The sequence below is a fragment of the Rosa rugosa genome, chromosome 2 (genome assembly GCF_958449725.1).
Source record: "Rosa rugosa chromosome 2, drRosRugo1.1, whole genome shotgun sequence".
Lineage (NCBI taxonomy): Eukaryota > Viridiplantae > Streptophyta > Magnoliopsida > Rosales > Rosaceae > Rosa > Rosa rugosa.
Window position 1 is genome coordinate 46,934,222 of NC_084821.1, and position 69,411 is coordinate 47,003,632.

The following is a 69,411-nucleotide window of genomic DNA, read 5'->3' on the forward strand; positions in this document are numbered from 1 at the left end:
GCTAGTTGAGAATCTAAGCATGAGGTTGTAGTCACCAGTTGACTTATGTAGGCACGATATGGAAGATTGTGGAATTGATGGCCGTAGGTGTGAGCTATGTGTATATCGTGTCTAGGTGGAGGTGACTTAAGAAATGTGTTGTGCTTTGTGGTTTTGAGTTTACTCATACGAGCTTCATAAGCTTACCGGGTTTGTTGTGTGGCAACCCGGTGCACTATTCAATGGAATTGTGTAGGGGTTAATCCTGCAGGTCAGGGTAATTGTGGCTGAAGCTGAGGTGGCGTGCTGGCAGCATTACGGTAGGAAGCCCATTTTGTGACTTTACCGTGTTATGACCTCCGCTTGTAGTGAACTCTGAGGAGTATTTACGTTTTATCTTGTTGTTGACAAATTAATTCGTAAGCTTATGTAATATATGACTCTGTGGGCGGGTCAATATTGATATAGTGGGTTCAGGGCATCAATATGTATGTTGTATAAGGGAAAAAGTTTACAGGTATTTGGTATTGATGGCTGAACGTTCATGCATGTATAATTATCGGGTTATATATCGATTTTTATTTGTGTTAAAAATCAGGGGCGTGACAATGGGAAAGGCTGAGACGAGGAAGAGAGAAAAAAAAGTGTTGTGTTTTACTCTCAATAATAATTTTTACTAATGATTCAAGTTAAGAATATTCTTTTTTTTTTATCATAAGATTTTTGTTTTTGGCGTATCAAAGAAAATATCAATTAGAGATAGGATTGAGCTATTAGAGATAGGATTGAGCTCACAAGAAAACACACATCAGAAAAATACTTTATTAAGCCATCTCACAGTTGTCTTTGAAACGGTTCCAAATGACAACCGACTTCTTATTTTACAACATGAACTGATAATCCATATACTTATACGAAACACAAACTACAAAATTTACTTAGGCTTATATAGGCACAGGTTTGATAAGCACAGAAGCCACAAAACCCTTGAGCACACCACCTGCATGAGTATACCCATCTTCATTCTTGTATACGACTTCAATCACCCGCGAGAGATTGAGAACTCGCAATAGGAGGGGCCTTGGAATAGAGTTAATCTTCAGCAATTCTTCATTTATGACCTTCCAAGCATCATCCACTTGTTTAGTCAGTGCGACTTTTGCTTCTTCTTCTGTGACACCATATTCTTTCATGTAACATTCCACAGCTGAGGCGACATGTCCTCTCTTTTGCTCAAACTACACAAACATGAAGGCCAGTGAGGTTAGAAGTAAGAAAAGTAAACTAAATTAATTAATCAAAAGGCACTGTGCGTATCAATCTTTCTTCTAAAGAATTTTGGTTTCAAATCCCTCAGGTGTTCTCTTTTTCATTCAATTCAACTTTTCTTTCCAAAAAAAAATCAGTAGGTACTATAATAGTTAAGTACATGTACCTTATGAGAAGCCATGTCATCCATGAGTCTGCCAACTAACTCTGAAGCCTTGACAATTTTAGGACTATTGAACAACCACTCAAAGGAGTCTCTTGTGACAATATCCCCCATTCCCAGAAAGGATATGGTTGCTAGCATAAAGTAGCCAGATGTAACAAGTGCTAATGACATATATTCATCCAAGGTTGGCGTGTATTTCTGGTGGAACCATTTGGCTTCTCGGAAGTAAGCTCTAACCTGGATTTTCATCTGAGACACCAAAACACATATAGAACCAATCTAAGCACATGACTACATCGGTCTATAAACAAGGTATACTTGTATATATATGATTAGTTAGGCTTACTGATTCTCTCGCGTAGTGGATGGCATATAAGTTGCCCTCAATTGCAAGCTTTTCTTCCATTTCACGATAGACATCCAACAGTGCTTGGTAACAGATTTTCATATACTCGGGCAGTATATCCATGGCAGAGATGTCCCATCTGACAAAAGTACATGAAAGTTAACTATATATTAACAACTAAATGTAATTAAAAAGGGGAAAATAGGTGCACAATATGCATATGTATATGTATATGTTCGAACCTCTCAATAGCTTCAGTAAAAAGTTCTGCCTCTTCAAGCGTGCCATACACGTCATAAATGTCGTCAATAATGGATGTCATGGCAATAACTTTGCAAAATGTCGTCCTACCAAAGTGATATTGGGGCTCAAAGTAGACTCCCAAAGTCCAGAAGTAACACTCAACCACTCTGTCTCTTGCAAATGGCAGCTTGTTTGCAAAGTCCAAGTCCTTCCACCACCTATCAAATCACTCATACATTTTAGATTTTTTTTTTTTTTTTTCACCCGTGCATGGCATATATGGAACTATTGGTAAATGAGTTATTCCATTGAAACCTTAATGACAACACATGAGTTGTAATTGTGGTTTAACTTATATGAAAGCGCAATCTTTTTGAGAAACATGTACTTAGTAATATATTTTTCATAAATTTTAACTTCTAAATATAGTATATGATTAAGAAACTAACCTTGCAATATCACTTAGTTCTTTCTGATGGACTTGCTGCAGTAGATTGAAATCCAACTTTGCAAAATTCAAGAGTGTTTCATTATGTGAATTGTGATCCGGGTAAGCAGACAAGTGATGTCTGGCTTCGAGTCTAGTTACACCCTTCCAGAGAGGCTGATACAAGGCATGAGTTACTTGCTTCATAACCAGGGGGTTTAAACTATGGCGAGTTGCCGACTCAAGATGAGTGGAGGTGAAGGTCAATGCATCATCAAGCAGTTCTTCCCCGTGTGTCCTAAGATGTGTGGCTTCATACAAACTTAATAGTCCCGGGACATCTTCAATAAGTGATTCCTTAAAGTTTCCATCATCGTCCATGAACTTCCTAAACACGTCTGCTTCGATCACACATGTATTTCTATGATTAGAGGAAGAACGTATACCCAAAATTAGAAAACAAAATAGGAAAACAAAGGAGATCAGAGACTTACTGCATGAAACTTTATAACCATGTTGTCTTAGTAATCGAAAACGGAGCGCCACAGTGTAGAGCTCATCATCGGTCTCCAGGTCGTCACAGTTGACATAAGAATTGTTGTGAATTTGCTGTAAAATTTCGTGGATCTCATTTTCAAAATGGCGGAAAACTCCTAAGCGCAGAATGTTATCAATCATATCCAACTTTTGTGAAAGCTTTTCAACCGGAGCCTTCAGCATCGTCTTCACTTCTGCCTTGAATTCTCGGAGATGTTGCTCAGTTTCAATATTGCTTTCCTGAACAGATAAAGTGAAATCAGAATAACAATAATACACATACATGGGTTCATGCAAACTCAAACCACTGAAATTAATCCATGCATTATGCAATGCTGTAGCTATAATAGTAATCAAATAATGTATATTAATAAGAATTTCCTAGTTCCTACCTTAGTAGAAGCATATGAGAGAAACTGATCGCCCCAAATGCTAGGAGAAAAATTAGCTGAACGTCGATTAACCTCAGGAGTGGCATTTTGTGTTGGAGCTTCAGATTCTAGTATTTGAGCAGGCATTGTTGTTTCTAATTCAAAATCTGGAGAAGTGCTTTGAATATTGTTTACAGTGCGTGCCTTTTGTAATAAGGGATGGTGTGAGTTGTTAGTTGTGAAGCTTCACTATTTATAGATAATTAACGTCCGTAGCTCTTCAATAGTCAACATATATCTATTCAAATTTCCACTATTGTTTGGTGAGATTAATGATGATTGATGTGAAGTGGGATGGTTAAAATTCAATTATAACCGCAAGATTTCTTCAATATGAAATTCGAAAAGTACGTTTAAAGCAAAATAGTTAATTTGGGAACTGCCTAAGCAAGCACTTAATCAATTTTGAAGCATGCATGCATTATCTGTCAGGAGAAAAGAAATATAAAAAAATATTCACTTTAATTATTTTAGTTAACTACAAAATGTCAAGGTTCAAGAAGATATTAATTATTCTAAAAGATTGTCAAGGATTCAACACTCATATTTCATACTTTTATTTGAATATTGATGTAGTGATCTTCTGCCAAAGAAAAAAGTCATTCAGTTATTATTACTGTTTTCTAAATTTTCAATGGCTTACCGGCCTTGACCCTTGATAGCCCCTCCCCCCCCGCCCCCAAAAGTATTAATTAAATTAATCAGACACTTTTTGCTTGACGCGTGTGAAAAACCAGATAAATGTAAATAACGTGGAATATATTTATCTGCTTTTTATTCCACCTTCCCATGTGAAAAACCTCTCCATTAAGGTATGTTAAAAAAAAAAAAAAACCAAGAAATTCGTCACCCTGATAATAGTGATTTTTTTTTCTTCAGAAAATATGGAATGAATTATGATCAGAAAAGTTTACACCTAAACACAAATCATGATCACAGAAATACATAATCAGCATGCACAACTCTAATTAGAAAATATTTCATTTTTTTTATTAATACATAAATCTCACTAAAAAAAATGAAATGCACACTCTCACCTGTCTAAAAAAAAAAAAAAAAAAACTTTCTCAATCTAAACTCCTCGCCCTCTCTCTATCTATCTATCTCTTACCATCTCTGACTCTCTGTAGACCAAACTAGTACTCTGCCCCTCCCTCTGTCTCTCTCTCTCTCTCTTTTAGTCTATCGATCAAACCCTCTTTCTTCGTGTCTATCGATCAATTACCAAAACAGGCAGATAGATGTGGTGACAACCAAACAACAGGGCAGATGGCGAGAAAGAGATAACATAAAATTTAATGACAATTGAGTAACACTCTGGACATGTAGGGGTAAAGTCATCACTACATTGTTCCTAAGGAAATCACTGTTCATAAGGAGTTACAACTTTAGAGTAGAGAATTAGTTAAACTTACTTGGGATTCGGTTTCTTCAGGTTAAGTTTAGGAGGAATCCCCTTTTTTAGGGTCTAAAAGATCTAATTTAATTCTCAATAAAACCTTCCGTGTGAGAAATATCACAAACTACTGAAATTAATTCATGCATAATTCTTCGAGTGAGGAATTCAAACCCTAAACCCTAAAGGCCAATAGCTCTTTGCCGGTGTACCGGAAAACATACTCTAATAATGAATGCATTAGTTTCAAAGGAACTTTGCTAGGCACTCTTCCATAAGCATGGTGGTGGGCGGTGGCATCCGTTTGGCTTAATTTGCAGCTAGTAAGTAATGGGACCCTACTTAAATAATCGGATGCGTTTCTAACATCTTTCCTAGGGCTGGGCATAGTAAACCGAGTTACCGAACCCGGTCCGATCCCGAACCGAAAAATGTCGGGACGGTACGGGCCTCATTTTTGAATTTCTCGGTTTGGTACCGTCCCGAACCGAAACAGTAAAAACGGGACGGGCTTCGGTACCCTAAACTCAAACCCGAATTGGGCCCGGCCCGTACCGAATTATATAAATATTATATTTATTTTGATTAATTCTATTTATTTAATATCTGATTGGTCCATTTTCGAGTCTATACTTCTAGTATAGACATGAGCACACTGAATGCATGCTCATAAGTCATAACGGTCAACTCGGTTGGGTTTCTGCCACGAACCAGTCTACGTCTCTACGATCACTTTATCGGTTTATCCACTTCGATGAGTTCGATCCCCAATTCTGAAACCTAATCCCCAGTTCGATCCCCACTTCGATGAGTTCGATCCCCAATTCTGAAACCTAATCCCCAGTTCGATCCCCAGCTCTCACAGTCTCACTCTTTCAACAATTCATCACAACCATCACCAATTCATCACAATCTCATCACAATCCTCATCTCATCGTTGATTCACCAGTCATCAGTTCATCACAAATTCTGCAATTCAACATCACCAACAGTATGGCTAGAGGGAAGAAGATAGTGGCTCGACCTCGACCAACAGCTTCTGGTCTTGAGGATTCTTCCACAGGAACATCACCATCTTATCCTCGAGCTGGTGAATCACAACAACAATTATTTCAGCAGATTGAAGCTCAAGCTCAAGCTCAAGCTACTGCAGCTGAAGAAGGTGCAAGTCAACCTGAAGCTCCTCCATTTGTAAGTGAGTGTCCTTCTACTGCATCTGGTATCAAACGTAATTTTGTTTGGGAGCATTTTATTGAATATGATAAGATTGAGGTTCAGAAAGATGCTGAGGGAAATGATATTGAGATTGTTCATAAACGAGCTTATTGCAAATATTGCCCTAGGGGAAAGGTAGGAGATTTTGCTGTGGATAGTTCTAAGAATGGTACTTCTGGTATGATTAGGCATATCAACCAAAATTGTAGATATTATCCACCTAATGTGGATAAATCTCAGAAAAATCTTGCTGGTGATAAATCAAAGGGAAATAGATTGACCACAGTAGCTTATAACCAGGATGAATATCTAGAAGCTTGTGTAGAGATGATTGTGATTGATGAACTGCCTTTTAGTTTTGTGGAAAAGAAAGGGTTTAACAGATTTTGCGACAAAGTCTGTCCTCTATTTGATGTTCCCTCTAGAAGGAAACTATGCAGAACCTTTCTAGGTAAGTATGACAGTTCAAAGAAGGAATTGAAGAAGATTTTGAAGCAGTATAGGTTGAGCCTCACCACTGACACTTGGACAAGTGTTCAAAATGTCAATTATATGGTGCTTACTGCCCATTTCATTGACATTGATTGGAAAATGCATAAGAGGGTCATTAGTTTCTGTGTGATTCAAAATCACCAAGGGCCTACTATAGGAAAGCTTATAGAATCATGCCTTGAGCAGTGGAGGATTGAGAAGGTGATGTGCATTACAGTTGACAATGCATCTGCAAACAAGTCTGCTTTAGAGTGGCTTGTTTCTAAGATGAATAGGTCTTCATGTTACCGGCAAATATTGAATGGTAGATATATGCATGTGAGATGCGCTGCTCACATCACTAATTTGATAGTGGGGCATGGGTTAAAGAGGTTGCAGAAGTCTGTGTTGGCAATTAGGAATGCTGTGAAGTTTGTGAGATCTTCTCCAAACAGGTTGGATACTTTTAAGAAGGCTGTGGAGAGACAGAAAATTCCATGTAGGGGACTGGTGTGTTTGGATGTCCCAACTAGGTGGAACAGGACCTACCTCATGCTAGAAGCTGGTTTGAAATTCAAGAAGGCTTTTACTTTGATGTTGGCGGATGAGGATAGCAGCTTTGCAGCTTACTTTAAAGAACCAGAGGAAGAATATGATGATGATGGGAATGTAGTACCAAGCAGGAATAAGAGAAATAGAGTTGGACCACCAGAAGATGAAGATTGGGATAAGGCAGAAGTGTTTGTGGATTTCTTAAGGGTGTTCTATGATGTCACATTGAGGGTTAGTGCTTCATTGCACCCTACTGTGCACACAACTTTCCATGATGTGATTACCATGGAAAAAAATATAGAAAGCATGTTTGTTCTACCTGGGTTTGCAACTGGAACAGAAACTGAGCAAGTGTTGATGGACATGGCAGGAAATATGAGATCTAGATGGTTAAAGTATTATGGATCATTTCATGAAATTAACCACATGGTGATCATTGGCCTAGTATTGGATGCAAGGTTCAAGTTGAAGAATGTGACTCACATCTTCACTTCTGAGGGTTTAGATGATGATGAGGTGAAAAGAAGAACATTGGAGATTAGAAACCTTCTTATGGCTCTCTATGATCAGGTATTTAACTTGTTTGTTCTATAATTTTCAGTCTTTTAGTTGGTTTTAATTGGATATTAATAAGCTGCCTTTTTTTTCTTAGTATGTAATTCATGTAGATGGAGGCAGACACATGGTGAGGCAAGGCTCTCCAAGCTCTTCATGTAGTACTCTTACAAGCAGAAGCAGCAATAGTAGAGGAGGTGTTAGGGGTCAGCTCCTTAATGATTGGAGGAAGGTTGTACAATCAAGTGCAGAGGCTGTGGTGGCTCATGAAGTAGATCAATACTTGAATGGTCCATTGGAATTCACTGATGATGAAGACTGCTTTGACATCTTGTGTTGGTGGAAGGTCAATGGCCCAAAGTTTCCTGTGTTAGCAGCAATAGCAAGGGATGTTCTTGCCATTCAAACCTCAACAGTGGCATCAGAGTCATGTTTTTCAACAGGAGGCAGGGTTATTGACACATTTAGGAGCTCATTAACTCCAAAAACTGTGGAGGGACTCATTTGCATGCAAAGTTGGATGTTAGGTGATGAAATCGCAGAGATCCAAGATGATTGCACCATTGAAAACATAGAGTTTTATGAAGCTGTTGAGCATGGTATAACTTTCTGTCTTGTTTTCAGTTTTAGAGTCTTTTCATTTTCAGTGCTTTGACTTGTATCATTGAGAGTTGATGAGTAATTTTTATTTTTGCAGAGCATGAAAGCACTGCATCTAGCAAAAATGTGTGTCCTCCTCCAGTTCCAAGAGCTAAAGGGAAGGGAAAGTCTGTTGCAGCTGGTAATGTAATTGTTATCTAAACTGTTTCAGTTTAGTTGTCTTCAATTTTTAATGTTGTCCCAACTTTATGAGTTTATGTATTGATTATATTGAATAATGAACTATAATGGATGAAGTGTGAACATTGTAGCAGCTTGTATTCTTGATTTCTTGTAATGCAGTCTAGTAATTTTAAACTTTTAAGCAGTTTAGTTGATGTGTGAATTGTGAAATGTGAACTGAATGTGAAGTTAAGATTGTCTACTTGAGTACTTGTTGTCTTGTTAATTGTTAATTTGTTATGCAGACTTGTAACTTGTTTTGCAGTTGTGTGCTTGTTACTTTGTTAGTGTTGTAAGTTGTACTGTTGTTGTTTTCTACTTTTCTTGCTTCACTTATTGAATCAGATCAGCCTTGATGGATTATTGGATTACCCTTGATTTATGATGGAATGATGGAAAATTGGGAATCATGGAAATGATGAGATTGTTCATTTGAATCATATTTCATACATTCATTGATTCATAGGGCTGGAATGATGGAATTGTTCATTTGCAAATGTGCAGAGTTGAAGACCTGAAAGGCTGAAAGCTACCAGTTTGCAAACTCAAAAAATTGCCCAGTTTGCAAACTTTGAAAGCATTTGTTTTTTTTTTTTTTTTTTTCGGGTTGTTGTTCAGTCCCGATTTGGGCCCGAAACCGGTTGGGTTCGGTACAGTCGGTATCAAATCCCAAAAAGTGCCTTACCGGCCCGGCCCATACCGAAAGATAATTTCGGGCCCGGGATCGGGTATACCTCAAAACTGGCCCGTCCCGGCCCGTACCCAGCCCTAATCTTTCCCGTGGGGATATCTTAGAGACTTTGTATCTTGGTGGTTTTTTTTTTTTTTTTTCAAGTTTGATTGGTCAGCTTTTGACCATTTTGGATCTAAATCTACTTTAAGGCCTTTCACTTTTGGGTGCTGAAGGCTGTAAAAATTATTTTGTGGACTCATCATTATGGACTTGGCTTCTCTGCTATAATATGACATGCTATAATTTGCTTGGATTCTATCACAACCGTCAGATATAGTTTTAAGGGTCAGTTGATGTCACATCAAGAAACATCAAGAAGTTTTAAGGGTCAGATGATGCACTTTTTTTTCTAGCAAATTATAGTTATAGCAGAGAAGCCAATTTCCATCATTATATATAGAGAAACATTCACTGTCAGTGCCCATACTCTAGTGCCATGGCCAATTTAATACTCAAACTCTCAACTATACCAATGTGATACCTGAAGTCTTATTTTGATATCGACGAGGTACCTTCGTCCACTTTCCATAACAACTCCGTCAAATTGATGACGTGGCAAACACGTGAAAATATTATTGGAGGGCAAAATTGTCTTTTTAAGTTTTTATACTAAGTAGTTGAAAAGAAAAATATAAATTCTTGAATTAAAACTCAGAACTCAATTGTTAAAATGGATTTTCTACACTCCAACAATTCAAATCCACAATCATTCCCAGCCATCAATCTCAAATTCTAAGAAAAATCCAACTCACATTTTCCGTCTCCGAATGCACTGCAACTCTCACTTTACTAATATCATAGTAGCCGACCCCCTTGATCTATTAACACCGTAAACTCCATTTCTTCGTATGAGTTCTTGTAAAAGAACCCAGATAAGTTCTTGAATAATAACCCAGATATATTCTCAAATAAAGAAAAGAAAAAGATAACCCAGATTTGACACAAATTATCTCTGAGGAACTTATTAGAGAGAGACTGGAGTTTTTTGGGCGCGGGGGGTCGCTCAGTAGTAGCTTCGTCACTCACTGCGTTAGAAAACCGCCGCCACCGCTGCATGTCAAATCCAACCGCCACGGAATCCGCCAACTGAGAAACCCCAATCGATGAACTTGAAAGACAACTACCGCATCGAGCTTCGCGCTGCAATTCGCTGGCTAAGCGATCGTTGTCTCTACGCTACGTCCAAGTGGGCTGGAGAGCAATTGGTTGGCATCGAGCACAACCCGGCAAAGTTCATGCCGACCAACACCAGATTCCAGCGCGGAAGCTTCAGCATTCGCCGGAGATTTTGCACCAGGGACGTTATCTCGACGCCGATCGCCGGCGTGTCGTATGTGTCGACTCCGATTGTGGAGGACGACGAGATTGTGGATGGTGATTTTTACCTTTTGGCGAAGTCTTACTTTGATAGCAGAAAGCGATTTGAGGGTTTTTGGTGGGGAGAGAGTTGAACTGGTCAAGGAGGTTTATATATTGAAAAGAAAAAAAAAAAAGAGGATCAGATTGGGAAGGGAAGAAGGAAAGGAAGAGAGAATTCGATAGCAAAAGAAAAGGGTTCTGAGAAATTGGAAATGAGGAAGAAGAAGATAGAATTAAAAATTTCTCAAAAAAAAATAAAAATTAAAAGAGGTTATTTTGGTCTTTTGCCCTTTTTTTTAGGGGTTTTTCCCGTATACCCAAAAAGCATCAGTATTTTTCCCAACTACCCAACACTTTTGTATTACACTGTTTCTTTTAAGAAAAGACTAACAGGGATAAGTCTTTATCTAAATGTCATTTGTATCCTATATTAGCCTGTGGTTTTGCTAATACTGTTTGACCAAACAAACTTCATTTTAAATGACAAAAACAAAACAAAACTAGCCTTCAACATGCCTAATTTCTCCTAACGGCCTCTTGCCTGACGGATACTTAACAGGCGGAATCACTGCTGCTTGTCTTAGTTTTGGATTTAAAACTGATTTTTTTTTTAGTTGAACAGTACAATCAGAACCTAAGAATTCTACAAGATGCAGACACTTAGTGACCTAAAGATGGAGATAACTTATTTAAAGACAAAGGTAAAGATAACTATATTATGACAACGATACTTGTTGAGGTGGATGAGTAACCACATGAATTCATTTATTCAAATAATATACATGTTAAACATTCAGAGCCTCATTCTCAGGCAAACAGCAAAAGCTGTTTAGCTATCCATAAGAATGAGAACAGATACTTACTTGTACAGAAGCACACTACTTCACTTCTAGATAGGAATGGAAGCACACTACTATGGCTCTGTTCATACCTACACTAGCAAGCTAGTTCTCTACATCACCAAGCATAAGTAACACCCTCTTTGGGACATCCACAAGCCATGGTGAAGCCCAACCGAGACTTGCATCTTGTAGCCCTATGTTCAAGCTACGCCACGGTATCCGGAAGTCGCAAATCCGACGTCGGGAAGCCACCTTTCCGCCCTTGTCAACATGCCCTCACAACTAGGCATTTCTAGGCTAGAATTGTGTGGTTGCTTGTCCCACATCGAAGAACAAGTAGAGGAGATGGCTTCCTTGACTTATAAAAGGAACTCTCCTCCCATTCATTCATTGATTCATTCCACAACCATTCATTACATCTCTTGTAATCTCGTTGGGCCGCAAGGCTCGACACACACTAGTACAACATTCAAGTGGACGTAGTCTCCCGCTCATGCGGAGGCGAACCACTATACTTCGCTTGTGTCGCTCTCTCTCTTTACTTATCGTTAATTAGATCCCCACGGATCCAAGCATTAACATTTGGCGCCGTCTGTGGGAAGCCGACACACAAAGGCTTCGTCACCTACCACGAGCTTTGGCCGATCAACGCTCGTTCAACATCAAATCGGGCTTGGTCAACGCCCGGCGGGGTTGGTCAACGCCCATCAGGGTCCGGTCAACGCTTGGTCAACGCCGAGCTAGCATGGTCAACGCTGATCGTCATCGGTCAGCGCCCATGTCAATGGTCAACGACCATCTCAAAAAAAAAAAAAAAAAAAAAAATTTGCCGCCAAACTTCTCTGGACACCCAGAAAATCTCTCTGGGCACCCAGAACCATTTTCAAAGTCTTCAGCGGTAGTTTTTTCCCGCCCAACTTCCATCTTCAACGTCTTCAGCGGTCGTCCGGTCAGCGTGGTGCCTACCTGCAACTGCTCCGCCAGGCTTCGCATGCACGCTGCACTTCGCAGCTCCCCTCCGCTCCGCTGACCACGTCCCCTCCGCCAGACTTTGATCCGCCAGCTGCAACTTCACCGCCCGACCCCCAATCGCTCCGCCCAACTCGCAGCTCCGGTCCGCTGCACTCCAGGGCTCCGCCGGACTTCTCAGCTGGACGAGCTCCACTCCGCCGGCCAAGAGCTCTGCCGTCCATCTTCATCAGCGGCAGACCTCTCTCCGCCACACTTTGCGCTTCCGCCGAACTCGGAGCCTCTGCCGAGTCCGCTCCGCCACACATCCCTCTTCCCAGTGCTCCAAATTGACAACTCGGACCAGGTCACCGCCAGCCCAGCACAGCGCCGGCCAGCCTGCCAGCACCGCCGGCATCTTCCGCCCAACTCCATCAGCGGCAAACCTCCGCCGAGCTTCTACGGCTCCGCCGAAATCTATGCTTGGCCAGCTTCCGCCGAACACACATCCGCTCGGCCAACTCCGCTGCACAGCCCCGCTCCGCCCAGCTCCGCTAGCCTATCCGTTCCGCCGGTCTCCGCTGGGAAGCTTCCAGCTCCGGAGAGGCACAGCTAGAATACGAAGCATTGCACACCAGACTCTGGCAGCGATCACCACTTGGCGTCATCCGCCACCACTGACCAAGGCTCATTCCGCCGGCCTTTTTCCTCCGCCAAACCCGACCTCCACCGAACTTAGCCAGCGGCAAAGCTCCGCCCACCAAGACTCCGCCGAGCAAAGGCAGCTCCGGTTGGCCTCTCCGCTAGCTCGCTACAATCCTCCGCTAGCTCGCTGCGTTCGTTCTGAATATATGGTTGGCGTTGACCTGGTCAACGCTTCCTGTTGACTTTGGTCAACGCTGACTGTTGACTTTGGTCAGCACCGAACCTTGAGCTCTTTTCTTCAATCATTCCACCTCCATTACGAGTTGCTGCATGCTTGAAAACACCGCATCCGCCAGATAAGTCGCATTTTCTTATCTCTTACGCTCTTGCACTTTGAGCTACCACCGATGCTATGACTATACATGTCTCTATACCTTTAAGCATGTCTACAACATGTTATTAGCAACTTTCCTACAAGTACATGCTACACACATACATGCTTAAATTCACTTTCATGTGACATTCATCTAGAACCTTGTGACACTTATAGCTCAATTAAACATGCTCGGATAAATTCTTGCGAAACGGTCATGACTCGCTTAGGTATCAAAGCATGGCCGCGACTCGCTTGGGCTACGCCCCGCACGCTCATACAGCGCCTACACCTAACTTGCTCGAACACCTAACTCGCTACACTTATCCAACATGTTTTAGTTGCGCTCTCGGTTCACAATGCTTCTTACATGTGGTCTAGCCTCCGGGCACTACACTTGTTCACATTTTCTTATCTATGGTCTAGCCTCCGGGCACCACACTGTTTCACGTTTTCTTACATGTGGTCTAGCCTCCGGGCTCCACGAGTCTATGGTTGTGCACCTCCGATGTAACTACATATACGATTTTTTTGGTCTTTTGTGATGCAGGATAGCGAGTCCCTTCTTGCTTGCGGAGCTCGGGGACTTGTAGGGGCCGTGTGCCTCTCGGATATTACTTATGCTTGATGACTTCATGATTTGAACTCCCCAACCAAGAAGCTACTCTTACTCGGGGACTTCGGGGACTTGTTCATACCTACACTAGCAAGCTAGTTCTCTACATCACCAAGCATAAGTAACACCCTCTTTGGGACATCCACAAGCCATGGTGAAGCCCAACCGAGACTTGCATCTTGTAGCCCTATGTTCAAGCTACGCCACGGTATCCGGAAGTCGCAAATCCGACGTCGGGAAGCCACCTTTCCGCCCTTGTCAACATGCCCTCACAACTAGGCATTTCTAGGCTAGAATTGTGTGGTTGCTTGTCCCACATCGAAGAACAAGTAGAGGAGATGGCTTCCTTGACTTATAAAAGGAACTCTCCTCCCATTCATTCATTGATTCATTCCACAACCATTCATTACATCTCTTGTAATCTCGTTGGGCCGCAAGGCTCGACACACACTAGTACAACATTCAAGTGGACGTAGTCTCCCGCTCATGCGGAGGCGAACCACTATACTTCGCTTGTGTCGCTCTCTCTCTTTACTTATCGTTAATTAGATCCCCACGGATCCAAGCATTAACAGGCTCTTTTCGAATATCGGATTGATGTTTCCGTTTTCGAATGCCTTACAAATGAAACTAAAGCTTCTTATATAGGGAGCGGACTCCAAGCTAGAATTCAAAACATAAAAATGTACAGAACAACTCCGTGACCTTCTGCTTTTCTGAGTGCTCTTGTTGGTAGAGGTCGTTCGGGAAAAGCAAAAAGGAAGTTAGGTGAGGAGTGAAGTGTTTTTTACTTGTTCCTTTTTTGAAAAAGGACAAAGCAAAAGTAGCTTTAGAAAAGTCTAAAGATCTACAGTTGCAAGTTTGGTGCTGATTCTTCACCTGTTGCTTCACATGTTCTCATCCGTTTCAGAGTGGCGGCCGAAGACAAAGGAGTTGTTGTCTGCCTGGGCCATACGAGTGGTTGTCGCATTGTCCTCGACGTCTGTATCAACATACATCTTGTAGTGGTTGTCATTTTCAAGCTTTTCCACCCACTGCATGCATGCCATTGTCGAGTCTATCTCTTTTCTGGTGAGAGATAAGAATAGAACACTGCTGACTACGTCAGGATGATCATAGGCAGTTATAATAGTTTTCTCTCCTGCTGCCAGGAATGTATTGTAGACATCTTCAGAGATGATCTTCTTGATGTAGTCCAAGGCCATGGCCTTCATCCACGGGATGCTTGAGTTTGGTTGGCCATTATATGCTACACAGGCAGGTTGAAGATACTTTCTTTGAATAATTCTCACATAATGATATGGAGAAATATATTCAACCTCACCGTTTGCCTTCTGGATCCATTCTGGAGGAGTGGATTTGAACTTCAGTCGAAGTGTACAGTCATTTTTTCTGATATTTTTGACTGTGTTGACTATGATGGGCGGCAAACCTTTCAGATCATCATTTGTTCTGCTCCATAGATTATGGACAAAACCATTTTCAACAAGCCAAAGCTTGTGTTCTTGAGGATGTTCACTCTGAACATTAACCAAGTATCTTCCAACGTATGATCCTAAGACAATAAAGAGAGTTGGAGGAACTAGGTCTTCTGAATTGTGTCTTCCTATCAGATTGTGAAAATCATGCCAATCTGATTCATTGAGTGCCATGATAGGGACCCTAGCACTTTCTGGATTTTCAAGGAAGTTAATTTTTTCTTTCTTGACAGCACTCTGCTGTATTTCTTGAAACTGTGGCCTGCCGTTTTCATATAGTTCCTCAGCTAAGGCAAAGAGAGCTGGAAACATTAGGCCACTGCTTCTTTCCTGAAAGGCAAATAAAAGGTTATCCAGAATTGCCTTTTGGTGGTAAGCAAGTCTCCTGCCAGTTCTGAACACAGGAGTATCGAAAGTTCGAAGTTCATAGTTAAAAACATTTATTACTCCGCTGGGAGTAGGTGTGCTTTTTGGCAAAGCAATAGCCGTCAACGGTCTTGATGAGCCTTTACCGTCTGCCGTTTGAGACGGGCTAGTCAATCCTTTACCCTGGGATTGATCAGTTGTGGCTAAGCCTCTTGGACTTAGCAGGAATTTCTTGAAAATTTTTTTCTTTGGGATCCTTATTGGTTTCATGTTCTTTCCCAGCTCTTCTGCTTCTGGGATTGCGACCTTCGTCGTCGTCATCAGTTCTTTTGCTGAACATGGCTAATTCTCTTGTTAAGGCGTCTGGAAGATAGTTCTTGTTTCCTGCAATTAATTCAACAACATAATCATATTGGTTAAGGAATAATTGCCAGATAGCTAGTCTTCCTCTATCAGCAACTTTATCAAGTTTGAAATTTTTGAAATTCTTTACTCTGGCACAATCGGTGCGGACAGTAAAGAGTTTTCCAAGGAAAGCTGGAGAATTTAAAATTGTTTTCTTGACAGCCAAAATTTCTTTTTCCCCTGTGGGATAATTCAGTTCTGCAGGGCTGAACTTGCCACTACAAAATTTACAGATCTTTTCAATGTTAGTTTCAGGCGCTTTCGCCAGAACTACACCGGACCAGTAATTATCACTCGCATCTGTCTGGAGGATAATTTCATCATTCTCTTCTGGTTGTTGAAGAGGAGGGAGGTTTTTGCAGAGTTTTTTTATCTGCTTCATAGTTTTTTCATCATCTTCTGTGAAGTTCCATTTTCTTTTGGAACTCGTTTTAGGAGATAACATTGCTGTTAATCCCGAGATTTTAGGAATGAAATCTCTCCCATAATTTATGACACCAAGGAATCTCTCTAGACTCTTAGCATCAGGAATTCTATCTGGGAATTTCCAGATCTTCTCAAGGATATGAGGCTGAAGTTTTATCACTCCATTTTTGATATTTATTCCTAGGAAATCCACTTCATCGAGGATAAAGAAGATCTTCTTTTCACCTAGGATGATTCCATGCTGAACTATCAGCTTAACAACCTCATAGAGGTGTTTCATGTGTTCTTCTCTGTTTTTGGAGAAGACCAGAATGTCATCTATGTAGACGACGCAAAACTCCGCAACATGTTTGAAGATATTATCCATCTTTCGCTGGAAGATTGAGGGAGCTTGCTTTAGACCAAAAGGCATTACTAACCATTCGTAATGTCCTTGAGGTGTTCCAAATGCAGTGAGAGGTACACTCTCAGGATGCATCTTGACTTGCCAAAATCCTGACTTTGCATCAAATTTTGAAAAGACTTTAGCTCCTCTGAGCTGGTTGAGCAATACTCTTACTTGAGCAATTTGATAGCCGTCTTTGACAGTCTTCTTATTGACATCTCGATAGTCAATAACCATTCTAGCTTTTCCTCGAATGGTTTCTGCATGATTTCTCACGTAGAATGCTGGAGCATGATGAGGGCTAGTGGAAGGTTGAATTAATCTCTTATTCAGGAGATCTTCAATATCTTTTCTGAATTCTTTTTGGTCTTCCTCTTTGTACTGAGGAATGGCTTTGACATGACAGATAGCATTCATGTCATGCAATCTTAATTCACAGACCACTGGGTCTTTTTCCCAAAACTTCTGAGGATCTACATCGATGTTCTGCTCGAGTAGTTTCTTGATTTTCTCAAGAGTGGGAATTTTCTGGGACTCAAGCTTATTCTGAAAGTGCTTGAGGTTATGCTCATGAATGAAACTAGCTTCTTCTTCTTCACTAGTTTCTTCTTCTTCTTCTTCAGAAGATTCTTCAACAAGTAATTCTTCTTGTTGTTTGATTTGGAGTATGGGTTCAAATTTGGGTTTGTATGGGGTAAGATCACCACTATTCTGTTGCGATCTCTGATATTGGGTAGTAAAGTGAGGACCTACTACACTTTTGGCTTGAGTAAGCCTATCTGCCCAGAACACCCGTTCTCCCTTTCTGAAGCCTATTGCTTCATCATCCTGAATGAATCTTTGTTGGAGAATGAAATCATTACCCAACAAGAAATCAGCGCCTTGGCCTTCAGATTGCCAGACATTATGGATGATAAATGTTCCTCCACCAATGGTGATGTGAACATTTTTTGCTACTTTATTCATGGTGAGATGGCTTCCATCAAAAGTAGCACCAGTAGCTGTTTTCTTTTCTTCTTTCCAGAGTTCTTCTGGAATTGCAAATCTTTTTGCAACTGTAAATCCTGATCCATTATCTACAAAGGCATGTAGATGATATTTTTTATGATCAGGGAATTTTAGTCCAATCTCTATGTAGTTGCTGTATCTACTAGTAGAGACGACTTTCGATTGTTGAAGCTCATTTTCTTGAGCTTGTTCCTTTGGAATGAATGGTTTACATTCTTCTGGAACAGTTTCCTGAGTGGGAGATTTATCCAAACTAGAAGGTTGTGGATCATCCCAGTTTGTAGGAATTATCTCTTTGCTGTCTGGATTACTGAACCATGACGGGGGGTCATATCGGACCTTATAATCAAACTTGCCAGAAGGTTGGCCAAGTAGATCCCATGTTTTAGTAGCTGCTTTTTCTAAGAGATAAACAGTTTCTGGTGGTTTCACCAGTTCTTCTTTTTCTGGTATTTCAACCAGTTCAATATCTTCATCTATTTTTTCTTCATCGATGGTTTCCTCCTTTTTTGAGGAAGATGGTTGTTCCATGATTTCTTGGAACAAAGTTTTTACTTCTTTCTCTTTTTTCTCAGAGAAATATTCTTCATATTCTTGTTCAACCAGTTGGCTGACAAGACCATTCTTGGTTTTTCTTCTTGCTTCAGCTATGAAGCATTCTTTGTGATAAGTCTTTTTTTACTCTTCACAGAACATAGGGAGACCATCCTTTTCGTGACAGAGGAAGTAGTCACAAACGAATGTACCAGGGTTCACCTGATAAGAAGACATAAAGGTTTCTGTCTTGCTTTCTTCCCAGTTTTTGATTTTCAAAACATTCATTTGTCTGGATTCGAAGTACTCTACTTCAGAATCTGTCTCAGACTCAGATGAAGAATCTTCTTCTTCAGACCAGGCAGAGTAAACTGACCTGTCGTCTTCTTCATCATCAGAATAAGCTATTTCGTAGCCTTTCATGTTGGCAGTTTCTACTATATGCTCATATTCTTCAAAGAGAGCTTTAGTAGATCTTTTACCCTTTTCCGGGCATTCATTGGCATAGTGCCCTTCAGCTTTACATAACCAACATCTGCAAGCTTTCTTGCTGGGTTGTTGTTTATGCTGATGAGTATTCTTCTTTTTCTTGAAGAATTTCTTTTTAGGATTTTCCTCCTGTTGTTTCTTGTAATTGGAACTTCTCTTGAATTTCCAATCTCTTTTCTTATTACCCTTTCTAAATCTTTTGGGGTAATATTTTTCTTTTCTTTTTCTGAGGAACTTGGATTCATGACACCCCCAGTTAGTGGGTACATCCAATATTCCATAACAGAAATTTTCAACTTCTTTGAGTTGTTTCTTAGCCATCTTTGCTCTAAGATTGGCTTTGCATTGTTCTTTCAGTAATTGCCGGATCCTGTCGGCAATTCCTCCAACTGAAAATCTTTCAATTGGTTTTTCTGCTATGCTTTCTCGCACAGCTGTTCTCCATGGTTCAGGGAATTTCCTGTGCAACAGGTTGACTAGAACAGTATTCTCTAGTTCACCAATCGTACAGTAATATTCTTGAAATTCATTCAAGTATTCTTCAAAATATCTCATGTCACAAATCTTTAGTGCATGGATATTTGATTTGGCCATTTCTTTAGCCTTTTCACTGAAATTTGAAAGATCTCCACAGAACTGATCGTACAGTGGTGCTGCAAAATCATACGGAGATTTTGAAGTTCTGATCTCTTCCAGCCATTCTTTTCCTCTGGCGGTTTCTTTGAAGGAGAAGTAATACTTCTTTGCTACTCCAGTAAGAGTAGTTTCAAAGTACATCTGAAGATCAGGGGCTTCAAATTTTCCAAGGGTTAGAGCGGATGCCATCATCAGGCTGTCTACCCATTGGTCAAGAGTTTTTCTCTTGTCTAGAGCTTTGTCTAGATCTAGCCAGATACCATAGTTGGAAATTGGTACTCTGGGTATCTTGTCCTCTGGGACAAATCTTTGAGAATTTCTTTCTCCATTTCTGCCCGTAGGGGCCTTCTGAACAGGGAGTTTGATCTTTCCCTTTTCTCTAATGATAACTGTTTTGGAACTGGAGCTATCTCCTTCTTCCATTTCAATATCCTGATAGGGGAGGAGTTTTCTCTCCTTTCCTGGTTTGAATCTTTTCATTTCTTCGATTAGTTTTTCTAATCGTTCAGGATTTTTGCAGGACTCTGCTTCTTCATAGAGATCATAGAGCTTTTGTGCTCTAAACATATTAACTGGTCTGTTTAGATCAGTTTCTAATTCTTCTTCAGTGATGGACTCTGATGGTTCTTCAGAGCTTTTTGTACCACTAACACTAGCTTCTCTAGTGCTGTAGCTTCTTTTGAGAAGATTTTTGTTTATCCTGAGGTTCTCAGGACAGACATCACTTTTTCTGTGATTGTCAAAATTTAGACTGATTTCTCTAGTCTTTCTACTTTCATAAATTTTAGCTTTTGCACTTTCTGCTGGTAGCTTCGGACCAGATAATTTCCATTCAATAGGAAAAGTTACTTCATTCCAAGTAACCTTATGGATCTGTTGTGAATGGTTCTTCTGACTGGTGAGGAATCCAGTAGTAAGACCAGGGATGTTTGATATCCTTGTCTTTGGCTCTACTGTGGTACTCATCAGTTTATAGTATATCCTGTATACTATTGCCAATTCTTGCATATCATTTTTCATAGATATGCCATCTGTCTTGACTCTCAGTCGGAGACAGTGGGCTGCATCTTTCAAGCTGGTAGAAAAGTTGGGGAAGCAGTTGAAATATGCTACTTGGTTGCACAGAGATGCTTCAAGGGTTCCCAACAGGCTGGCTTGAAAATCTTCCAGTCTATTGTCTTGTAAGACACATAGAACTGAACAGTTTATGCCTTCTCGAGCTAAAAGTTTTATGCCTACTTGGACTGCTCCAATATGCATAAATTGATAATTTTTTGCTTTTGCTCTGGCAACTTCAGCAGGAGTGATCAGAAGTAGATCAGTTTCTCCTGTTGTAGAGGGGGTTGTAAATTCCAGTAATTTGAAATGATGGCTGTCCATCAGGTCAAATGTTCCCCTTTTGTATATTTGTTTGAAATCTAGCTTTGGAATTGAGGCGTTTTTTACCTCATGCTCGATTTCATTGTATTCAAATTCTTCAGCATTTAGGAGTTGTACTCCTTTCTTTTTCCCGAAGATGCTCATCATGTTGATATCTCGAGTTTCTGTCGGCTTTTCATACCGAATACTAGTAGAACTAGTAGAAGGATCCAGAAAAATCAAGTTTGGAACAGGATTCTCCGGCCTTTCTAATGGTTTGAATCCATTAGCTTTCTTTTTTACTGTAGGCACTTTCTTGTCCTCCAGTATAGTTTTCATAGAATCCAGCGTTTTTTGCTGTTCATTGATTTTTCTACTAACACTTGTTAGCTTTTCTTCTTCCGTTTTTGGAAGTCCTTTGATATAATCCAGTTTGTTTTCCAGTTTTTCTAACTGGTGGATTATAACAGGAATTTGTTCTAGATGATCTTGACATCTAGATATTTCTTTCTGCAGGATCTGATATTTTTCATCAGAAGATTTTAATAGAGAATTCAGTCTCTCTATTATTAAATCAGACATTGTCCCCATTGGGGATTCCCCTGCTGAGCTATTTTACAAGCTTTGATACCAGTGATTTGCGGATCTAACCAATGCTCAGGTAATCAAGAGGTTTTTGTTCCTCTCCCAGAATTTATAAGAGATTATCAATATCTTCTTCTAATTAGATAATATCCCAGTAATTAGGAGTTTCTCTACTAAGCCTTTCTCTATATTCTTTTAACTTCCTCAACTTTTCTCTCTCTTTTTGCAATTCTTTGCTAGTATTTTTACATATAGCATTTAACTCAAGTCTGTCAACGATTGAAATCTTGAATAGTAAAGTGTACTGTTTACCTTTGAAATAGAGGATGAATGCAACAGCTGTATCTGTCTGAACAAATATAATTCATATGGGCCCACCACGTTTCAACAAAACAACTAACTGACAGAGACTTCAAAGAGGGGTACTACTGGTAAGAATTTTGATAAGATGGGTTGGTAGGAATGGATCAGAGAAAGAGTTGTGTAAAGAGGAACGAAAATAAGACACTGGGGTGTATGAGAAGTATTCTCAGGAATCTGGGGTGTATAAGCATTAACCCTTTTTTTTATCCTCACATGTTCGCCACGTCATCAATTTGATGGAGCCTTCACGGAAAATGGACGGAGGTATCATGTCAATATCAAAATAAGAATTTAGGTATCACGTTGGTATAGTTGAGAGTTTGGGTATCAAATTGGCCTTGGCACTAGAGTTTGGGCACTGAACTGAATTTTGTGCACTAGAGTTTGGGTATCATATTTTGTGGACTCATCATTATATATAGATGTAGTAACTACAATAATTAGTTCATGACTGAGGAATAAAGTGATTTTAATTGTATAGAGATTCTAATCCTGTTACAATATGGATATTGTATCTGCATCTATATTGATTAGGGAAACTTAATATATTTGAATATAAGGTAATGTATATCGGTACATGATATAGAGGAGTAAACCCTTTTAATTGGGCTTCTGACTCCTAAAAAAATGCTCTCGCTCTAGCTGTGAGAGCTCCGAATCCTAGCAAACCCTAGTCGCCTTGGCTCAAGGCTCCATCAATGGTGTACAACACCACCGTCTAGTAGATCACTCCTCTCTACCTATCGTTGTATCCTTGCAACAAGTCAACGTCGATCTTATTCAACGAGTTCCCAATTGTAGCTGCCCCTCATCGAGGAGACATACTCGGTTTTCACCTCCACCGCGTCGCACCAGAATGAATTTGGAGCGGAGGGAGGTTTCGCCGTTGAGGGTCTCTCAAGCTGGGTATCTGGATTGGCTTCAATGGCATAGAGATTTCCCTAGGACTGTTACTCGGTCGGTTTGAATCGGTTATAGGTATTACCAACTTCAAAACCAAAGCTTTCGGTTTCAAAATTGAGCTACCAATTACCAACCAAAATTTTCGGATTTTAGTCATATCTACCAAATTCGGTATTTCGGTATTTCGGTTTTCGGTATTTCAACTTTAGAACAACTAATTCTTTGTAATATAAATTAGAATGAACAAAATTAGGTTTTTCAATTTTATAACCGTAAACTTCGTATTTATCTACTAATTATAGCTTTCTTTTGTATATATGACATCAAATTTTAGCCATTTTCAATAAAACTAGGTTATTTAACCATTTTGGACTAAGTTACTCAAAATACATGTACTATTAATTATGTAGTATATTGAGTAATGTTCATACTATTATGAAAACTTTTATGCTTATTTCTTAATATACATGTATGTGTATTGAAAACCATAGTATATAAAGCTAATATTTAGATAATCGGTAGATTCGGTATTTACTAAAACCAAACCAATTTTTTCGGTAATTTTTTATTTCGGTTTTATCGGTCTCGGTTACCAAAAAGTCAGTTTACAAACCTAAAGTATCGGTTGGTATTCGGTCGGTTTGGTAATTACCAAACCAAGTGACAGCCCTAGATTTCCTCATGCTTTTTGGCATGCGTCGAGATCTTTGGGATCCGGGTCGGCCTCGAAGGTTGGGGGCGAGACGCTGAGCATGGCGGCGTACGATGGTTATTTCCTGGTTTTGGTTGAGGAGAATGGCGGTGATGTGGAGTGGTGGCAGAATAGAACAGTGGCTCTTCCTAGTGGGGATTCAACATGTTCATGCTGGCGATCCAAAAACAAGGCGCAGTGTTGGGCTTTGGGTGCTTTGGCTGATGCGTGTGGCAAAGAAAGTCATTACACGCTGCCAAGGCAGTGAATCGGTGGACATGGAGGTGGTCTGCACGGCCGCAATTGCTGAGGGCTCACCCTATGTTGGGTGCCCAAATCAGTTGGATGGTCCAAGGCCAGTATGAGGCCCAAAGTAGTTGAATTTTGGGTGTCCAAATCATTTGGCGAAGCTTCTTGGACTAGGGTCCAAGTTTGGACCAAAAGGTTGGGCCTGATGTAATTCTTTAGGGTTTGGATTGATTCAAACAGCCTCGCTTATGTTTAACATAGATGACATTGGCTTTCTTTTATGTCTCTATTCCTATAAACTACATATTAGATTATGTCATAATTATACGCTCATTTTAAATAGAGAAAAATTCACTGTCAGTGCCCAAACTCTAGTGCCAAGGCCAATTTGATACCTGAACTCTCAACTATACCAACGTGATACCTAAATTCTTATATTGACATCGACATGATACCTCCGTCCATTTTTCATGACGGCTCCGTCAAATTGATGATGTGGCAAGCACGTGGGAATAAAAAAAATAGATAAAAGACTAAAATACCCTTTTAATTATTTTATTTTTTTTTGGAAAATTTTAATTCTATCTTCTTCTTCCTCATTTCTCATCCAATTTCTCAGAAGAACTCAGATCCTCCCAAACCCCTTTCACTCCTTGTGGTGTTCACAGAACCCCCAAAACCCTAGTTCATCTTGTTGCCCCATTCCCAAGCACTATAACAAGTCCCTTACACAGCTTCATTCATGGCCTAAACTAAGGACCAAGAAGCCACATTGCACGCGAAGCGCAAACCTGATCCTAGCTGCGAAGACCAAGTCGACTACCCTAACAAATCCCAAAAGCTTTAAGTCTCCGGTAACAATTCTCAAGGAAAACTCAAGAACCAGAAAATTTGAAGAGCAATTCCGAAGCTGAATTACAAGGCAATGCAGATCGCGAAGCAGAAGATGAGGAAGATGAAGAGGAGGAATACGACGATGAAGAAGAAGAAGAAGACGGTGAATTAGACTCATCCGTGGTGGATTGCAAGGGGAAGGGGATTATGAGAGATGATCAGGGCAAATGGATACTAATAAAGGATCTTCGAAGGTCTTCAAGATCATAATCAACATTTGCAGTCCAAAACTGACCATTCTCCCTGTAATTTGCAGAAGATAGTCTTCTCGTTCAATTCTCACATGGGCTCTGACCATTCTCCCTGTAATTTGCAGAAGATAGTCTTCTCGTTCAATTCTCACATGGGCTCTCCTAAAACTGCACAATTATGAACCAGCAAACCCCAAAATCCAAAATCAAATTCAAAAACACAGAACACATGCACCAGCCAATCCCCAACAATCAGGTTCAAATTCGCAAGCGAAAATTGAAAAGAGGAACCTCAAATAGAACGAAAGAATTCACCTCTTCCTTACCAAAATTTGAAAAAAAAAACACAAAACTAAGAGACCCAAATCGAAGAACAAGTCAGTAGTTGAGAATTGCAGAGAGAGCAGCCAAGAGAAGAGAAGAAGATAAGAGAGCAGTGAAACGATGTCGTGTTTGAACATTTCAGTCAACGTCAGCCTCAAAGGAAATGGGTGTTCTAGTTTGGCTAAGGAAAAGAAAGTGTATTCAGAGAGAGGAAAAAGAAGAAGAAGGAAGGGAAAGGAGAAGAGTCTCACGGATGCAATTGTTCATCTGGGTTCATTAAACCCATAACTCGATTTGTTTTTTTTTTTTATAAAAAATTAGTTAATAGAGAAAGACAATTTTTCCCTTGATAAAAATATCACATGCTTGACACGTGCTTGACATGTCAGCTTTTTAACGGATTCTTAACGAAAGTTGGACGGAGGCATCACGTTGATATCAAAATATGAATTCAGATATCACATTGGTAGAGTTGTGAGTGTGGGTATCAAATTGGCCTTGGCATCTAAGTTCAGGCACTAATAGTGAATTTTTCTCTTTTAAATAAGTGCGCAATAAGTTCGAATATAGTTGGTCTATTCTATGTACCACTGTGTCTCTCCCACGAATCCTTGTTCTGTCCCTTATTATGTGACAGCAAGTGGATATGTAATAGCCTTCTTAGAACGCATTTCTATCAATGAACTTATCATTAATTCAAAAAAAAGTTAATATAGAGGAGTAATTACTTTATTATTAGGATTATTTTTATGGGAAGAATCCTCATATCAACCTCTATATAAGTCCAGGTCCCTGAATTCTCTAGACAACGAGTTATTCGAGTAACTGAAATTAAAAGAAACTTTAATACATTCCTACTTAAATCTCAAAGAAAAAAAAATCAACGATTCATGCAACATTTATAAAACACTTTTCTTTAAACATGAAATCTCGTAAAAATCATATCAGCCCCACTGGTTAAGCATAAACATAGAATATGAGGAAGAAAAATATCACCATACAATAAAAGAGCCTCACAGGCTCTATGCTCGACTGCAACTTACAAACACAAAGTAAGTGAGGAGGACGCCTAAACAAAACCCTCGACTGCAACCCACGTTAGGAGGAGTGCTAAACAAATCAACCCAAGTATGGTGAAGAAAAATATACGAAAAACCGAAAATCCATAAACCTTCACCAAAATCTCGCAATAAATAAATAATCGCAAGAAAAGTACGAGTACGATTCCCAACCATACTCAGAAAATCTCAAACCCATAATCTAAGCTCGAGAGACATAAAATAAATCAATGCGATTATTAATATCAACAAGATTCATAGATTCAATAAACCATTATGTGAGATTAAAGTAAATCATAAATTCCATCGAAAATCCCATTTTTGAAGATCTTTTGGAAAACTCAAAGTCGACGAATATAAATATAATCAATTCTGGAAACCACCTCGGAAAATAATTCGTCGAAAATCATTATAAATCGTAAATCCAAATCCGATCATAGATAATTCATCAAGGTAAATCATTTTCGAAAACCAATTCGACATGCTCAATATCCTTTCAAATATATAATGATATCATTTCCAAAAACCACAACCGAAAATTCAATAATTTAAACCAAAAATAGAATTTGAGACCAAATCATAATCCAAAACTCAATTTGCATTCCAACGCAAATCATATGCTCGAATAATTGAAACGATAACTATATAAATCAATAATTCAGAAAATAATTGCATGCATCATTTAAAACAAAAGTCCACTCACAGTATAGTTTAGGCAGTCACACGTAAGGATTCCTTCATCGAGCAGTAGCTCGGTATGTCGTCTTGTACATAGTTATAACTCATAAATGATGATTCAAAAATTCCGAAGTTAAATACAACTCTGAAATGAAACCCGAAAATCCGTCTTATGAATTATTTTGTCGAACATCCGACATCACATCAGAATCGACCCGAACTTCCAGGGTTCCGTCAACTTAAATATTTTAACATCCTAATGAAAAATGGAGATGATCCAATGGTCAGATCTTCCCGAGTCGAAACCCGAATTTTTGCAACTTCTAAAATTCCTATCAATCCCAAAATTCACCATATGGCTGCAAAACTATATCCATAAGTTCGTAACGATGAGCTCTACTGAAAACACCAAACTAGAACACCAGAAACGGCCAACGCACCCCCATGCGCCGCCAACTCCAACCTCAAATGGGGTCATGAAATTTACATCAACATTTTCCTCTCGTGATCCCCAACAACTTTTTCAACTAACACAAAGTCTAATTTTAAGTGTAGCAGCCGGAATTTACCTTGAAATGATTTGGGGCTGATTCTTCTCCAAAACCTTCCGAAGCTCGATTCTCCCTTCTTGCTTTGAATCATCATAAGTTGTTTGGAGGGTCTTCTCTAGGGTAGATGGGCTTCAAAACCCAACTAGTATCGTCGCCGGAGGTGATTGGAAAACGGAGTTCTGGTTAGGTCAAGCTCACGAATTCGAATCATCTTTGACTCTTCAATTTTCCGCCATGGGAGGTTGTCCATGGAGGGGAAGGCCGGAAACATTGCCAGTGTGAGGAGGCTCTCTAAAAGGGACCGGTCTGGTGGTCTGGGGTGGTCGGATGGCGGTGGAACTCGCCAGGTTGTGAATCCGGGTTGGGTTGGAAGTTGGGTCTGTCGAGAGAGAAAAAGGAAATTGTCCTTTGGATAAGTTTCTAAAAATTAAAACTTACCAAAATGAAATTACTATATATAGTCAGTTTCTAAAAACAGTAACTTTTACTTTTTAGACCATAACTTCATCATACGAACTCCAATTTGAGCGTGCCGCGTGTCCACAAAGTCGGTTTATCATCCTTTACAACATTTGTGAAGAAAATTTTCTCAAATGATGAACGAAATGAAAAGTTAACTTTTAGAGCCCCTAAAAGTATCAAAACGAAGTTAAAAGTAAAACAAATTTTTGTTTACCGCCCAGTACATATGTAATTAAGGTACGGAAAATAACACCATATTAGTTCATGGATGATTCGACAGCCTCCATATTTGTTTGATAATTTGATTTATGTGAATGTTTATGCAAATTCAACCAGGTCTTTCTTAAATCTTCATTTTGATAGTATGATTAATTTTGGCTTATCAACTCTGAATTTTTAATTGGATCTGCAACTATGATGAGAATTTTGGGTTTTTTTTCCTTGAATTCATCAACTCTAAATTGAATGTGTGCCAATTTTTGTGGTTTCATATTGGTTTCCGAGAGAGGGAAAGGATCAAGGTTCGTTCTTCTCAACTTTGCCAATGTGAAATTCAGGACTGAGGTGCTAAGGGTAGTCATTTCTTTTTTGGATTCTATTTTCTGTTTCTTTTTGCTTCACTTTAAAGCTTGACATGCTTTATTTCTTTCACTCATATATCAATTTTATGAGTGTATTGGTGCATATAGTTTAATGTTGTGTGGTGATCTAAGTGGGTTAATTGTGTTGAGTAATGAGTACCATGATCAATGCTTTGCAATAGAAGATGAGAGGGCCCAATTTTGGTGCGAAGCTGTTCTTGGGCGGTGTTGGTGTTCAAAAGACTGGTTGAAATGTTCATTTTACCATTCTTAGGGGTTCAAAATCTGAAAAATGGGCCCTTATGTCAGTGCTGATAGGAGCATTGTATGCAACATTATTATTGTTATTCTCTATACTTTATTTGTTAGTTCATTCTATTTTCTTGCAATTTATTTAGGGCCCCTTTATTTATCCTTTATGTTTAATAGGTTTATGGAGTAAAGATGTGAAAAGGAAATAAAAAGGAGAAAAAGATGCGCGAAATAAGAGTAAAGCTTGAAGTTCTAGCCCAAGCAGGAGATCTTAATGGATCGAGAAGCCCAATACATGGAGATGACGAAGTAAATAAAGAGGAAATTTGGAAAATATCATTGATGATGTGGCGAGCTTTTATTGGAAAGATGATATGGAGGATCCTAAATCAAATAAAGAATTACAAAGTTGGCTCTCTCTACAATTCAAAGAATATTATTCCAATAAGGAATGAAAGAGGACACAAGAAGCAATATAAAAGGAGAGAAAAACATTGGGAAAAACTCTTACGCGAAAATCAATCAAGGAGATCTGAGCAAGAAGGGGAGAAGACTTATCTGCCATCGTTCGACCAGTTGATATAGTCATTTCGACTAGCCGCACTCAACCCTGAATCAATTCCTATTTTTGAGTTTTCTTCTTTCTTTCTTTTATATGATGATTAGTTTGTTCTTCATCCAAACTATGTGTAACTAAACTTCTAGGTTAAAGGTTGTTGAGACCCTAAACATGATTTAAATAGCTATTTGATACTTGATTATTTTCTATGTTTATTAAATGAATTTTGGATGTCTATTTTTTCATTAATGATTCCTGTATTTGTTTTTTATGGAGGTCTACGTAGAAGCATGTTCGAGGCTCTTCTCTTTGATTGATTTCTCACAACGCACTTCGATATTGCTTTCTTTCTTGTTTTTTCTCAATCAAACCAAAAATAAATCCTTTTCTGAAACATTTAGATCCAATAATCTACTGCGAGAGATCCCACTTCCCTATTCTACAATTGATATTCAAAATTTCGTTGTGAATTTTTCATCTATGCTATTTATGTGTAGATATTTCAAAAATTAAGAAGTTCGTAAAAAATTAACGGAAAATTTTGGGTAACTCCTAACGGAAATGATATAACATAAAGATTTCGTATCCGTACTTTAAAATTACTGAAATTTTGATAGTTTCGGAGAGATTTCAATCCTTGTGTTGATATCATTAATTTGGACTGCAAATAGATATTTTAAACCTTCATGTGACAACTAAGCAATATAAAATGACAAATTATAAATGACCTGTTTATGACTTGCCAGTGATGCCACATAAGATTAAGGCCATAAAATATGAAAATTTTAACTTTAACGAAGGAATTGAAGGAATGCACCAAAGTAATTAGCAAAATATAAAATTGAGGTACCAAAGAAAATTGAGGTACTAAAATATTTTTTTTGAGATAAAGAGCTCACAAGTTAATATGGCCCCGCACTACTAGAAATCTGTTCATTTACATCACATCATTTAAATCGGTTAGACTTGCCCACGATGTAAAAAAGTAATTTAACATCGTTTTACGAAAATACCGATTTAAATGTATGTCATTAACATCAGTTCTTAAAATGACTGGTGTTAAAAATTTAGTTCGAAAATTTGCGGGAACCTATATTTGCAAAAAGCGCTAAGTCTTTTAAGTGAAATGAAGAAGCGGGGACTAAAACTCAAAACTTTCACACTTAGAAAAAAAATTGCGCCCGACCCCAAAACTGAAACACAAACCCTAAGCTCAGTGTCGACCTCCATTCTCAACCCAGACTCGTGCTCCTCCTAAACTCGAGCTCCTCTTCCTCCTCCTCACCATCACAATCCTCCCTCCTCCATTCTCAGGCAGAATCTGAAGCGCCGAGATCCCGACCTCGATATAAAATTGAAGTAACAACTCTAAATCCTGAGCCCGGCCTCGATCTGAGATTGGCAGAGTTGAAGAAATTAAAGAGGAATGGTTCTTTCCTCTCAAGCCCCACCGAAGTCGGGGTTGGAACCCTAAACCCGAACACAGCAACCCAGCTGCACTCAACTGCGCCGTTTCTGACTCTCTCCGTGACTCCGTGTCTCGGTCTCCGCCGTCTCTAACTCTCCGTCTCCGCCTCTCCGGTCTCCCATATCCGAGTCTCCGTCTCCGAGCTCCAGGTATCTCTCTCTCCCAGTCTCCCTCTCCGTCTTCTTCTACTCCTCTTCCTCTTCTTCTTCTCTTCTTATCTTCTTCTTCTTAATCTGATTGATTCATGAATAACCCATTTGAAATTGAAATTGAATTCCTAAAGTAATGAAATTGTATGTATGAATGTATCCTGATAATCTGAATATGTTGGTCTGGCCCAGATTGGAGCTACTTTCCCTCTCAACTCAAACCCTAGCCCCTCCTCCTCTTGTCTCACAGCTCGCCTGAGGCTACTGAATGCGATCATGGCCGACGTCGCCACCCAGTCGTGTGCTCGTTGCAGCAAACCCGCCAATCTTCAGTATGTCAATTTCTCACTCTCAATTTTTTTTTTTCAATTTCGCTAATCTTTATGATTTTTTTGATTAATAAAGCTATAATCTTGATGCTACTGAATCAGAAATACTTGATTCTGAGATTTCTTGAATGTTCATGGCTTGAAAGATTGGAACTTTTGTTGAATTAAGCTTTAATTTTCCATTTGCATTGGTATTTCTTACGATCAGAACCAAAGCAAGAGCAGGATGAAAATGGCAGTGAAAGCAGTCAAAGTACTTTCAGTTATGACCAACTGAGGGTTAAATCTGACAATCCAGTAACTGGAATTGATTTTAAGAGAAGAGAGGTTGGTCATTTGTGAATGTTTTTACACTTCATCATCTGTTTTGAAATGGTAATTACATTTTCTGTTTGGCTTTGCAGGCCTACCTCTCTGATGAAGACTTTCAGACCATATTTGGGATGACGAAAGATGCTTTCTATCAACTGCCAAAATGGAAGCAAGACATGCAAAAGAAGAAAGCTGATTTGTTCTAGAGACCAAATTCATTAGCATGAGTGCTTTGCCAGTTTTTTTTTTTTTTTCCTTATGCGTCATAACTTTCACTTCATTCATTTTAATCAGTGCTTTTCTGTGGGGTAATTGTGGTTTTACTGTCAGTGATGATGGCTTGTTTGCTGTCTAGCACTTCACTCTTGATGAGCACTTTGCTGTGGTTAGTATCGGTATTGATTGCAATGCTGCCTATAGAGTGATATATCTTATTTCTCTTCTTTCTCTACTGCTGCTGCTTCCTTAATTATCACAGATGGTAGTCCAAAGGACAGCGCAGGTCAAATTCTTTCATTTGATCCATGTGTATTTCATTTTGCAGTTTACATTGGTATTTCCAGTTTGGTATAGGTTGATGTGCTATGACTGCAATCAAGTTAGACTTTTCTGCTCTCTAGGTGTTCTTTTTTCTTATTTTGGAAAATCATTAATGATATATTCATTTTGAAGATCAAAACTCCGGATCAAATTGAGAGGATGCGAGAAACTTGTCGAGTAAGTTCCAACTGCTTATTCTGAATTTGTTCGTTATATTTAGTTCTGATGAACTAGTGTTATCTTGTTACTTATTTTCTTTTTAACTTGCTGCCAGTGCCTTTTCACTTTATCCTGTGGACCTTAAACAAATGCAAATTTTGATGATGATTTGACTCTTTCATTTAAGGATTTTCTCTCTTCAAAGTTTTAGTTATTCTTTCTATTACATCAGACTTCATGTCTTAACTATTTTTTTTACTGATACTGCTTTGGAGGAAGAGTTTCCGTTAATAAAGTCAAAGGGATTTCCTGAAAAAGAAATGTGAAACTTTAAAAAGAGATGGAACAATTACATTAAGATGACTAACAAAGGAGACAAGACTGAGAATATGGTTTATTTTTACTGTAGGATCATTTCATTGTCCTTGATGAACATTTCTATGTGTCAAACAGAATAACAGGTTTAGGGCTTTATGATTTACAGAGCTTGTATATTTTCATAGCTCAAACAATCGAAAATTGAATTATAGATGGGTGGATATTTAGGGATATCTGCGTTCCTTGAAGAAGACAACATATTCTGAAGCTTTGAGAATTCTAAGGGTGAGTGAATTGTGTGGGTTTTTCTGGTTCGTTTTCATTTTAGATCTTTGAAATGCTGGCTTGGTTTCTGGAATCTAGGTCTTACTGTGTGTGTGATTTGGCTTTGAATTGGTGAAGTTTGAATGAATTGAGTGCGTAGGGAGCTTTGTTTCAGATTTGACCTTTGTTTGTTTGCTTAGAAAAACAATATAAGAGATTAAACAAAAAAGAGATGGTTGTTTTTTTTTTTTTTTTCAAATAGGAAGTAATTATTACGTTTCTCTGGCTTTATAACATAGACAATTAAGCTCAATGTTAGCCTAACATGTGGCTTTGGTTCGGAGCATTGTTGAACCAATTTGTAACATTGTCAGAAAGGTAAATCACAGTGAGCTAATATAAGCTGTTGCATATTTGTCTCTGTTTTTCTGGTAAACATTATTTTCCTTATTATGTATTAAACTTTTACCAGTCTTTGGTTGACTACATGTCAGCAATCTTTTGATTAGACAATTGTGCATGCTGTAACTTGAAGTTATGTTAACCTGGAAATTAGGTTCATATCCCTGCAGATAAAGTCTCTATTAATTTGTATGATTGCAATGCCTGCCAGAATTCAATTACTTGTCATTTAACTTCTTTTTCTTGACGTTTTTATACAGAAAAAGATTGGCTTTCAATTCACCGAAGCTGAGTGTCTCAAGATTGATGTAAAAGAGAAGAAAGTCTATTGCCAATCTAATTTAGAGAATGGGGAAAAAGAAATTTGAGTGGACTACGACTACCTTGTAATATTTGTGGGAGCAAATGTTAATACATTCAATACTCCTGGTGTGATGGAGAACTGCCATTTCTTGAAGGTGATGTCCTTTGCAACCTTGTATATTCATGTCTTGCAATACTTTAAAATTATCTCTTCTGGAATGAGGTTTCTCAGGTAGTGGGAATCAATGTATGCATCTTTGTTACTAACTCATCTTGAGATACTTGCCTCATGCAGGAAGTAGAAGATGCCCCAGAAGATACGAAGAACTGTTATTGAATGCTTTGAAAAGGCTAGCCTGCCAACTGTAAATGATGAGGAGAAGGAGAGAATTCTTCATTTTGCCGTTGTTTGAGGTGGCCCAACTGAGGTAACTATTTTCTTTTAGTTTCTTTGCACTGGTTGTGCTTTTCTTTTCTTTCTTCTTTTTTTGAATTGGTACACTGTCAACTCCCCCGGAAACATTTAGTTCACAAAATGCTTTTGATTTGTTTGTGAACGTAACCATACAAAGTACCAAAAGCTGGGGCTAACTGAACTCTTTTGTGCAGGTTTAAAGCAGAACAGCAGCTACAATGTCAAAGCTACAGAGTTTAAACTCAAGAGTGAGGCCTTGGCATTTGTACAGAGTTTTTTCTTTGCTTCTAGAACTGCTTCTTTTCAAAAAATTTATCTTTTTTTACTTTTGAATGTTTTCAGGTCATTACTGGATACTTACTAGCAGGATCTGCCATTGGACCCAGTCACCCAGAGGCTTGAATTTTGTCAGTGAAATAGTCCAAGAGGCTTGTCTTTATTCCTATTTTGCTTGATTGATTCTTTCTTTGCGCTTCCCCTATTGACTGTTTCTTCAGGATTATGTTTTCAGTTGTTCCATTTGCAGATTCAAAATCATGAATACTCATGTTATACTAGATTCAAAATCACGAATACTCATGTTATACTAGTTCGGTCTTTTGCCATTCGGTATAGGTGGATCTATAATTTTCTTGTCATTAATTTATGTGTGTTTACATTTGGTAAAGTCCAGTTATATTAGTATTGAGATTCACTGCCTTTTTAGTACCTTTTAAGCTCAGTCATGTCGGTATTTCTTTTTGTTGAATTTAGTAATACCAAAAATCACTGTCATTAGGTTTATGTTGCACTGTGAAACTGACTTTGTCATTCTCTTGCAGGGCCTTGGATTACAAGTTGTGAAATATTTGGCTGCCAAATATGAAGAGCTAGGGTGTGAAGTGAAATGGATGGGCAAGCCTGATAAGGTGATCTAGTCACATTGGTCTGGTTACCGCTGTTAACTTCACTTCATGTGAACCTTTAGCTTAATACATATTTCTCTTGCACTTGACTACCAAGATGAATTTTGAGCAAGGCTACTTTTTTGCTTTGAAGCAAAGCTTGGTGTAGAAATTTTGTAGATTGTTGCTCATATGTTTCTAGGATATCCTTTGTAGGTTTTGGGGTTTTCTTTTGTGACATATGTTCAATCATGAATTTGGAAAGAAAATTAATGGAAAGCCCCAATTTTTGGATGATTATGAAATGCATTTCTTTTCCCAGCAGCAGCTAGATGCAAACTTAGCTCATCACGCTTGTCAAAATGAAGTGAAGTATATAAAAGCATAACAAAACAGTAATGCCAAGGAAAACGAAGTCACTTGAGAGATTAGAAATCAGTATCAAAATGAAAATCGATGTCTTATGATTATTAATGTATCGAGTTGTGTCCGCAGAACCGATGTACTCAAAATCAGTGCACATCGATTTTACAAAACAAAAGCGATGTCTACAATGAAACAACACATCGGTTCTAGAAAAAGTAAGCGATGTACATAAAACTATTGAACATCGTTTTGCTTAAATGAAAACGATGTGCTGTGTTAAATGAAACATCAGTCCTTAAAAAAAAACCGATGATGCCAAAAGATACAGACATCGTTCCTAAGAAAATAATGTGCCAAGCTACATGTAAAAATGCCCACGAACAAACAATACTCATGGCAACTGATGTCTACAAGTGTATTGGACATCGCTTCTGGAATAGAAATCGATGCAAATGTTCACGTAGGTATTGTTCGACATATACTTTATTAAGCATAAAATGTGAAAATATGAAGAATTAGACATACCTAACATACAAAAATATGATGATTATAACGATTATACATCGATTTGTTTTTTAGAATCGATGTTGGATGTTGTCTGGGACATCGGTTAAAAACGCGCTTATACTGATGTCTATATCTTTCTCTACACCCACTAAGACATCGGTCGAAAATTAGTTTAACATCGGTTCTGGGCCGATGTCTATGAACAAAATTCTAGTAGTGCCGCTTGTCTGGGTAGTTGACCTGTTGCCATTTTCGTTTCTCATCGTTTGACTGTGTGGTGTTGGTGGGAGGTTTGCTGGTAGTAGCTTGCTGGGATGAGGGCTGAGTGTTTTTGGCGGGGGTTTATGGTGGAGGTGGAGTGGCGCTTAGGCGTGGAGGACTGCTTCCCCCATGACATGATCATAAGTTGCATTTGGGGCATTTGTAATTTAAGTGGTACAAAAAGTGCCCCTTGATGAGTCTTTGCTTGAAGGCAGCCAGTGTCATTGATTTGCCAAAATCTCGACATCTTGACGTAGACGTCCGCCACTTTGTGGTGAACGCTCGCATAGACTCGTCAGTGCCCTGCTTGACAGTGAATTATTGGCTCGAGTTATGCTATTCTTCTGTTATGAGGATGAATCGCGACAAGAAGGCATTGGACAGAGTTGAGAATAAGTCAATTGAGCCGGGCGGGCACTCAAAGAACTAGTTCATTGCCTCACTGTCTAGTTTCTCGCTGAATAAATGACATAGAGTTACATCATCAAAACCCTTGTTGTTGGTTACCGTTCTGAATGTGTCCATATGGACGAAAGGATCTATCAAGCTGCCATATTGGGCGATCTTTGGCGTTTTTGCATATGCATGCCTGATGGTTTGAAGGATTCTGGGGGTGAATGGTACTAGGTGGACGACAAAGAGTGGGTTGGCGATTTATGATGAGGTACTTGCCTCTGCTCAGAATAACCTCTCCTTGAGTTCGCGTACCTTGTCAAGGATCATGGCAGTGGCATCCACAGTAGGTCTGGGGTAAGCCTGGTTATTAACCTGGTTTTGTTGTTGATAAGGTGGCGGATGAGGGCTTATGACTACCCTGGGTTGTCTGGCGATAAAAGTGATATTGTCGGAATATGAGTCTGCTATCTGCTTATTTGCCAATCTTAGGTTGGGTGGTAACCCAGTTTCGTCAACTCCAAGGGGGTTGGGTTGAATGATGCCCCCATATGCACTATTTGCGGTGCTGGAAGGACCTGTCGTGCTGCACCAACTGCCGTTTCGATGTTGGCATCCGGCGCCGATGTGCACTTCTTGTGGGATTGATGGTTCCGCCAAGGACCTTTTTAATGAGATAAATTCATTTTATCGCCTTGAACTTTATACCTAAAATCGTCTGTGCCCCCGAACTTTTAATTTAATCACATATGCTCTTATACTCTCTAATATGATCAATCATAATCATTAGTAAACTAATTCCTTAATTTTTTCATAAATTAGTGACAATGCATGCCCACTTAGGGTCAATTTTTAGCCTTGATCATGTAAATAGTGTGTTTCTTGCATGATTAAAGGCTAAAAGCTAGTTTGAGTGGACAACAATATATGAATAAATTGATAGATTAGTGAAGGATTGGCCATAATTGATCAAATTGGAGAGTACAGGGGCACATGCGATCAAATTAGAAGTTTGGGGGTACAACTGATTTTAAGTGTAAAATTTAGGGTGGTAAAATGATTTTAGCTCTTTTTTAATTCATCGAATTTTGCCAATAATTCTGCCACCTGGTTTTGTGTGGCCGCCTTGTCCTTTCACTCTTGCTCACGATCCCTATTAGCGCAGTGCAGGTCCATCAAGGCCAACTCTAGCTTTGCCACGACGTCCAGACTCTGCTGTCGTTGGCTTGCGCAAGGTTGGTCTTCGATTGCCGAGCGGTTTGCGGTAGTTTCTAGGGTAACTATTAGAGTGTGGCCGTCGATGTTGGTCGGGGTATTGAATAGTGCCCGCATCACGGTGTTGGCGGCATCAATGGTTTTGAGGTTGGTGGTTTGTTCTAATTGATTGGTTGCACCTTCCTCGTTACCATTTGTCATGGTGATTTTGCGTGAGTGACCTTTTGCTCAAGCATTCTTACAGACGGCGCCGATTTAATGCTTAGAATGCCACCACTTGGTGTCGACTTCCGATAATGTGGATGAGGGTCCTTATCTTCCGATATCTTGATATAGTTGCAAATTGCAGCCACCTGTCAAATGAAATACACTGGCGTGAAGATAGGAGACCGCGGTTGGTTAATAAAGAGAGAAGAGTGGACATTTCATAGGTGCTAAGAGATTTGACCTCAGTTTTGTTTTTGATGTGGGACTGATATGCTTCATTCTGGTGTCTTCGGACTTCCCTGAGAGGTCGTCTTGGAACGGCGTGTGGCGGCGCGTCAAAGGTCATATTGGCCTGAGGTTGGGTCGAGGCAGAAGGTTGGCCTGCAGTGCTCCCGGGGGTCACACTTGCTAGCCATTTCAACAATGGGAGGTTGACTCCATTAGGTACTGATTATGGCTGATAGTGTCATGTATGTACAACTCTATAGTCTATGCCAACAAAATCACCTCGTCCCGTAGGCATCTATTCTACCATGCATCCTCCATATGCTGAGCACACCATTGCATCTATCCTCTCAAAATCGGAACCAACATATGGCATAACAGCCATACCACTAACAGGGGGAGAGGGCTAAGGCCAAGGCGAGCCTGGTGCTCTGTACGAGGTCAGTGAGGGCTGTCGTCCTCTTGCTCAGCATCCCAAGTCACCGCCGCTAGGTTTTCTCATCCTTTTTCCTTATACTTTTCCTGATGTACTAAAATATTTATACTTTTCCTGATGTACTAAAATATAGATTCGTAAATAGTTGACATAGTGTTTGAAATTTTTTCGCATGGTACAAAGAATAAAAACTTTGTGAAATAGAGAGAAATAAAATAGTAATATGTAGTTATCATGGCCGCCCTTGGTTTTGTGGAAAGCCAGCCCGCTTGGCTTCAACTATATATTATAAGCCATACGCACCCTTCCACTTAGTAATCTTTTTTACAATAGTTGAAAGTGATGATCCAGACAGTACATATAAAAGAATAATCTTTGCTTGCTAGTTGACGTTTTAATTTATTTTTTTAAACACATAGTTGACACATGATAATTAAATGTGGAAATTAAGGGAGGTGTTAAAAAGGGGAGCAAGAACGAACAAGCTATCCCACAACTTGCATGGGTGGTTTCGTTTTGGGTTGCCTTTGTCTTTTGCAGAGAAGGATATGACTGACGGTTCATTGGCACATGCTATACGACCGTATATAAGAAGCTTCTTCAAGACTTAGCTAACCATCTCTGAAATTCACTAAGGATTAGTGATTAATTACTTCCGCTGGCTAGCTAGAGTGGTAGTCAACCTTGCTCCTAGAACCGAGAATTTTCAAATGGAAGATTTTTTAATGCATTGACTGGATGAGTTGTTCGGTACCTAAACTGTAGTTACAACAATTTGACGGGTTTGCTCTCATCGTTGTGTATTTAGCATTTTATATACAAAAAGTGGAACCCTATAGTGCCGGAGCATTCCATTAATTGGTGAAAAATCCTAGTATGTGGTACTTCCACTTTGGTTATTAGATGATATTTCATTTTTTTTTTCCATCAAATTTATTATTAAAAAAAAAAAAAGGGTTAAATCATGAGTTATTTTTAGGGAGCTAGAAAAATCGCTCCATGCTCAAAATAGTGAGCCACAATATTTTAATTTCATAAAATGAAGGAAAAATCCCCTAGACAGTGTCTGAACTTTTGCTGACTATTAAATTTCGTACCTATATTTTGAAAAATATCAAAATAGTACCTAACGATTTAAGCCCGACCCAATATTCATACCTAGGAACAGTAAAAACGTTAACCCCGTTAAATTTTTAAGGATAAAAGTGGTACTTCTGAAACAAAAAAACAAAAAAAAAACTTGTTTTTGGAGTTCTTCATACCTATACCATACCAAGAACAGCTTTGTTTGGTCTCACACCAGTACCACAAAAGTATGCCAATACCTACCATACCCAATACGAGATTCAAATACCACTACCATAGACCCACCGTATACCTAGATCCAAATACTCGTATACCCGTATCCAGAAGAACTCAGGAAGATTGGCGATCCCAGATCATCGCCAGCAGCTGCTGTCATTCCAAGAACATGCAGCAACTATGCTTATGCTCAGATCCATACTTGATCGAAACCCAACCTACATCTACATCGACGACCTGAATCCAGAGACGTCCTCCGACATACCAGAACCTGACTTAGGGTCTCACGTCAAGCACTAGAAACGACACAGTTGCCGGCGACAGGCCTAACCACTCCTCATTTTACAATCCACATTCTATGTTTCTTTTTTTCAGTAACTTAATTTTGTCTTTTTATAAGAATTTCAACCAAAAAAAAAAAGTATGGATTGTAAGTGGGGGAGTGTGGATTTCACTCCCCATATGTAATTTGATGACGCATTGCATGACTCTAAATATTTGGGTATATTGATTTATGTTTTCCGATTACTATTATCACATCAATGTCTCTAGTAGGGGTGGGCATAAACCGAACCGGAGGTCCAAAACCGGCCGAACCGGCCCGAAAAACCGGCTTGGGGACCGAACCGGATGAAATAAGGGGGAAAAAATGACTTGACCGAACCGGACCGGATTTCTCCGGTTTGGAAGCGGGTTTAGTGAGTAAACCGGCCGAAAAAAACCGAACCGATCCGAATAATTAATATTTATTTAAATTAATATTTTTATTTATATTAATATTATTTTGATAGTTGTTGAATTCTAATTGGTGGAAATCAAGTTGCACATACTTCTCGTTACACCTGATTGCTCTCATAGAAGCAAACCTTAAGTCAAGCCACTCAGCCCCTCATTTCGACTCTGCCTCCCTCATCTCTCTCAACAGAGGACATGGCCCAACTAATCCAATCAACACACTACAGCTTAATGATAATGTTGCCGGCTTGGATGAAAAGAGAACAAGAGAATTCTATAATGAGAATAGGTTATTTGACTCTCATTTAATGAACATATTAAACGAAAGCCGAACACAACCGAAACCGATCCGCACCGCACCGGAAAACGGTGTAACCGAAGTAAGCGGTGTGGCTTTTGAAAATGCGGTTGCGGTTTTGAATATTGCACAACCGAATGAAGCGGTTTGGTTGCGGTTTTGGCCTAACACCAATCCGCACCGAACCGCGCCCACCCCTAGTCTCTAGTGTTAAAACCCTAATTGAAGTTCTTTAGAAAATTAAAATTTAGCTTAGACATGAGAACAAAGTTGTTTAGATAGTAGAAAAAATAATTTGTTATGTTCATAAGCCCTAACCCAGAACATTGAATTCTATCTTGATCAAATTGAACACATAATTTTCTATTGTACGTCGGAAAAAAAAAAGTGATTAATTGAAAAGAATTCGGAATTCATGAAAGAAAGTTAAAGATCAAATCGATAGAGTATCCGACAGAAGTATTCTGCCTCGGTTTTTTATTGAAATCAAAGTACATCTCCATAAGTAATAAGTTCATTATGAGACATTATTAGAAGAAAAGCTGTAGGAGCTTTATCAAGAGGTATGGTCACTTTGTAATTAGTTGAGAAGTAAGTCATCTTCTTCTTCTTTATTTCAATCTAAGAGTGGTAGAAATGTATAGTTAAGGTTTATGCGTAATTTCTCCAATTTGATTAAGATAGAATATCATCGCCGACTCCCAATTTTTTATATATGGAGACTCCGTTACTTTTGCTAAACTTGGGTAATAATATTGCATTTTCGGTTTTTCCAACTCTATTTTCCAACTCTACACCATTTGCTATTGTATGATAGCAATGTGTGCGCAGAAGCAATTTCTTCTTCAGTAACTAGAAGTTGATAAGTTACCATATTATTTGGCCAACTCAATTGTCAAATCTTAATTCAAAACAAAATCAAACAGGCTAATCGCCACAACGCTCACATGCGTAGGGCACATACCATCTTCTAACAAAAGATTAGATGAAATTTAATAATTTATACGTTTAATAGGAAGTGATTACCATTAGTTCTCAGTGTCGTAGTTTTCTCTTCCCAATGTTATAACAGGTCACAAATTGTTTACACCTAGTCGGGGAAGTATTTCAATATGTCAAGGTTGGATGATTGGATCCATGCTTAAAGCCTTCACTTCGGATCTATCGCAACCAAATTTCAATATGATATGTAGTGTAGTACGTTTGGTAAATGCCCAAAGTATATAAGAGAGCATCTCTAAATGCCAAAAATCTTCATCCATAACCCCAGGAAATCAACGTATAGTTCAAGGATAATCATGCAGTTCTGCTGTCAAGCTTAACAACCATGCTATAGGACTAGATGGCCATAGCTGCCCGGCACAGCACAACAGTCATGCACAAGAACTCCACAAAGATGAGGCAGGAAGCAAAACATAAGCTTAGAGTTCGGCATAAGCCAATTAATCTCATATTATATCTAATATGTATCGAGAATAATTGAATCAAAGAATTTAGAGAAGATAACGCAAGACCAGCTGGCACACTTGCACATGGATGCCAACAAGCATGAAAGGAGAAAACAGTGAGAAACAAAAGAACAAAACCAAACATGAATATAACTAAATCTGATTCAAATCAACTATATATAGCCGAGCTTAAATAGTCTTGACAAAAACACTATAACAAAGGTAATCTAAGATCAATATTTCACAGATAGTAGTGTCTCAATTACAGAATACAGACCAACACCATTGTCATCCAGGCAAAAAAAAAAAAATAACGCTTCACCAAAAAATTAAGCACGATTATGAGTACCCCTGGATGAGTTCGACCATTGGATAAACTAGCAGTTTCACAGACTGGACTCCCGAATTAAACAACTGCAGAAGTACAGACAAATATAGTTTAAAGCAACTTCAAAAAATAATAGAAAAACTTCCTAAATGGTATTACTGACTACCTCAACCAGATGCTGATTCTGATGGAGTTGCTTCTTGTTTTGGCCGTGTTCGTTCTGGAGGAGGTCCGTCTCTTCGTCTTTCATATCTTCTGCTCTCAAACTTTGATTCTCTTCGTTTCTTTGGTTGATAAACAGGGTAGTTACCAGGAATTATCTCTCCATTAACATATTTATCACCTACATATGAACCCAAAATGAAATTATAATAACAGCGTTTAAGTGCTAAAAAAAAAACATTTGCTTGTAATATAACCCACCTCCATAATCCTTATTTTTAACATCTATATACGAATCTGGCAACACCCAGAGGACACCAGGCAAGCCTGCATCAGGTTGAACCAGGTTAGCACAAGAAAGTTAATGTTACATGGGAAATCCAAGCAAATTTGAACCTAACTGTAATACAAACCTTTAAATTTTTCAGATGTTTCTTCGGATACAGTACATTGGAATCCAGTGTAGGTGGTGGTGCTAAAAGCATACATATTCTTCTTTGCTTCTTCCATACTGTAAGATAGATTACCGTAAGAGTTGTGAGATTAAAACAAAGTGCCTCTCATTAACTATTCAACCTAGCAAAGTTTCAAAGTAATAAAACCCACATAGGTTCAGATTGAGGTCAATCAATCTTAATGTAACTTATCTAAGCATATAATTCTGGCCCTTCTAGATCATCAATGAAAACACGTTCAACATGATTCCATATCCTTGCTCAGATTCAAACCCATCACAATTTTGCTAGTTACGATTCTTGTAATCTCAGAACAATTTGCTTAAAAACAAAAGCATATGAAACACACTCAAACTAGAAGACAGACTTTCTCACTTACTGATAAGCCATCAAACATAACAAAGTTTCAAGCTTCACTTTCCATCATAACAAACAAAAATCACATAGAAATTGATACCTTCCGAGAACAGTAGCGAGAGTGTTGAGGTAGGTCTCAATCATTTGGTCTCTAGTAGGGGCAGGGTCTTTGGGGAACTCCATGACTATGAGCCAGTGGTTATAGTCACAGCCCGGTAACATTATCGTCTCCCTCTGCTCATTACTGCTGCTCCTTCTGGACGAGTACTCGCTGTCGCTCACAGCCCGAAGGGTCGGTTTTGACGGCACCGAGCGAGTAAGAGGGCGAGTCGCGGCGGCGGAGGAGCTGAATCCGAGGGAGGAGATAGAGGGCTGGAAGAGGGAGAGTCTTGGGGTCGGTATTATTAGGGTTTTGGGTGTGAGAGAGAGGCTCGGCGCCATTGCCATTTTTCAGAGTTGAGAGTGAGAGAGTTTGGGAGATAAGAATTAACGATATTTTCAGGTTTTTATGTTGGACAGTTTTGAGTTTGGGCTGGGTCTCCAGGTTGGTTTTTGAGTTTTGGGCCGTATTGGAGTATGGTGGCAGTATGGTTGTTACTGTTCACTGATATTAGCACTGTTAATATCTTACCTCAGTTGTTAGAGTTGTTTAGATAGTTATGGTTGGGGTGTCCCTTAATTAAGGGAAAGCCTTTCTGTTTTCTGTTCCTTTTTCTCTTCCTTGTGTATATATAGGAAAATGCTTGTAATCAGTTTATACAATGAAGTAATATCAGAAAACCTTCCACAAAATTTCTGTCTTGTTTTCTTCATGGTATCAGAGCAGGAATTCAAGGCCTGACTCTGAAACTATTCGTGTGTAGTTTCTGAATTTGTTATCTTATCATGGCTGGGAAATCCGGTTCTAAAGATGAGGATTCTCTAACCTCAAATTCTTCCGATGTTGAGTTTAATCCAAACCAACGTCTTAGCTCTGTTTTGTTGAATGAGTTCAACTATCTTTCTTGGGCTAGAGCTGTTACACTTGCTCTTGGAGGAAGGTCCAAGCTTGGCTATGTTAATGGAGTCATACATAAGCCTAAAGCTGACTCCCCTACATATGATTCTTGGCTGTGCAAGTATCAATTTGTCATGTCTTGGTTACTCAACTCTATGGAGAGTAGAATAGTAGAGATTTTTAGTTTTTCTGAGTCTTCTATGCATCTTTGGAAACATGTTATAGAGATGTATGGAAATCAGAATAATGCAGCTTGAGTTGAACTCAAGTGAGATATTGCTGATCTACAATAGAACGGTAAGTCCTTTGTGCAACACCTTGGTAGTCTTACAAGCATGTGGAATGAGCTTGATGTTTACAGACCTCATACCACAGAGGCTAGTGTTTTGATAAAGAGAGCTGAGGAGGACAAGATTTTTCAACTCCTTGCAAGCTTAAGCTCAGAGTATGAAGATTTGAGAAGTCATATTCTCATGAATGCTGAGCTTCCATCTTTCAACTCTGTATGTGCTATGATTCAAAGAAAAGAAGTTTGAAAGAAGGTGATGAATATGGAGAACAAGGCAAGCCTATCTGAAACTAGAGTCTATGTTTCAAATCACAAGCAAGTTGAAGAGAGAATATACAAAGGCAAGAGAACTTATTTAAAGTGCAGTAACTGTGAAGGTGTTGGGCATGTCAAGGATAGATGTTGGGTTCTCCATCCTGAGGAGAAACCAAAGTTTTTAAAGGAAGACAAAATTCTTCAAAAAGGCTGGAGTACTTCATCACATAAAGCACACCTTGCAGATGCTTCTTCTACTCGGAGTATGATGAATTTCACTTCCAATCTCGTTGCTTTGATTAATGAATTTGTTGCTTATCTCAACAAGAGGCAGATACATGGTGAAAAGGAAGACCCCGCCATAACTAGGAGTGAAAGCCACACTGCACTCCTTGGAAAGTTTGTTGGCTGAAACTGATTGTGTTCCACATGAAGAAGCTTCAGGTATTCTAAAATCCTTCTCAACTGCTCTCAACGTTTGTGCTATGAATGACTATTGGATTATAGACTTAGGAGCTACAGATCATATGACAAATAAACTCGAAAATCTGCATGATTTTGAAAAATTGTCCATTCCTTCTAAAGTTTCAGTAGCAAATGGCAAAGGAGTTTCTGTTTTGGGAAAAGGAAAACTAAAATTACTTTCTAGTTTCATTGAGTCAATTGCTCTTTGTGTTCCTTCTTTTCCTTTTCAACTTCTGTCTGTTGGAAGAATTATACATACCTTAAAATGCCTTGTCATTTTCTCCCCTTATAATGTTATATTTCAGGATCTCATCACCAAGAAGAAGATTGGTGAAGGTTTCTTCTTGAATGGACTTTAGTATCTGTCAAAAAACTCCTTCGTCTCCAAGGTTTTTCAAGGTAGTTCAAGTTTAGCACAAGACCATCATCTGTGGCATCAACGTTTGGCTCATCCTTCTAAGAAAGTGCTGTCTTTTTTCTTCCCAACTATGTGTAAGACAGCTAATCAATGTGATGTCCATTTATCAAAATCCTCTAGATTACCATTTACTTATTCTTTGTCTAGGGCTAGTAATCCTTTTGAAATTGTGCATTTAGACATTTAGGGTCCAGTTCTTGAGTCCTATGATGGATTTAAGTATTTTGTAACCTTTGTAGATGATTTTACGAGGATTACTTGGTTGTATCTTTTGAAACTAAAAAGTGAAGTTGTGGATGTTTTTAAGGATTTTCATAAACTTGTCATCACTCAATTTTCATCATCTATTCATATTTTACAATCCGATAATGGTTCTGAGTATATGTCCAATAACATGTCACAATACTTGAGCACACAAGGCATTGTGCATCAAACAAGCTATGTTGGTACTCCTCAACAGAATGAGATTGCCGAGAGAAAAAATCGAGACCTTGAAAAAACCAGAGCTCTTATGTAAATGAATGTTCCAAAAAGAATTTGGTCTCAAGGTGTTCTCACTGCCACATATCTCATCAACAGACTCCCTAGTAGAGTGCTTGGATTCAAATCTCCTCTTGAAGTGTTGAAAGGTAGAAAGATTGATCTGTCTCACTTAAAAGTCTTTGGCTGCACATGCTTCGTTCATATTCAAGCTCATCAACATGATAAACTTGATCCTAAAGCTGATAAGTGTGTTTTCCTAGGATATTCATCTACTCAAAAGGGGTATAAATGCTACAACTATGCTACTAGCTAGGAAGCTCATTGTGTCCAGGGACGTGAGATTTGATGAAGTTACTCCCTATTTCACAAGAAAATCATGTGATACTGGTCAGGGGGAGTTTCTATCTGATCTATTTCCAAGCCCTAATCTTCCTGTTGATGAAGATTACAACTCGTCTATCAATCTTGATATCAGTCCTAATCTTCATGTTGACGAGGATTGCAACTCATCTATCAATCCTGATATTCCAGTTCAAGAAGTTCCAGCTGTAATTTCTGATTCAGAAATTGATATGTAATCTGTTATCGAGCCTCCCTTTCCACCTGCAGTTGTTCTTCGTAGAAACCCTCCACGAGAACGAGGTTCTCCATCAAAACTCAATGACTATAAAACCTACACTGCAAGGTGTCCGATGACACACTTCATATCTTATAAGAATTTTTCCTCTGGTCATTCTGCATTTCTGAGTGCTCTTGATTGTACTCATGAACCTCAAAGTTTTGAGAAAGTTAATCATCTTGATGTATGGAAGCAAGCTATAGCAGATGAACTTCAAGCTCTCCATGACAATAATACATGGAGTGTTGTTCGAATTCCTAAAGGGAAGAAGGTTGTAGGCAGTCGTTAGGTTTACAAAACGAAGCTTCATTCTGATGGTTTTGTGGAGAGACATAAGGCTCGTTTGGTAGCTCGTGGTTTACTCAAACATATGGAGTAGATTACAAGGAAAATTTTGTTCCTGTTGCTAAAATGAGTACAGTGAGAGTTTTGTTATCAGTTGCAGCCAATCATGCTTGGCCTCTATATCAAATGGATGTAAAAAAATGCTTTTTTACAAGGTGATCTTGAAGAAGAGGTTTCTATGAAGTTGCCCCCAGGTCACCCTCAATCACATGATCCTGAGATAGTGTGCAAGCTTCACAAGTCTATTTATGGTTTAAAGCAATCTACACATGCTTGGTATGCCAAGCTCAGTTCAGTACTCGAAGAAATTGGTTTTTCACAGAAGCAATGTTGATTCCTCTCTGTTTGTTCGAATTGGCTGAACTAGTAAGCTCGTGGTGCTCATCTATGTTGATGATTTAATTGTGACAGGTGACAATATTGAAGAGATTAATACTCTCAAGCAACTTTGCGAAATAGGTTTGCTTTGAAAGATTTGGGCATTCTCAAATATTTTCTTGGTATAGAAGTGGCCACTTCTCAAAAAGGTCTTTTTTTAAACCAAAGAAAATACGTTCTTGATCTTTTACAAGATACTGATCTGCAGGATTACAAGCCAGCTTGCACTCCTCTTGACAGCAAGCTCCAATTTGATGAACAAGGTGAGCCTCTCCTGAATGTGAGCTATTATCGATCAAAGGCTGGCAGGTAAGCTTATCTATCTTACCATTACTCATTCGGATATAGCTTATGCAGTAAGCATCGTTAGTCAGTTCATGCATTCTCGCGCTTTGGCTCATCTTCACATTGTTAAACGAATTCTTCATTATCTCAAAGGCTCTGCTAGAAGAGATGTTTTGATAAAAAACAATGGTAATACTCAAATCATGGGTTACGCAGATGCTGATTGGGCAGGGAACTCTCTTGATCGTAAATCAACTACAGGTTTTTGCACATTTGTTGGTGGTAACTTAGTTACCTGGAAAAGCAAGAAGTAGACAGTTGTTGCTCACTCTAGTGCAGAGGCTGAATATAGAGCTATGGCTTCCACTGCTTGTGAGCTTATTTGGTTAAAAGGTCTCCTATCCGATTTAGAGTTTCCTAGTGATCAACCAATGTCCCTTCTTTGTGATAATCAAGTTGCAATGCATATTGCTTCTAATCTGGTTTTTTATGAAAGAACCAAGCACATAGAGGTTGACGGTCACTACATTCGAGCCCAAGTTCAATCCAAGATCATTGATACTCACTATACCCGAAGCCATGATCAATTGGCTGATATTTTGACAAGCTTGGATCAATGAATCCTCTTGATCCAGCTTGAGGGGGAGTATTGGAAGTATGGTGGCAGTATGGCTGTTACTGTTCACCGATATTAGCATTACCTTTCACTGTTAATATATTACCTCAGTTGTTAGAGTTGTTTAGATAGTTATGGTTGGGGTGTCCCTTAATTAAGGGAAAGCCTTTCTGTTTTCTGTTCCTTTTTCTCTTCCTTGTGTATATATAGGAAAATGCTTGTAATCAGTTTATACAATGAAGTAATTGTTTGGACCCAAAATGAGCATTTTGGCCTGACTGCTCATTTTGGCCTGACAAGGCGTGTCTTGGAGAAATTGAGCTAAAGTCAGTGGCTCAAGCTATATATTGTCAACAAGTTCGAAATATATTATTTAGAGGATAAATAAAGCCTACTATGGAAGATTATGCGAGCTGCAAGAAAAGAAAATAATGGAAGCATGGAAATGAAAAGTCAACTTTAGCACATTTTCCTACTTCGGCTAGGAGAAACTGAGCTAAACAAGGAAAGAGGGACGGCAGACTAACCAAATGAAATCCAAATGAGCTAAAACTTTCCATATTAGTTCTAGACATCCCAAGGATCATTTCTTATGAAGAGTTCCAGAGCTATTTATGAGTGGAAAACCTTCAAACAATCAGTCCAATTTTCTGCAGAAGCAAAACTGGAAAACTGGACTTGTAAGGAGGCCAGCAGCATTTCCGGCCCAACCACATGGAAAAAAGCTCTGAAAATTTTCCACAATGATCTACACTCATTTTGGATCATTTGATATGAAGAAGTCGAAGGCCCATTTTGAGTTCTTGGTGGAGATATAGCTGCAGCAAAATTGGCGCAGTAAGTGCTTAAACCTAACATTTCATTAGTGTTTAAGTGCTTAAACCTAACATTCCATTAGTGTTTTAAGTGCTCAAACTAGGGGTCATCATGGGCCGGGCTAGGGCCGGCCCTACCCTAAATTTTAGGGCTTAGGGTAGGGTCGGGCCGGGCCTAGTCAAAGTCAACAAAATTTAGGGTCGGGTAGGGTAAGGCCGAGGCTTAAATATACTAACCATTACCCACCCGAAAAGCCCGAGTCACTAGGGCCAAAAGGCCCGGGTCGGGCCGGCCTTCCAAATAGGGTCGAAATGGGCCTAAAAGGGCTTTAATTTGTTTAACAAAAAGAAATACATTATTCTTTTTTCCTTAAAATGTGGCTCCATGGTCATACTCATTGTTTTTTGTTGATCATATTTAATATATATATATATATGGTCATACTCATTGTTTTTTGTTGATCATATTTAATATATATATATATATATATATATATATATATATATATATATATATTGAAATTAACTTATAAGTTATAACATTTATAAATATTAGTTAATGTGGTTATATTTAATTAAGAGCTAATTTCATTTTACCTCCCTAATATTTACATGTTAAATCAGTTGTGGCCCTGCACTTTTAATTTCGTCACATGTACCCTTGTGCTCTCTAATTTAATCAATCATGTCCAATAATTCATTTTTTTGTCAAGTATTTTGTAAATTGAAAATGTGGCTCTAATGGGCTCCCTTATATGATGACGATTCACTAATGTGGCATGCAAAATTATATCGTATATGACTACAATTTCAAAATACATCACACAATAGTTGACAAAAAAACCAAGATTAGATAAGATTGATTGAAATTGGTAAGTACAGGGGCACACGTGATGAAATTAAAAGTGCAGGGGCACAAATGATTTAGGGTATAAAGATCAAGGAGGTAAAATAAAATTTGCCCTTTAATTAACTATCTTTCTAAAACTCTAAATTAATTTTTATTTAACAAAGGAAAGAAGAATTAAAGAAAATAAAGCTGAGGAAATCAATTACCAAAAAAGAGATAAGTTGTATGCTATAGAAAAAAAAAGAAATTTATTTTTAAATAGAAAAAATAGAAAATTATTAGGGCTTAAACGGGTAGGGCCTAGAGGGCCGGGCCGGGCTTGGCCCTAACAGGCTCAAAAGGGTAGGGCTGAAGGGTCGGGTCGGGTTTCAATTGCATGACCCTTACCCTACCCTATTTGAGAAAGGGTCGGGCCGGCCCGCCCTAATGCAAGGGTCGGGTAGGGCTTCGGCCCTATGGGCCGAAGGGCCAAATGATGACCCCTAGCTCAAACCTAACCCATCATGATTTTTTTAAGGCGAACCACTATGGCTTGGTAGCCTATATATAGAGGCTACAACAAGTAACAAAAAAGAACACAATTCAACAACAATCTCTAAGATTATCCAAGCCTCTCTAAAGCAACCCCTCTCTAAGAGCAACTCCTCTCCTTCTCTTACCGGTGATCACACTCCAGTCCTAGTCTTCTCAAGAGCCGACTGTCAGTGCCACCAAACTCTCTGTCAATGTGCTTCGGTCCTAGTCTCCTCGAGAGCCGACTGTAATACCGCGACGACAACGGTTACTGAACCAGCTAAGCAAGGGTAACGCCCTCGCAAACCAGCTAAGGTAAAGTCATGCTTTGGCAAGTTCTCTCTACTTCCCGGTGATTTCGCTCTGCTCGACCTACAACGTTGAGTATCGACTTGGTGATACAAGACAAAGTTCTCCAGCACGAGGCACAGAAGACCCCCACGACGAGGTTGGTGCTCTCCTCGTCTACAGTCGCTCGAAAGAAGTCAGGTCAAGGGACACCCCCGACGACCGCACCCGAACGGTGCTGGCACGCCGCGCAGAAAAGAGACTGTTGACCAACTGCAGCAAAACTAGAGATAAACAGTAATATCAGAAAACCTTCCACAAAGTTTCTGTCTTGTTTTCTTCAGGCCAGCATGTTGTGAGCTTGGGTCTCTTGTTACAACTTGTATCTTGTGCATACAACATGAGATGTATGAGTTGGATACTCGTTTTCTGATAGTGAATAGGTATAGGGTGTTGACAATCTTGTGAGGTTTGGTGTTTATTGCACTTGAGATAGCAAGTATTCTTATGCATGTTGAACATGAGATAAATATGCAGGTGCTCGTCTGGAGGATGCATAAGCACATTAAACGTACGTTACAATCCACTATGTACTTTTATCTTCTTACTGCGGTATGCAAATAGTTTTTTGATATGTGATATCATGCGTTATCTATATGAGAAAAGATGAATCTTGACTACGTTTTGAAGATATGATCATAATTAGTGTCATAGTCGTGTAGGCGCCTCTCAGGTCCATGATCATATGCATTCGTACAATGATAGGTATCCCTAACTTCCTAAGAGTCACTAGAGATGACTTATTTTTGAATTGAATGCTCTAACCAGAGTAATCGGGAATCAAATTAAAGATTGAGATAATTAAAGTCAACTTAGATAGATACATCATGACAATTTTAAGACTTGGAAGTGTTTTCTATATCTGTTCATAATAATTGGAATAAGTATGGTTACTAAATTCGATAATATAACAGAAAATGACAAAATTCATTAACGGAAACAGGACACAAACTTGAATTATTTATTCAAACATCAGAATCATCCCCATTTAACCTAGCTATCTTTCTCTGAGCTACCAAGCGGTAGCCTGTAGCCAAGTGTGCGTGTCTTCTTTTGATTTGCATTATTGATAAATTTTTCAAAGCTTATGCATGGTTGTTTGAATCACGTACATGATATAATTTATCATTGAAGAGGAAAATGTACGTTTGCGTGAGAGATGGGTAGTGCCATAGTTTAGTTGTTTTTAGAAGTGTTCGATAGAAGGAAGCAACCTCCATATATGTTAATTTCAGCATGTTATTAATTTCTAGCTACCAAAATTGTCAACGAAAAGTTGGAAGATATTAATCGATATTATATAACCATAAAGCCGCGAGCAGTACTTAGCTGAATTGGTTATGGTAAATTTCAACTTCAGTACATGCATGGATTATCAGCCTCCATCGTCTAGCTTGCTCAACTGTCTCTAATCTGCAATTAATTGTTTACGTGAGCGATGAGTAATTTAGTTGTTTTTATAAGTGTTTGATGGTAGGATCCAACCTCCTATTTGTTTCAGTATGTTCTTAATTTTCAGCTAGCTAGCTAGACAGCCAAATTAATGGTCAGTGAAAAGTTGTATGATATTGATAATCGATATTGTATAATCATAAAGCCGCGCAGTAGGTACCTAGCTGATCGAATTGGTTTTGTTATATATCAACTTCAGTACTTCGATCGTCAGTCTCCATTTTCTACTTGTTCAACTGTCTCTTATGTGCAATCTATTAATGTTCTATCTTGACTTGATTATCTGTTAATTTGTTTACATCTTGCGTAAGGATTCCAACTTTGAAGACCAATGTTAATTTGTTTACATCTTGCGTAAGGATTCCAACTCTGAAGACCAAGTGTAGTTGTTTTTTAAGCAGTGTGTGATGACACTCATGCCAGGAAGACATTGACATCTAATCCGATCCCAACACAACCTGACATTAACGAACAAGTGAACAACAACCATTAGCCTACTTTTGATGGTTGTTGATCATACATACGATCTAGCTCTTACTCTAAACCCGACAATAATTCGGTCTACAATCCCAAAAAGACGTTTATTAAGAACATAACAGGTACGTACAGTATGTTTATGTTATGAGTTAGTGGTTAAAGTACTTAATTTGCAGAATTAAACAAACCATGCCTCAAATATTCAAAGGGGGTATGATTCACAAGTCTAATATGTTAATTTATATATATTAATTTGTTAATCTTCCCCTTATGTTTTGCCAGAATGTCTCAATTATTAATTGAAGTTATTATATATATATTAGTGATGGAAGCTAGATCATTCAAACCAAATGTTTTTATTTGTTTAATGAACCTGGTCTTCCAAGTTCCAACCACAGTAGTGACTGAAGCCTCTTATATATTCGATCAGGTAGTTCTTTATCCACTTTGTCATGGAAACCAAGGGGTTTCTGTTATATATATTTATGCTGTGCGTGTTATAGTTTTCCTTATCTATTCTAACTTCTATCACCCATTTAGTTTAATTAATTACTCAATCAAATTCTATATTTTGAATAGTGTTGACCTAACTTGCTAGCCGGGTAAGCAGCATGCATATGTAAGCAGAAGGGGACTGTGTAGCTGAATTCAACAATTCTGGGTGTTAGCTAGGAAGACTCCCAAGTCCCAACCACTTAGTTGAATTCATTTCTCAAACAACTAATAAAGTTAGTACTGATGGATAATATAATGAAACTGCGCAGTACTCGACCACATGAGAAACAGTTAGTGTTTAATTGTAGATGCATGATTAACTAAGACTGCTTTAATTTGTTCTTAGTTTGAAAAAGAGAGAAACCCTTGCATGATTGTTCAAGAATTTGAGAGGAGCTATAGATACAATAATGCTAGGAAGGCCGCGGACTGATTTGACTTGATCTAATGAGCAGGTGAAATACAAAATTTTTTTGATTTGGCAATCACACGGTGTCCTCAAAGGCTTCCTAGGCCCAAAGACTAATCTGTGCTCGGGGGATCTTGTCAGAACGCTTCCTTCCCCCTGGCCACCAAGAATACAAAATTGGGCATTGTTGTCTCATCCATTAATAATATCAATATTTTTGTTTACATAGTGTTAAAAAAGTAAATGTTAGCGTCAGTCATTCATGCGTACGTAGATAACTCGTATAGTGTTTATAAACATAAATCTCACATATTTTACGGATACTCATCCGTTTAAATTTTTTAAGAGTGGGAGCACTAGTTTACACTTTGTATACTCTTTTCCTTAGTCGTGATTTTACCCTCGCAACTGTAAATCTACTATTCTTTTTCTAGTCAATTTTCTAACTCTTCTGTTTTTGCCGTAATATAGGAGGAGCCTCATTCTCACACATAATTGGATATCACTAACTGATTAGTGACCAATTATGTGCAGCGTGAGAATAAAAAAAACACTGACTAAACGAACACTAGCTATAACGCACTAACCACACTATTTTTAAACTACGGAAAACAAAAAAACAAAAACAAATCACTTTCATAGTAGAAGTGGAACAGTCTTCAACACTGTGGATGACGATCCTTGGGCCCAAACCGAGCGAGACTGGCCCATCAAGTGAGCCCGGCACGAAAACAAATCAAATACCCCTCACGTGCGGGTGGAGGGGCCTCAGGGCCACAGCCCACGTGTGAAGTGACAGTGCATGGGGCTGTTTAGGAGGGGGACTGGGGACTTGGGGGAGTGATCGAGAAGCTCTCAGCCCTCCACAGGGGCGGTTGTAAGTTGGGCCGTCGCCTTCGTCGGAGGATAAGTGACATTTCACGTGAATTCATTCACGTGGCCATGGGGGCGGATCTTTGAACGACCACCCTGTGGGGGCAGATCTCAGTATTAAGCTTATACCCTAGCCTCCTCCCAATCATTGATATTCTAATCTGGTGTTGTGTGGTGTTTTGTTGCTACACACCTGTTTGTCGTTTCGGAGGGGTCGACTACCTTTGGCTTCTTCTTTCTTCTTCTCAGCTTTGAAACCCTAGATCACTCCATTTTTTACTTGATGAGCTAATAAGAAGAAGATAAATAAGAGAGAGATGGATATAGCTAGTATTCATGTACGTGATGAGTGTGTTCAGTGTTCTTATTTAAAAGGGTAAGTGCTGCATGTGCTACAGGAGATATTGTTGAATTCTTGTTTTCTGGGCACACGTAATTTCCTTCCCAAACAAGAACACAGCAATTGCTACTTGAAAATTTTCATAGTTCATAATTTTTATTTTTTTTATTTTTTAAAGTTCGTATGATAATTGTAGTACTCTTCGAAGTTAGATTCAATTAACTAAAACATTTGATCGAATAGCTCAAGTGGTGAGGGGTGTTAGAAATGGTGTTAAGATCTGGTGAAATCAAGATTTTTATAACTTTCATGTAATAAAATAAAAAATTTACATTGATCCACACTATTTGTTTAGTTATTTTTTCCTCTTATATATCTATAAAAAAATATTGACAATCATCAATTTTAAAATAAAATTTAGATGATTACAATTAAGGTTATTTGAAGAATAACAAAATTTGACTTTACTATCACATTTAGTCAATTTGATAAAGTGATGTTGCTTCCGTGAACGATATTTGGCGGGTTTGTTTAAACTACAGTTGGAACTAAATCTGATAATTCGGTAGATGGTTCGCTCTCAACGTTAGAGGGTTCATCGGATTTGATACATCATTTTTGCCCAACATTAAAAATCACCAATTGCTCCTATCGTTGTCTACTTAGCATGCTGTTTTAGGTAATGATTTATCTTAAACCAGCTCGTTCAGAAAAGGGTTGAAACTTTTGAAATTAGTGCAAATCCTATATACATTGCCATGTGCGCAGCTGCACTTAGGCATCTCGATCAATTTCGAAAAAGACCTAAAACTTCCAGATTTTTCTTTTTTATTTTCCTTCCATGTAGGGGCCAAACAAAGCGACATCCCACGTGGCGTTTCTGTGCTCTCATTGGCCCAACCAAGGTGGGTCCCAAATCCCCGCAACAGAATAGTTTTACCAAAACTTCAGGTCAACGCTACCTCACTGCCACGTATTAATTAATATTTTGCAGATGGTCCCCTTCCTCTTTAAGGAGGAGCAGGTATTCTTTGCTCATCGCTCTACCTTGAATTGTGTTTTCGTTTGAAATTGAAATTCAACGATGAACTGTACATTTTTATACGATCTGGGGCGAATCTGTCAATTTTTACCACCGTACGGTAATTAAACCGAATGAAAATAGGAATCATCAAATTATAAGCATTGAGAGACGAGAGGGCAGTGATTCTAAAGTTGTCGAAATGACCAGCACTGCAATGCACAGTTAGAGCATTTCACAATTTTCACATGCACCAATGGAATAGTTTTTTTTTTTCTTTTTTTTTTTTTTTTTTTTTTTATAACACCGACTGATCAGTCCTTAAATCAAGGCAACTTGTTAAAGAAAAATTTTAGTTTTTTTTTTTTTTTTAGAACACCAATCGACGGATTAGTACTTAAACAAGAAAGTCTTTGGAATACCCTTACACTGTTAATATATATATATATATATATATATGCGGAAGTCATCGGTTCTAATTAGATCTGAAAAATGAGAAATCAATCAAAAATAAGTGCAGTGGTGAATCAGTGCGCTCTGTCAATAGGGGAAAATGCACTTTATTAATATATTGAAAATGAAGCTTCATGACAAGAAGTGCACAAAACTTTTATAGAGAGAATCAGTACAATCACTACAATGAACTCAACTTGATTACCACTATGCCAATAATCTGCAACGATTATCTACCACGCACTTATATCATTCCATGCTAGTGCGGCATAAAAATGCCGGATAGAGGTAATAGGTGAAGACGATGGGAAAGACAGCGACGTTGCTAGAATTTACAATAATTAGTAATCTTTTCATTAAGTCGTACCAACAAAGTTTCCATAGTAAAACCTGCAAAAACATCATTGACACATTAACTAACAAGTTTTTCCATAAAATTTAACTTGGGAGGAGGATTTGAACTCATGAGTCAATCAACTTGGTTTACTACCATCCATTCCCAACTTCACTGGCATGGGCTACATTTACATTGGGTGGCATTGAAGTGGACACTGTGGTGGTGGTCACTTTAATCTGGTGCTCATAAACACAAGCAAAAAAGCCGAAGGCACTGCACCACCTTATCTCCTCCACCACCACCGTACCCTGAAATCATGTGTCTGAATTTGTCTCCATCTTTTCTTTTCTGGGTTTGTCGACTGGGAGCTTTCATTATTTTGACCATACGTCTGGCCGGGTAGTACCAGAGCTGACTCGGCAAAATCTGGCAAAATCAAAACAGCTTTGTTTTTGTTAGAAGACAACAGCAGGCAAAAGCAGGGACCAATTTTCTGAGCTAGCAGTACCAGCAAATGCAGCAGTCGTTGTCTTTTTGACTCCTCATGGATAATATCAATCTCCAACCACGCCAGTCGCCAGAGATTTCTGTATACAATCAAACACACTATCAAATCTTGAAAACAGTCACCTTTGTGGTGTCGTTTTCTCTTTAAAAACAATGGAAAATATATGACTCATGGGTGGCCTTATAAAATTAGTTATGTATTTAATTAATGTTGCCACAAGTATGGCATGCAATTTCTGTGATATACAAACATTATGATTTCTCTACTGCAAAAATCCAAAATTTGAGGTGACTATGTTAGGGTTTATCAACAGTGTGCCCAATTTAAAAAATCAAATTTTCGTAAGGTATTTGAGTACTTATTTTTTGTAGTCATGTTATTTAATCACTTTGAGTTTGACCAATAAATCAATTTGTAGTAGAGCAGTCGTGTCACGTGGCAAGAGCAGGAGTTTGATTACATGCAAGTATTGAAGATATTTTGAGTATGTTTTCCTTTACTAACATGAGGATATTTTAGTGCAATACAAAAATGAAGAATTCGGACAAACAACAAGACATGACACACGTGTGCCTCATTTTAAACTTTCTTGTGACCAAGACATTGGAAAGAGGAAGATTATTTATCTTGTGGTACAGTAACTAAATTATACACACTATTAGAAAAGTGGGTGGCCATTTTCTTGAGAAAGTGATGGAAAGAAAAAGAAGGGAGTCCTGGAGCAGTACTACTTCAGAAGTGTCTGGCTTTCTGAGACTACTATCGCTCTTATAATTAAGTGCCGTTATATATTCACAGTTGTATAGGAGGCCCATGAGACTTCAGTGGCCAGGAAACCTGGCTGGAAATAAGAATCAACATCCCATGAAGAAACAGCATGCAGCTAGTTTTAAACAAATAGGAAAATGAAAAGGAGCTTCCTTCCATGAAACATGAACTAGATTTTATACATGGTGGTGCTAATTTAAAAGTCTACTCAGGCATAGTTAAAAATAAAAAGAGGTGGTGGTAGATGAACATAAAACATAAGGTTAACCTAAAATGGGTACTTGTTACTCTTCCCTAAAATGATCAATTGTAAAGTCCAAATTGCAGTCGTTGTTCTTCTTCCTCTGAACCAGTTTTCCTCTACATTTTCAATCATGGTTATTGCACCATTGCTTGTGGCCAGGGGCCCATTTGGGGCACTTGGGACTGAAGTAGTTTGAGACCACCCTAAAGTTCAAGAGCTCAACAATGGGTGCAAACTTCACACACCTTGGGGTCTTGTATTGGTTAATAGAAGCTCCCAAGCTTATAGCATAGTCCATGAGCTTGTCAAAAGTCCCAGCCTCAACAATCTTGATCTCCAGCGGCCCGATTGATTTGTCGGAGACTCTGCCTTGTCGGTACACACTGTTGAGTGACTCCTCAATGGCCAAGCAGCAGTCCTCAAACACTGAGGGTGGGATTGGAGTTGAGCCATTTAGGCTAAGCTCCCAGAAAAGCACATAGTGGCCTGGAACTGTTGAAGTGTCAGCATAGCTAGTGTACTCTGCCACAGATGCATCAAATGGCACCAAATGGGTCACAGCATTCTTCACAGCGTTTTGGAGCTCAACCTCATCAGTCTTGTCTGCATCAATGCTTAGAACCACGTTTTTCCTGCAGATGAAGTTGAATTGCGGAGCCTTGTTCTTGAACCCTGCCACTCTCAGCACATCACCAACTCTGTAGCGGTAAAGCCCTGTTATATACATAGCACCAAAATTATTTTAAGGACAAACGCAAAGTGAAAAAATAGTACAAATTAAACTGTTTGATGAAAGTACCGAGACAAGTTGATTACCAGCATAGGTTGTGACAACAAGCTCATATTCTTGTCCTAGCTTCACATCAACAAGATCCACCAGCTGTTGCTGCTCCTTCTCATTGAGCGATTCGGGTACAGACACCGAATCCGAGTTGACCCCATTGTTTCTGTGAACAGGGAGGAACTCGAAGTAGCACATAGTGGGAATGAGGGTGTAAGAAACCTCACTGGGTTTGCACATTGGGTTGAGATTGACACCAAAATAGCACTCAGAGGAAGCATACATGGTGCAAACCAGAGGAAGCCCATTGCTGTAGTAATCCAAAGTAGGAATGTACTGTGACATAGTGCCAGTCACTATAACATCCACATACTTTGTGTTAGGCCACAGCCTTGTTATGATCCCTTGCCATGATTTCTTCCCACACTCGGTGGCAATGAAACCGGCTAGCTTCGGGTCCGGTTTGAGGATTTTCAAGACCGATTCCCGGACCGATGGGTCGGTGATTTGGGGGTTAAGAGTCCCGAATTCTATGTCCTTGCATAGAATAGGCCAATGCTTCTCTAGAAAGCGAATGGCTCGGATAAATCCGGAGGCGAAAACAGCGCCAACTCGGAGGACTTCTTTGTTCTGGCAAAGGCCACAGAGCAATTGGGAGTACATGCTTTGGTAGGAGTCAGGGCAGAGAATGGTCTCATTTGGGCTGGTGTAGTTTGTGTAAGGGTCATAAGGCCTTTGCTTGAAATGAGAGCTTTTGTAATAGCTAGTGAGCACTGGACGAGCCACAAGGCCCCCAGGTGTTTTGGCCTCAGATTTTATGAACAAAAAGTACATTCCCTTGCCCTTTTCTAATTCAGGCACATATTGGCTCATCACAGGCATCAATAGGCTATAGAGCAGTGACCTCCTCTCCAGCTCTTCTTCAATTGTTGGCATCAATTTCCTCTCCCCTCCAGATGTCCCAGAGCTACATGAAAAACACAAACCCATTTAGCTAAAAATTCACAAGATGATTTCGAAAACAAAGAAGAAAACTCAGAGTTTTATGGTCCAAGTCCAAACCTTGTCAAAAACTCCGAAATGGGTTTTGAGCAGAGGATTTGGGAAGTGTCGCCATTTGCGATACGGTCGATGTCAGGCTGGATGTGGTCGTAGGTGATAACAGGCATGATTTTCTTGAAAGTCTCACGGTCAGTGTGACCATTGAGGCCGTGTCGCTGCAGATACTCAACATGAGCATTTGCAGCTAGGATTTCACCCAGAACACGCTTCTGGACCTCATCAGCGTTTTCTGTGACACTCTCGATGAACTTGAGAGCCTCTTCGTTCTTCTGTTTCAGAGAGCTTTTTGGAGCTTCAGGCATGGTTTTTGTACTTGAAACAGCGAAAGAGAGAGAAAGAGATGGGTTTGAAAGTGTGTGAGATAGAGAGAGAGAGAGAGAGAGAGAGAGAGAGAAGAGAGAGTGATGGAGATGGTTGGTTATGAAAACAGAAGTGATGGTTTTTGGTGTGGGGGAAAGGGAAAGAGAGAATGGGAGTTTATATAGAGCGAGAAATGGAGGTGGCCTCGCTTCAGATAGAGGCCAATGGGGAATTGGGGATCAGAAAGTAAACAGCACAGTATAATGAAGGGCAAAAGAGTCAACATTCAGCCTTGGAATCATTTTGTTTTTCTTTTCCGAACATGCTTATTTGACACATAAAAACAGGGAATTTCGATGCATTCAAATTCATGGTCAAAATTATCTCACCGGAGAGCAACTTCAATGGTCAAATGACTATGTCACAATGAGTCATTTTACGGCTAGCAAACCAAATATGTTATCGAAGGTTTGCTTTTTAGTGGTATTGTTGTGTCATGCCTTCCACATTAACAAAATTTCGATTCTGCGATAGCGAAATTTAGATTCTATTTATCACTTATTATTAATTTAAATTTTTTTTTTTTACTAAATATTGATCCAATGTTTTTCTATTCTAGCATATTAATGATATAGTATTTATTCTCCCTTCAGTCCTTCACTCCCTTCTTAGTACGGTACAGAGGAAGTGAAGATAGAGAGAGAGAGAGAGAGAGAGAGAGAGAGAGTAAGAATCTCATTGGAATAAAAGATAGGGATATAAGGAAGGCAACAATATGTATATCAATAAATTATTGAGAAACGATTGGAGTTGCTCATAACATAAGTAAATTATGAGTTGGGCGATTAACATTTTTTGTTGTTTCTTTGCCTAGCATTCAGACAATTTGACAACACATACAGTAAAGAGACATTCGCAATTACTCACGAACCTCCTGAAAGACAATAGGGTCGCCTTGAATCTTATCGACAAATTTGATTGGTTGAAGGGAGCTTCACATCCTCAATAATCATCGACATCTTCGACTATAGATGGTAAGATGATGATGGTCAAAAATGTATGACATGATATGCAGACACATAGAAAGATGTTGTATGTTAATCATCAATATCTTCTACTATAGTTTTTCCTGGAAATATTCCCATTTACGCATGCTGATGATACACAGAAGGATGTCAGCACTTAACTTATGACTGATCCTAGTCGCGTAAGAACTATGTCAAATCTCAAATGCCATCATCATACTCAGCACACTATCAGACAGAGAATATCTCGACTACAAGAAAAGAGAATATTTATCACACTCGATCCACAATGTTTGAATATACTGCATATTTCTCAAAATAAGGTATGTTATTACTGAGATCTCTACTTATCCTATTTATTTGTCTATACAACAACTTTACTAACTTACACCTCAAAGCCTTTACGCTAGTAGGATCACTTCTAGCATAAGCCTTATAAGATAGTAAATTTTTTTTCCTGTATCTTTTGCTTCAAATGATCGATGCAGATAAGGGTATTTAAAACTTATTAGGTATGATGCATTCACGGAATGAAAAATGTATTCTATACAGCAGGTTTCACTAACCAAAAGTCATGCTTAGGACTTCAGTATCTCTCGCCATTTTTTCTATTTTATTTATTATTCCGCGTTAGGTTTTTTTTTTTCTCTCTCTCTCCACATTTGCTTTTATTCTGCGTTAGGTTATTATTATTATTATTTTATATATATATATCAAAAAACAAAATACTTTATTTTATTATCTTTATATTTTTATTTTCACTTTATACTCTATTTATTTGTGATTTATATTTATTTTTATTCAAAGTAAATTATTTCTTTTTTATTCAATTATGGCCAAAGAAGTCGTTGCGAATGTCTTTTTTCTTTAGGGGACCTCCCAAGTCTTTATAAAACTAGGGATTGGCCAGGAAGAAAAAAACAAAAACAGTAATTTACTGTATCCTTTCTAAATTGGCCAATGGAAATCCCAATTTCTGAGCTCAAAATGATTCACCAAGATTATACTTTTTCAAGTTCAAGGTTACTACCCCAATTTAAAATTCCATCTTCTTCTGTCTCGGAAAAGTAGTGGACTGGGGTACCACAACTCACAGCAATTGTGTGCTTGTCGTACAAGGAAAACCGTAATTACTAATTACTCATCTTCTAAAAAGTGTTTAAAGGCCGCTTAGGTTCCTAAGAAAAACATTTTCAACCGGTAATATCCGGTAAACCTGGGTTAAGTACACTCCTTATGTGCATGATTGTACCGCGGACCCGCTGTGCATTTATGGCCAGAGAAGAGAAGAACTTAATCTCTCTAATAAAGGGGAAAAAAAATTCTCCAAGACTTTGAATAGTAAATTTTGGAAAACTTAGGTGCAATTATCTAGGAACAATGACATTTGGTTATAGATCATCTTCAACGTAATAGTTTTTTTTTTTTTTTTCCTTCAATCTTCAAAGTAATAATTTGTGAAGTTAATATTGTATGAATAAACTGTTTACATATGTAAGTTTCACAAGTTTATGGGTGTTTACATATGTACTTGTAAGTTAATTTGAAAATGTGTTGGATTTGCATGCATGTGAAGTGTTTATGAGTAAAAACACCATTAGACAACAACAAATATCCGTAAAATTATATATACAAATGAAAGTGTACCAAAAATAGTAATGTTAATTTAAGATAAACAATGTAAGATGTTTTTTTTTTTTTTTTTTTTCGAGTGACGATATCGCAAAGATAATAGTTGCTTCGTTGTTTCATTTTTTTCCTCTTCGAAGGTATGTGTTTCTTTGTTTTGGGTCTATTCTAAAAGGTGAGTGTGCTAGAGGTGTGCTTGGTAGCGTGCTATATTTAGGGGTTTGTGTGTTAGTGGACTCTGTGTAATGACTCTTTCTGACAGCTCTTCAGGGGCGGGTCATTATTGTACTGCTTGTTAAAATTATATAATGGATGACCTTTTTAATTAAAAAAATAATAATTATAATTGAACTCCGGGGAAAGAGCTTGAAATATAACACATAAGAGTATGCCCAACCAAATGAGGAATAAAGAGTGTGATAAAATCGACCCTTCAACTACAAGGAACTTTATCACTTTTTCATCTCCATATTTACACAGAAATGTAGATGGCATTGCAAAAGGACTGAGAATCATATTTGTCCCCAGTATGTAAATATGGGCACGTGATGTTTCCTGCCAAAAATGGTGGCCTTAAAATTTTCATCTTAGACTCAATCTAATATGACATTCATTTTTGTGTTAATTAATTTGATGCAACAAGTCTATATATACATGCGTCCGCACATGGATACGATAGTTTTACTTTTACTCCTTTTTCTTGAAATTTTATCAAAGTCAAAGTAGTATAAGGATAGAGGACTCGCGGCGATGTGAAATAGGAATTTTGAATTCTAAGTTCTTATTACCACTGAATATATACTAATGCATGATCACATTTACATCACGTTGTATATCTGTTATAGTCACAAATACTAATAATAAAAAAAATAAAAAAATAAAAATAAAAATAAAGAACTTCGATCACTCTCCAATAGAATATTTTATTAGTATGTAGCTAGCTGCACATATCGGAATTATTTCCTTCTCTTTAACTTTTGCGTTGTCGAATGTTCAAGGAGGTCGAAATCAATTGGAACTATATATTAAAGCAAAGTTAACCTAACACTTAGTAGAGTGGAGGAAACAATAGACAGTTAACTAAAAGCTGTTTAGACCACTTAATGTTGTTACTTCTTAAAATAGAGTTTAGATCCAATCAATGCACGAAAACTTCAACTATAGCAGCTGGCATACTGCAATAGAAAGCCACAATTAAACTTCCTTTCCTAGCTTGGGAGAATAATTTCAGTCATATGAGGGTACCTGGTTGGAGATTATACACCTCGTTCACACTAATAAGTGATTAGATTGTCATAAAAAAAATTTCTTTGCTCCTATAATTAGGAAAAGCAGAGGATAAACACACACGTCATTGTTCAACTTAACCTTTCAAATGCTATTATATAGTGAGAAAATGATCTAGGCTGGCCTCCTCAAGTATATTCATCACTTTATTCTACCCTTTTTTCTTTATGAAGTTGTTAATCGTTTGTATCTTATGCACTTCTTGATGACAAAAGGAATGAATCATAGTATGGGCACTTCCATACTTGGTTAGTGAGCGCTGGCATTTGTTCGACCTTAATTAGTTGGGTAACTAGTTTACTGCCTATGACATGTAAATACTAGCTTCATTATTGAAATACTAAAATTAGTAGGGGATACACATAAGCCTTACTCCTCAAAATAAATGAGAGTTAACATAATCAAAATGAAACAAAAAAAAAAGAGACAATCAGTTGGCATATCACACCCAATTGGTTGGTAACATATGGAAGAAACAAAAGTAGAATTTGTAGAAGTAATTAGAAGCTATTTTATCAGGATTCAAGGGCATCATCTAGTTGATTTTTAGTGAGTAAATACTGACAAATGTTTTATATCGACAAAATTAGTTGAAATAATCCATCAAGTAAGTTTTGCTTTCATAAGGTTAGGTGAAAAAAGAGAGACTAACATTGGAGTAACCAAGGAGTAGCTGTAGTCATTAGTACATCTATAAGGTGATTACTAGATCAAAGATAATGTTCCGCATAACAACTGGTATTAATTTTTAATTTCAGGGATCATTTTGACCAATGGCGGAGTTAGGATTTTAGAATGGGGTGGGCTAAAAAAAATTTTTTCATAAAAGTTTACTAATTCTTTTAAATTTTTTTTTTTTTAAAGTTTTACAACCACATCTTATATTAAAGACATATCAAACAATCAAATAGCTAACTGATTAAAAAAATGAACATTATAATGTTTGATAAAAACTTGATAACGGAAGTCTAAGACAAAATAACGTACCTACTCAAATTACACCTTACGCCCTTGAATAGAAACAAAATCTTTAATTATTGAATCTGTATTATAATTTTCGGCCCACTCTTTTTCAATGTGGACAATCGCGTTATCAGCCAAAAAGTCATTCTCCATCTTCTTGCGCAATATTGTTTTGATATGTTTCATAGCTGAAAATGCTCTTTCTGTAGGTGCTGTAGAAACCGGCAAATAAGTGACATGATGATGCTCATTAGATGCAAGTGGTGTACTGCTATTTTGATCTTCTCTTATTTTCTTGAGCCATGAATCAAGAGTTTTTGCTTTCTTGGTTGGTCGATTATGATCAGACATTATATTTAAATATGTAACCATCACCAATTGACAAATGCAACAATAAAATCAAGTAATCAACTATTATAAAATCAAATGTTAAACAGAAACACTACTCTAACAATTCATTAAACGATAAAACAAAGAGCCAACTGATCAGCAAAAAAAGCAAACCCATAATCCCAAACCTTAATTGAAAAAGAAAAATACAATCTAAGAACTGATAAAGAATCCAACAATACATATGGAGTCAAACGTTGGTCAATAAAAAATATATATACTAGTAGGATGTACACCTCTTAAACAAAGTCAGCAAGCTAAATTAGTATATTAATCAAGTAGCAATAGCGCGATAGGACTCCAATGGATTTGATTAATCAATTGTGAACTAAAAACAAAAAATATATGAATTAAAAATTGAAGAGGTGCAAAAAATTATATACCCAAGAGAAATAGAGGATAAACTTATACCTGAAGAGTGAAGAGGGAAAACGGCAGTCGACAGAAGAACCAAAGCTTTTTGTCCAGGTCTGATTGATTTTGGAGAAACAGCGAGAGAAAAAATATAAAAAAGTTGACCTAGTTTACTAAAAAAAGCGAGCTTTTTATGCGACTATACCTCTTAACAGATTTGCTCACCTAAGGGACAGTTTTAAGGGACTGTGAGGGACAAATGCATCTTAACCACATGTATTAAATATAAAAGCAGAAATTATAATAACTTAAAACTGTGCATTTATTTTCAACCGTCAGATTCACTTGTCTCTCACAGTCCATTAGGTGAGCAGGCCTTTACCTCTTAAAGCAGAATAGAAAATAAAATCGAATTAAATACCTCAAGAAAATAAATAATATATATCTAATCAAAAAAAGAAAAAAGAAAACATATGGACTAAGTTTAATAACATATGGGCTAAGTATAGAAACTTGGGGTGGGCTAATTTTTAATATTTAATTTTTTTAACTAAAATTAAGCTACAAAGTAATGTTTTTTCAATATTTACAGCCCACCGGAGCCCGTGTGTAGCTACGCATTTGATTTTTCCAAAACCTTAAGTAGGGAAAAGACTCAAAAGAGAGAAGAAAGAATTAATACATCGCAATGCCAACAGTGGTCGTGAATACCAGAGAACCAAACTGCCAGGAAGAAAAAGAAAATAACCCTAATTAGCTGACCGCGTCAGCGAAATATTATCTCCCAGAATGTCTCGTGCTGACCCACGTGTCAGCGCCCCACCTGAGTCGTCCCTTGTCGCCCCCAATTTGCCCTAATCCCAGCCTCACGTGTCGCCGGCGGAGGCGCATTGACCCGCCAAAGGACCCAACCGGTAGTGTGATCGAACGGCTAGGAATCCAGCACAATTTGCTTCGAACGCAAAAACGTCAGTGGGAAAACGCGAAGGAAGGAGGGGAGGGACTGGGGGGCCCACCGGCTAGGGGAATCGCATTGGCTGGGTGGTGGTGGGAGGGGAGGAGGAGGCGGGTACACCGAGCGAGGAGGCAGGTAGGGCCGAGCCCAGGTGGGACGCCATAGTGCTCCGTGCGATCTCGTGTGAGTGTTTGTGTTTGTGTTTGGAATGAGAGGGATTTTGGGAACTTTGTTGATCCAGTGAGAGAGAATGTGTGTTAATGCAATCTACAGGGGGAAGGAGTGTGGTGCCTGTGTGGGAGACACAGACGGTAATGCAAATCTTTGACCGTTGACTTCTCCCTTCCATCACTGATATTTCCATTTTGTTTATCAATTTCAATTTGTTGTTTTAACATCTCGAGAAAAAAGGGCTGAAGATACCATTATATTATGATTCTGTTGTGCAATAATAGTCATAATCCTCATCGAAAGACGTGAACGTCAAAAATAGTATAATACGCTTCATACTAATCCAAGCTCTATCGTATGCAATGGTCTAAAAATTTCTCAGGCTGCCGCTTATGGCTAGCCGCCTCAAGTTAGCCGAGCGGCCGAGCATGCTCTAAAGAGTTGCAAACTCTGTGAAGAGATTTTGTAGCGTTAAAGGTGATTTTCTGATTTTGAGTTTGTAGGCTTATAGATGTTGCATCGTTACTTACTGATCAAGCTATCTCTGATAGTGTTAGAGGTACATCAATGAACTTTAAAGTAATGGGTTGAATGTGTTGAAATTCAAAGGCCGTGATGAAATGAGTTGGACCCTAAGAGATATGGTAATAAAATTTAAGTTACCACAACGTTACTTATTATTGTCATAGCAAACATTTTTTTTTCTTTTTTTAAAAGAGGATAAAAGGATTTCACTCCTACCCCCATGATGACTCGAATCCAGGACCTGAATCGTAGGTAGTGGGTGTTCTAACTACTGAGCTAACACCACATTATCAATTGTCATATCAAGCATTATCAATATTGAGAGTGGAACAATACATTGTCAAATTGGGTTTTCAAACCAGTGAAAATGCAATAATGTAATTTTTATAGGTTTGAATCGTAATTCACATCTCGTAATTGGGATACGTTGTTATGATTTAGCAAAGGCTTGAATTCGCCTTTCTTTTTCACAACGCACTTTAATTTCAATTTTAGAGGAAAAAGTAAAGAATTTTGAATGTAGAAAGTTTTAAGTTAGGCGGTCAGACATTTAAATTTTTCAATAACGAATCATAGATCACAATGAGTTGAAATGTTGAGAATGTGTGTTTCACGGGCATGAAAATAAGGGGTGTTTGAGTATAGAGTTTTATTGTTTTGAAATGTAGTGGAGCAATATAAAATTTTATCATATATTTTCGGTATATTCAAACCAAGACTTTTTCTCTCCCAGATGATGCATCCGCATTCCGGGTTATAATATAATGGGGGTAACATTTCTTGATTAAAGGAGTATTCAACTAGAAAAAGGAACTTTACTTTACCATCAAGGTACTTTAGTGTACGTGGTTAAAATTTCTCAAAGATAGCATATTCAATTGTTTTTCTGCACAGTTATTCCTGTACGTAGTGTATATAAAAAAATCTGCATGAACTATTATACTACGTAGAGAGATGTTCACATTGTTGAATGATGGCAATAAGATTTGCTGGGGCAGATGTATGCGTTCACATGAAGATCTTGTAACTGGCTAGCTACTTGGCTAGTTAGGCAGATAATGAAAACCACTTTGTTTATCGTTTTAATAATTAACTAGCCAAATTCCAGCTTAACAGCTAGCAAAGATAACATAGAGAACCTGGATTTTTGGTTCAACAGCTTTTTAATTAAGGTATGATTAACTTTAAGAGACCCAAATTGTGGTCCCTACTATCATGTTGCCCTTGGGGTGTAACATGGAAAAAATTGTCACTGACAGCACAAACATATGTAAAAGGAATAATTAACGTATCGCTAAGCCAGGATCCTGCTGCCTTAATTTGACA

General features: G+C 38.4%; 4 protein-coding genes and 1 long non-coding RNA gene across 7 annotated transcripts; 2 read left to right on the top strand and 3 right to left on the bottom strand.

Moving 5' to 3' along the window:
- Nucleotides 1–757: 757 nt before the first annotated feature.
- LOC133729029 ((-)-germacrene D synthase-like) lies at nucleotides 758–3,572 on the bottom strand. 2 transcript variants are annotated; one of them, XM_062156505.1, is made up of 7 exons: nucleotides 3,360–3,572; nucleotides 2,925–3,207; nucleotides 2,453–2,831; nucleotides 2,003–2,221; nucleotides 1,761–1,899; nucleotides 1,415–1,663; nucleotides 758–1,217 (listed from the first exon to the last, which is right to left on the bottom strand). In XM_062156505.1, the coding sequence occupies exons 1-7, from the start codon at nucleotides 3,483–3,485 to the stop codon at nucleotides 924–926; spliced, it is 1,689 nt and encodes a 562-aa protein (XP_062012489.1). In that variant the 5' UTR covers nucleotides 3,486–3,572; the 3' UTR covers nucleotides 758–923. The 2 variants fall into 2 exon arrangements, with proteins under 2 accessions (XP_062012489.1, XP_062012490.1); XM_062156506.1 differs by having other exon boundaries at nucleotides 2,453–2,828; nucleotides 3,360–3,570.
- A 2,215-nt stretch (nucleotides 3,573–5,787) lies between these two features.
- LOC133730871 (zinc finger BED domain-containing protein RICESLEEPER 2-like) lies at nucleotides 5,788–8,571 on the top strand. Its single transcript, XM_062158381.1, has 4 exons — nucleotides 5,788–7,602; nucleotides 7,685–8,186; nucleotides 8,285–8,373; nucleotides 8,530–8,571. Exons 1-4 carry the CDS (start codon nucleotides 5,788–5,790, stop codon nucleotides 8,569–8,571), a joined length of 2,448 nt encoding a protein of 815 aa, XP_062014365.1.
- Nucleotides 8,572–32,171: 23,600 nt separating this feature from the next.
- On the top strand, nucleotides 32,172–35,237 carry LOC133733436 (uncharacterized). Of its 2 annotated transcripts, none has more exons than XR_009857721.1 (5): nucleotides 32,172–32,327; nucleotides 33,554–33,751; nucleotides 33,892–34,024; nucleotides 34,206–34,259; nucleotides 34,354–35,237. It is a non-coding gene; the product is annotated as an uncharacterized LOC133733436 (long non-coding RNA). The 2 variants fall into 2 exon arrangements; XR_009857720.1 differs by lacking the exon at nucleotides 32,172–32,327 and adding an exon at nucleotides 32,788–32,912.
- A 7,195-nt stretch (nucleotides 35,238–42,432) lies between these two features.
- On the bottom strand, nucleotides 42,433–44,083 carry LOC133731925 (DAG protein, chloroplastic). The gene is made up of 5 exons (XM_062159373.1): nucleotides 43,691–44,083; nucleotides 43,192–43,289; nucleotides 43,040–43,105; nucleotides 42,783–42,959; nucleotides 42,433–42,702 (listed from the first exon to the last, which is right to left on the bottom strand). The coding sequence occupies exons 1-4, from the start codon at nucleotides 44,035–44,037 to the stop codon at nucleotides 42,784–42,786; spliced, it is 687 nt and encodes a 228-aa protein (XP_062015357.1). The 5' UTR covers nucleotides 44,038–44,083; the 3' UTR covers nucleotides 42,433–42,702; nucleotide 42,783.
- A 14,446-nt stretch (nucleotides 44,084–58,529) lies between these two features.
- Nucleotides 58,530–60,939, bottom strand: LOC133734744 (indole-3-acetic acid-amido synthetase GH3.6). Its single transcript, XM_062162363.1, has 3 exons — nucleotides 60,487–60,939; nucleotides 59,460–60,391; nucleotides 58,530–59,357 (listed from the first exon to the last, which is right to left on the bottom strand). The coding sequence occupies exons 1-3, from the start codon at nucleotides 60,786–60,788 to the stop codon at nucleotides 58,768–58,770; spliced, it is 1,824 nt and encodes a 607-aa protein (XP_062018347.1). The 5' UTR covers nucleotides 60,789–60,939; the 3' UTR covers nucleotides 58,530–58,767.
- Nucleotides 60,940–69,411: the final 8,472 nt, after the last annotated feature.

Coding starts and splice junctions, on each gene's coding strand:
- LOC133729029 (XM_062156505.1), bottom strand. CDS start 3,485: ATGCCTGCTCAAATACTAGAATCTGAAGCTCCAACACAAAATGCCACT. Junction 1,664..1,760: donor TCCACTACGCGAGAGAATCA/GTAAGCCTAACT, acceptor TTGGTGTCTCAG/ATGAAAATCCAGGTTAGAGC. Junction 1,218..1,414: donor ATGACATGGCTTCTCATAAG/GTACATGTACTT, acceptor ATGTTTGTGTAG/TTTGAGCAAAAGAGAGGACA.
- LOC133730871 (XM_062158381.1), top strand. CDS start 5,788: ATGGCTAGAGGGAAGAAGATAGTGGCTCGACCTCGACCAACAGCTTCT. Junction 7,603..7,684: donor TTATGGCTCTCTATGATCAG/GTATTTAACTTG, acceptor TTTTTTTCTTAG/TATGTAATTCATGTAGATGG. Junction 8,374..8,529: donor AGTCTGTTGCAGCTGGTAAT/GTAATTGTTATC, acceptor CTTGTAATGCAG/TCTAGTAATTTTAAACTTTT.
- LOC133731925 (XM_062159373.1), bottom strand. CDS start 44,037: ATGGCAATGGCGCCGAGCCTCTCTCTCACACCCAAAACCCTAATAATA. Junction 43,106..43,191: donor AACATCTGAAAAATTTAAAG/GTTTGTATTACA, acceptor AACCTGATGCAG/GCTTGCCTGGTGTCCTCTGG. Junction 42,960..43,039: donor TAAAAATAAGGATTATGGAG/GTGGGTTATATT, acceptor GTTCATATGTAG/GTGATAAATATGTTAATGGA.
- LOC133734744 (XM_062162363.1), bottom strand. CDS start 60,788: ATGCCTGAAGCTCCAAAAAGCTCTCTGAAACAGAAGAACGAAGAGGCT. Junction 60,392..60,486: donor ATTTCGGAGTTTTTGACAAG/GTTTGGACTTGG, acceptor TTTTTCATGTAG/CTCTGGGACATCTGGAGGGG. Junction 59,358..59,459: donor TGTTGTCACAACCTATGCTG/GTAATCAACTTG, acceptor TGTATATAACAG/GGCTTTACCGCTACAGAGTT.